This window comes from Cornus florida, unplaced genomic scaffold (assembly GCF_030987335.1).
Source record: "Cornus florida cultivar Cherokee Brave unplaced genomic scaffold, ASM3098733v1 CherokeeBrave_3.0.0_Hap2_Chr02, whole genome shotgun sequence".
Taxonomy (NCBI): Eukaryota; Viridiplantae; Streptophyta; class Magnoliopsida; order Cornales; family Cornaceae; genus Cornus; species Cornus florida.
The window spans coordinates 59245126-59317214 of record NW_026775572.1 but is presented as its reverse complement, the minus strand read 5'-3'; the positions used below and the strand labels follow the sequence as shown (position 1 = coordinate 59317214).

The 72089-nt window shown below is 35.5% G+C and overlaps 3 protein-coding genes across 10 annotated transcripts in view; all 3 read left to right on the top strand.

Moving 5' to 3' along the window:
- LOC132295096 (probable glycerol-3-phosphate dehydrogenase [NAD(+)] 1, cytosolic) overlaps positions 1-1912 on the top strand; it is a 17648-nt gene extending 15736 nt beyond the window's left edge. Inside the window, exons 2-4 of one of the 3 annotated variants that reach the window (XR_009478307.1) lie at positions 1-95; positions 1068-1460; positions 1562-1912. The exon at positions 1-95 is cut by the window's left edge and continues 153 nt beyond it. Coding sequence is in view for 2 of the 3 variants with exons in the window: in XM_059793178.1 (XP_059649161.1) it covers positions 1-95; positions 1068-1142 (170 nt within the window). In the remaining variant the exon portion in view is untranslated. The other 2 variants (XM_059793179.1, XM_059793178.1) reach the window with 2 other exon arrangements.
- An 11384-nt stretch (positions 1913-13296) lies between these two features.
- On the top strand, positions 13297-27263 carry LOC132295095 (uncharacterized). Its single transcript, XM_059793177.1, has 3 exons — positions 13297-13576; positions 18031-18339; positions 26758-27263. Exons 1-3 carry the CDS (start codon positions 13431-13433, stop codon positions 26825-26827), a joined length of 525 nt encoding a protein of 174 aa, XP_059649160.1. The 5' UTR covers positions 13297-13430; the 3' UTR covers positions 26828-27263.
- Positions 27264-34877: 7614 nt separating this feature from the next.
- On the top strand, positions 34878-61678 carry LOC132295093 (mannose-P-dolichol utilization defect 1 protein homolog 2-like). 6 transcript variants are annotated; one of them, XM_059793174.1, is made up of 10 exons: positions 35276-35290; positions 37951-38085; positions 39655-39792; positions 39938-40091; positions 41490-41562; positions 41705-41771; positions 42021-42080; positions 44432-44492; positions 44582-44623; positions 61214-61678. In XM_059793174.1, the coding sequence occupies exons 3-10, from the start codon at positions 39763-39765 to the stop codon at positions 61315-61317; spliced, it is 591 nt and encodes a 196-aa protein (XP_059649157.1). In that variant the 5' UTR covers positions 35276-35290; positions 37951-38085; positions 39655-39762; the 3' UTR covers positions 61318-61678. The 6 variants fall into 6 exon arrangements, with proteins under 6 accessions (XP_059649153.1, XP_059649154.1, XP_059649158.1 ...); XM_059793170.1 differs by lacking the exons at positions 37951-38085; positions 39655-39792 and adding an exon at positions 34878-35008 and having other exon boundaries at positions 35085-35290; XM_059793173.1 differs by having other exon boundaries at positions 35165-35290; positions 37954-39792.
- Positions 61679-72089: the final 10411 nt, after the last annotated feature.

Below are 72089 nucleotides of genomic sequence, written 5' to 3'. Positions count from 1 at the left end.
TGAAAGGTCGTAATGCGTGGTATGGCCAAAAGTTGGCTAAAGGGGAATTAAGCCTTGATATGGGTGATAGTATCAAAGGGAAGGGGATGATTCAGGTTCGTTTATTGATTTCTTAAAGGAAGTGATGATATGATTGATGGGTTCAAGCTTATGAGTATGAAATTGCATTGATATTAGATTAAGACTAGGCAGATTATTCCAAGGAGAGAAAGATCCTTTTTTTTTTTTTTAAAGAATGAGTCCTTCGTGTTCTTTCTGTCAATGCACTTTTTACACACCCTTAGGTTATTGGTTGGCTTGGCGGTTAAATTCCATAACTATGAAGCAGTTGATTTTAATATGCACCTGGTATGTTTGGAAAGAGTTCCATGGTGAAATGATTTAATCACCTCAAAAAAAGAATTTTGTTTTTGGGTGGGGGGGTACGTGGTATGGTCATCTTTTGAGCTTCACCAAAGCAAGTACACTTGAATTGCCTGAATTGTTATTGTAACATCATTTAAGTTGTTGGATGATAATATGACGTATATGCTTACTTTAGGAGTCAAATTGGGGGTACTCAGAGTTGCTTACAAGCGCATTTATAAGTTCTAGCGATATGGCCTCTAAATTGTGACTTTTTTTGCCAGCTTGCTACTGCAACCATACTATGGATCGTATGTAGAATATTATGCGGTTATTCCTATGGACAATTAATTTCTTGGACACGGGTGAACAGGACACCAATGTTTGATACCTGTTTGGACACCTTTGTAGGAGTTCAGTTCTATTTACTTAATAAATGCACAGATTAAGTGTGCAGTACATATCTCCTCAAATGCTTTGTTTCTTGGACACTTGTGAACACTATACCCATGTAAGAAACCTGTTTTGATACCTTATTAAGAAATGTGTGTAGAACTTGTGTATCCTGGCTATTTTCTTGTTTAGTATGCTATATGGTTTTTACATTTACACTCTGTGATTCTTTTATGCACGCAAACCCAAAGCACGAATAAACGAACTGTGAGAAGAATACTCTCTCTAGATTGTGGAAGTCTTGATTCTAACATCCCATATCTGCACAGATTGAAGTACAGGCGCAGTGTGTGTGTAAAAGAAACTATGCCCATGACGACTTAGTAAATTATTTTGCTGATTAGATGGAACTAGAGTTTCAATACTTGATCTGTACAATCCTTCTACCATTTATATAGCAAAGGCTTCTAATCCGCTTCTTAACAACCCCTCCTCCGGCTTCTGATAACCTTTCAATTTGTTGTTAGCACTCTTTTATGCCCTCTCTGCCTTCTGTGAAAGCCTTTTTTGAGCTACTAAGTCAGTCTCCGCAGTGAAAGCCTTTTTTGAGCTACCAAGTCAGTCTCGTTTAAGTATATCCTACATCCCGAAGAAAAAAAGCCTGTTGCTCCAGTTGAGCTCTGTCCCATCTTGAAAACATTATATAAAATACTAATAATGAGGTAATGTTCATTTTATTCACCTCTCTCTCTCTCTCTGTGTCAAATTGCTGGTTGAATACGGTGTATTAAAGATAAGACTATTGATCCATCTGAATCTTCAGGGAGCTCCCACCACTGGCCATTCTTCAGGCACTGAGAGATGAAACGATGAATGATCCCTGAGAGCGCATTCAAATAGCACAATCCCATGCGTTTTACAAACCTTCTCTTCTTGGGCAGCAGCCTTGAAGGAGATACGAGCATTAAAATTTTTCTGTTCTCCCAGGATGGGAATCTAAGTGAACTAAGATTTTATATATTCAGCCACTTTTGTAGCATGATATGGACTGATGATGATCAGAATTCAGAACAATAGTTGTGTAAGCAATGGTTTGTCAGATTATGTATCTTAGTTCATTATTTGTCCCCGAGTTCTAGTTTTATTTGGGAGAGTTGAAAACGTGCTATATTCAACTGTACACTTGCATAACTCGGTAACTTCATGTTAAGTGACTACTGGTGTCTGGTGTATAAGTAAACTTATATACTGAGTTAGATTTTTTGGTGTAGTTTCGGCTTGAAATCATCATCAAAACTGATAATGGTTAATGATGCTGGTGGTATGACCTCTCGGAGTCTGGTCTCGCTTTATCAATGGCTGCTGGATGATCCATGGCTGATGAAGACGCTCTGGCAGCGGGTGTTGACAATGTTGTCTAAGCTAGTGGTAAAACCTCTCTCCATCTACATATCTCGTTGCTCTCCGAGTTGCTTCGTGGCTACTGATGATACTGCCTGTGCTGGTGGCATGACCTCTCGGAGTCTATTTGTGCTCTATCAATGGTTATTGGATGATCCATGGCTAATGAAGACGCTCTGGCAATGGGTGTTAATAACGTTGTCTTAGCTGTTGGTAAAGCCTCCCCTCGTCTACATATCTCGTTACTCTCCGAGTTGATTCGTGGCTGCTAACGACACTGTCTATGCTGGTGGCATGACCTCTCAGAGTCTGTTCTTGCTCCAAAATGGTGATAGTATGGGGTTTGAAACTCTTAAAAAATACCATAGTTGACTAGCACCCCCTGAAAAAAAAAAAAAAAAAAGGGGGGGGGGGGGGGGGGAGGGTGGGTTAGCACTTGAAAAAAAAAAAAAAAAAAAAAAAAAAGGCTGCTAACGACACTGTCTGTGCTGGTGGCTTGACCACTCAGAGTCTGTTCTCACTCCAAAATGGTGATAGTCTGGGGTTTGAAACTCTTAAAAAATACCATAGTTGACTAGCACCCCCTAGAAAAAAAAAAAAAGGTTAGCAATTGAAAAAAAAAAAAAAAAAAAAAGAAGATGTATGGATGCGTTCCGAAGGAAGAATGGGTCCTTACGGACTAGTTGCGTTCCGAAGGAACAATGGGTCCTTACGAACTAGATGCGTTCCGAAGGAACAATGGGTCCTTGAGGGACTAGTAAAAAAAAAAACAAAAAAAAATTCGTGAAAAAAATAAAAATAAAAAAAGTGAAAAGGAAAAAAAAAAATGAGAAAAAAAAGGGAGAGAAAAAAAAAAGAGGAAATTTTGTTCGGTCGCCAGAATTGTAGCTGCAAAGGAAAATTTGATTGGTTGGCAAAGTGTAGTTGCAAAGAATAATTTTGCTTGCCATCAGAGTGTTGTTGCAAAGGTCAGTTCGCCGCCGAGGTATTTCTGAAAGAGAAATTTGGCTATCAGCTGAGGTGTCGTTGAAAAAAAATTATGCTCGTCGCCAAGGTATTTCTGAAAAAGAAATTTGGCTATCCGCTGGGATGTCGTTAAAAAAAATTATGCTCGCCGCCGAGGTATTGCTAAAAGAGAAATTTGGCTTTCTGTTGAGGTGTCGATGAAAAAAAAAATTCTGCACATCGCTGAAGAATCTGGTTCATCGCCATGGTGTTGCTGCAACAAAATTTTGACTTACCAACGAGGTGTCGTTGAAAGGAAAAAAAAATTTCCTCGCCAAAGTGTTGCTAAAAAAAAATAAATAAATAAAAAATTCTGCTCGCCACTTGCTGAAAAAGAAATCTGTTTTCCATTGAAGCACTGCATCAAGGAAAATTCGTTGTGTCGCCAAGGTATTGCTGAACTAAAATAAATCACCACACAGGAAGCATGGGCATACAAGCTTTATCTGTCACTTTCTCACACTGTCTGTAATAACTTCACGTTTATGGAGGTATCGCCTAGGAAAAGCCTTAACTGGTCGTTGAAGTATGGCTGGAAAAAGAAAATAGCCTTTCATGCCACTTGATTTCTCGTCAATTCTTTTGAAAAATTTCTTAGAAAATCCTGGACAAAAAAAAAAAGGGGCACAACAAACATGATCTGAGTTTTGATATTCTGTATGCGTTGCACCAATCATTAAAACTTGATTTCTGAGAATGCATGCAAGTGGAACCAATGATTGAAAAAAAAAAAAATAAAAAAATATACCACACAAGATGAATACATACCAAGTGTCAGTGCATGTATGGGAAAGCTACATGTGAAAAAGGAAGAAAAGAAGTTGTACAGAGTAGGCTAAAAAAAAAAAAAGGGTCAAACTGATTCCATAGTCAAATTGTAGGTCATGATGCATGTACATGCGGATTGTAAAGACAAGGAAAAAGTGTAGTAAAAAAAAAAAAAAAAAACAGCATACTAGAAGAGCCTACAATTTGATTGGATGATGATGATGTTGTTGATGCAATTGATGATATATATATATATATATATATATGGCCAACTGAAGACCAATCCAATTTGCAATAGGATTTTGCAACCGAAAAATAAAAAAATAAAAAAGGACCATACCTTGCTGGGTGAGCTCTTGGTGGTCTGCGCGCGGGAAGACATGGGTCTACGGTAACCTTACTGCTTCTGCTTGCCTATGAACTATGTTGCTGGCAACTTGAAGATGCCTTGAATGGAAGTTTCAAGTGAGCAACGCCATGGAAATCTAATGGGTTTTGGTGCGAGGCGCAATCCATCATCGAAGTTATCGCTCTTGGTCTGAGTTCATGGGGTGGTCTGACCTCTCAAAGCCGAGGTTCTTTTCTGAAACTGAACAAGCTGCGTTTTAAATTAACAACTTGATCGCCACACTACAGGGCTTTATGAAATAGGCGTGAATTTATAAGGAAGTAAGTCGGCAGCTGTGCATCCAAATAAGACAAGTATTTGAAGTCCTTACCTTACGAAGCTGGGTTTTATAATTATATTAGAACTCCTTTGGAAACTGATATTGGGTGAAAAAAAAAAAAAAAAAAAAAATCTGATTGCATGATCAAGTACAAAAAGGTAATGGTGCTTACTAGAAGACAATGGTTGTATGAAAAGAAGGAAAAAAAGATGCACCAGGTAAAAAAAAAAAAAAAAAAAATGACTCAACTTTGGAAAAGGAAAAATCATACAGTAATTCGCGCCCGTGGTAGTTTGCAATCAACATTGACTCTTGGCGGGAGAAGATTCTAACTTCGTACCTTCTATTTGTAATATGATTTGCATAGTTCAATTTGAAAAACAAATTTTACAAATCCAAAGTTAGATAGAAATGCAAAAAATAAAATTTTACAAATCTAAAGTTGGAAAAAAAAAATAATAAATAAATTTCAAAGACCAAGTTGGATACTTCAAGTCCCACTTGAAATAAGAGACAAGTCCGGTCAAATGTGGGACTCGAAGTGGGGGCAATTTGTAGACACTAAAATTTTAGTGGGCTTTGGTTTTGACAAATGGACCCATTAAATATGGGTTTAATGTTTAATTAAGTCATTTAACTGCCCAAGCTTGGTCCACTTAAATTATTTAATTAGCCCAACCAAGATAATTAAATAAAGATAATTATTCCTAATAAAATATATTTAGAATACTTATTTTTAAGGATAATTAACATAATATTGTTAGAAAACATGCAAGTTTTAAAAACTTTTCGAGGGATTTTAATTCATAGATCTTGATTCATCAAATAGAGACAAGTTTTATGCAAAAATAAAACATGATGTATCATTCAATTAACAGATTGAATACTTACATCAAAGGTCTGAGTAAACCTTTAAATCTTTCCTCTAAAGTAAATGTTCTCACTTATTGTAGATCCCTTAGCAAGATGTCTTCTCCTTAGATCTCCATCTTCTTGGTAATTGTTTTGCCTTTAGTAATCACTCATATGCCTCCATGAATGACTTTGGAAAAATAGGCTTGTGGGAGCCTCCATTAGATGAGAACACTAACCCTAATTTTCTAGAGAGAGAAAATATATTCCTTTTTCCTTCTACTAAAAATCACCTCTAAAATATACATAGATCATGTATATATATAGGAAACATAAAGATAAAGAAAAGGAAACAATAAATCCTTCTCAATCTCTAATTGACATGTCTCAAATCTAATAGGATTCCAATATCACTTATTATTTTATTGGTTACAATGAATTAATAATTGCCCGGTCCATGTACCCAATTCAATTAACTCATAAATTAATTTCTACTCCACTAAAAGAAATTAATTGAACTCTAATTAAATAATAAATAATCTCTAAGTCAATGTTGCACTTTAACCCCTCTATGCATAATTAGTTATCGGATAAATAAAGCCATCAATCCGACAACTTAATTATTATATTTATTTTGATACCATTGATTATATCTGGCTCGATCACAATAAAACATTTGTTTGACAAAAATAATAATTTAAATAAATAAATATATAATAAATCATTTTGTCTAAAAACACACGAAGGCCTTCGAATTTACTTTGTGATCAACCATAATCAATACAAAATAAATACAAGTAGCAATGATGCAAATATTAAAAATATAACCCTCTAACTATTAATTACATAACTACCCAAAGTGTCGGTCTAAGGATCCCGAAGTATCCGCCGAACAAATCAAAGTAATTATTAATTAATAAAAGAGTTTATACTTTTCTCATGCTTAAGAGTCAAATACCATGACAGTGATAGGGAGCAATTGCATATGACGGCTCTCGCAATATATCTCAACCTAACGCGGATCCTGTTCAAGTCTTAATTAATTATGAGTCCATCCATAATTACCGACTATGAACAATTTATGATTACTATTTATATTCATGTATTGATCGCCATCACATACATATATAAATATCTCTTGTAATCAAGTGGACACTATCAATTCTATAATGAATCGAAACATAATACATTGAATTCACCAATTGTATCAAGCATAAATAATTCAGAAACGTCAGGAACATATGTCTCTATAATCCAAATAGGAATTTGCTATGCCGGGGCATATAAATCCCAACAAATATAACTGGCCTGGCCCAGTTATGATTTTATCCTTATCAGGAGATAACACGTGTCATCATCCTATTAATCCAAGAAGCCTATAAATAGAGGCTCCGAGAAAGAAGGAAGAGAAAAAATTCAGCGTCTAGAAATCCAAAAGGTCCAGAAATTGAGAGAATCAGAAATCCAGAGGGTAGAAATCCCGAGGGCAAACCTGAAGGCAAATAATACCAAGTACATCCAAAGTCATGCCGTTCTTCACCAAATTCAACAAATTCTCTCCTCTCTGAAGACAAAGAACAACAAGCACATCCAAAAACGTGCTGTTCTTCCTCAAATTCAACAAAGAACACAAATTCAGAATTCAAAAGTTCAGAAATTCAGACACAAATTCAGAATTCAGAAGTCCAGAAACAAAGGACACAAATTCAGAAGTCTAAAAATCCAGAGACTCAAAAATCTAGAGACACAAATTCATAATCCAAACCCAAAAGCGAAGAACATCAAGCACATCCAAAGTTATGCCGTTCTTCATCAAATTTCACGGTGATTTAAGAACAAGCTTGTGCAACCTTTGAATCCAACCAACAACAAAAAGGAGATCGAATCAAAGGACCATTCTTTTTATAAAGAATATTATTACAGAGGATTGTACTTCAATTTTCCAAATTAATAAATTACTATTTGCTCCATATTTTGTTTCTATTTGCAGACTTACAAAATTTGTGTGTACAAATGCTCTTTCCAATTACTAAACCATGCACCATAGAGATAAAGTTTCTAGAGTACTAAAAGAGGATTACGAATTTAAATGAAAAATAAATTCATTTAATCTTAAATAATTTGGTATTTCAAGATTTTAACTTAATTAAATAAATAAGCACTTGAAAAAATAAAATTTCTCTGTGATTTTAATGTCATTCTTTCAAATTTGATTATATTGTCAAATCATAAATAAATAAAACATTTTAAATTCAGCACATTTGACTCTACAAATCTTCTTAGAATTTTTTGAGTCGTCCCACATGTACCTTGCAAAAATTGAAAAATTGGATTATGCTGTATTTGGTTTGATAGAAATAGCAAGAAAAGGTAGGAGACAAAAAGTTAATACTTTATCAGTTTTGATTATCAAGAAAAATGAAAATTTTGAGAAAAAATCACTTTCCAAAACAAGCTAACTTTTTCATAATTTTTTCTTACCAAAAAAAAAAACCCAAATTTTTTAATTTTTTTTAGAAAGTTTCATAAGTTTACATTTTACAATGATGCTCTTTCTTTAATGATAAGTTTCAGACTATTTAAATCATAAAATGGTAATTTTTCATACTAATCAAATACATGATAATAAAATTTACTTCTTTTTTTTTTTTCATTCACTTAAAAAAAATATCTTCAATCTGATGCTCATATGTAGGAAAGAAAAAATTTCGATAGAAGGGAGAAAAGAAGGGATGGAGGAGACATCCAAATGGAAGGGATTGTGATAAAGTTTTAAATTATTTTTATCATTATATTCAGTAATATCTATAATATTGTAATTTATAAAGGATAGTACAATAATTTAAAACTTGTGTAATTTAGTAGGGGCCTTGGATCCTTTAAGTTAAAACCCCTCTAAGTTGAATTTTCTACATAATGACATGTGCCATTTAAGACATATCTACGGCTTATGTTAAATCACTTCAACTAATTTAATAAAAGTTAGGAAACTGGTCCACTTTAAAATAGATTACCTTAACGATGTGAACTCTCTCTCTCTCTCCTCTACAATAAGAACGCTGGGTAACTCGGTTTATTTTAGTAATTTATAATAATAATAATAAATAAATAAATAAATTTTTGGATGGTTTGTAAACTTTGAATATTGTATGTGCAATAACACGCAAACGATACATATCTTTTAACCTTAGTTGTTTTTATGCCTTCTGAGAATCGAACCTAGCCTACCTAGAATTTTTTTTTTTTTTTTTACAACGTGGATTATTTTAATAATAGAATTACCCTTGTAAATCATAATTAAGTGGAACAAAGACATTCTTTTATTTAGGGTAAAAAAAATGACTTTAAGACCTGATAATAAGTTGCTTAACTCACAAAAATTTAATAATAATAAATTACTAAAATAAACAGATCGAGTTACCAAGCGATCTTATTGCAGAGAAGATGAGATAGAGAGTTAACGTCGTAAACCATACATATCTTTTAAAAAAAATCGTCGCAAACCATACATATCTTTTAAAATTTTTCTTTCCTCCTATCATTTTTGTACAGATGAAAATTTGTAAAGAATGAAGGATAACATATCCTTCCTATTATCATTTCTTTCCTAGTATCATCTCTACCAGAAGTTTTTTCATTTCTTCTATTTTTTTTCCACACCTCTTCCTTTCTTCTTACCGAACTAATCATAAAAAAAAAAAATAATACTTGCCTCATGTCTTATAAGGAGAAACTCTCTCCTATAAGAAACGTGACACTATAAAAATTTAACAATTTTTCTAACTTTATATAATGTAGTATTTAAATAAGAAAAAGGTTTGGATCAAACTCATTTTTAAAGGGACCAAAGATCAAAGCCATCCTAATCTTAAACTATTTATTGTGACCAGAACACTACTTACCTGGTGAGTAGAAACTTTCTCCTCACTGTTAATGTGACACAATACAATAATAGAATAATACAATAATAGGATGACATATGTTGATTTTAAATTTAAATATATATAAAAAAAAATTAAAAATTGAATTTCAAATATATATATTGATAGGGAAAAATAAACTTAACCTACTTTGACCTAACAATAGAGGCAACTAAGTGTTGACCAGCCGCCAGATCTCTTCGACTTTCGAACAATGATATTTCTATCGGATAAGAATGATAATATTTCATTATCAAGGAGATTGAAAGATGACGTGGTACAACAGGGTAAAGATAACCTTGGCACAATTTGAGAAAGTCAAAAAGTTAAATCATATCCCCGACAAATCTGGTAGCAAACGGATCTCCTCTGATCTCGCACAAGCGGATATCCTCTAATCCTGCAAATGAACTGAGAGAGAGCGACTATAAGAATGAGATCCTACCAGTTAATAAAGGTATGACAAAAAATTATTATTAAATTCCTGCTTTTCTTTTAGATCTCCGGTGATTGACTTGATCGTCAGAGAGCTCTTGGTAGGCACCACACCGGTGTCATCAAGATTCATCGATCTTTTACTCTCTTTTTTGCAGGAAAACGGTGTCGTATCAGACAGCGTGGATTTCACCCTCAACAGTTGGCGGCGTCTGTGGGGAACGACGATTCCCTTAAATCAATGACTCGGTTGGGTATATGCACTTACGGTCCGGTATGATAACTGGAACAGAAACATCGTTGCAGGGATCCAGTCAAAGAGAAAGGTCGGGTGAACACCCAGACGTCCCGAATGACCAGGAACGGCTTGCAGCGTTAGAACTACAGGTCCAAACTTTGAATCAGGGTATAGACCAGTTGATCCAACAAAATGCAGAGATCTTGCAACATTTTATCCCAACGGGACCACCACCTCAACAAGAATTGTCCGACCGATATCCTGCCAATCTGAGTGATGGGGGACAACATGAGGAGGACCGAGAAAACAATCCTTCTCAGAAGTTTGAGGCAGAACAAAGCCAAGTCAGAAACCGACACAGAGAACCTCCTTCCCCGCCTCTGTGGAATCCCCAGTCTCAAATAGGCACAAGATTCTGTGTTAAGGAAAAGATAGAGAAAGTTACCTATTTCGACTTACAGATCGAGGATCTCAAGGCAAAAATGGAAGATGTAATGCAAGCTATAAAAGGGAAAGGTCCTGCCGCCATAGATAACCTGGTGCAGAGGACCAACTTGCCATTCAGCCCCGCCGTTATGAAATGCCCCCTGCCTAACAAGTTCAGGATGCCCTCGTTCGAAAGCTTCGATGGGACCAAAGATCCTCTCGATCACCTGGAGACCTTTCAAGCTCTTATGCATTTACACGTCATGCCAGATGAAATCATGTGCCGAGTTATTCCTACTACACTCAAGGGATCAGCAAGAGTTTGGTTCAACAAGCTGAAGCCAGGAACCATCAACACCTTCGAAGAACTAAGTAAGCAATTTGTGAGCCACTTCATTGTAGGTCAGAGGCATAGGAGGCCGACCACCTACCTACTTACTATGAAGCAACAGAAGGGAGAGTTGATCCGGGAATACATCACTCGATTCAACGCAGAGATGTTGCAAGTAGAATAGGTGGACGACAAGGTGGCTTTGACCACTTTCATAGGAGGACTCCAAACCTCCAGATTCTTGTTCGCCTTATCTAAAGGACCTCCCAGCAGCATGGCAAAGTTGTTGATTAGAGCGCAGAAACACATGAACGCTGAAGACGCCAGCCCCTCTTACCAGGGATGAAAATGATACCAGCTATAAGAGATCATTCTTCAGCCAAAGCGATAGGACATATCGTGAGGAGGACTCAGATAAGTATATCGACTAACAATTGTCTCACAGCTGGAATTAGCTTTATCAAGTCATTCAAAATAAAGACTGGGGACATCTCAGTTCATCATTTTAAATGGAGGATAGCTTCCTCACGTGTTATTTTGTTTTCCAATAAAGTCACCATCACCAATGAGATGGATGACCCTCAATTTTTACGCAATAAAATATTACATTTTCAGTTACCTACCTATGTGGTAATATTATGCTCATAGTAATCTATTTATCTTATTAATGGGACGAGAGACCGACTACACCTTATTAAAGGTTTTCTCATTAAAGAGACTAAAGGCCAATAACACATTCTTCCCTCATTAAAGGGACAAGAAGCCGACTACTCATTCTACACAGAAGGGTGAGATAATTAAAGCTTCTTTCATTTATTAGAGAGACGAGACGACTACCTCTCGTATTAAAGGGGTCACCCTCATTCAGACTACACCTCTTTCCCTCATAAAGGAACGAAGGGTCAACTTCATCTTCTCCCTCGGTAAAGAGATGAGGGGTTAATTACTCCCTTATTAAAGGGTGAGCTCATAACGCTCGAGTAAATCTACTTCCCTTATTAAAAAGGGGCAAGAAAGTAATCATCAAGCATGCTTAGCTCAGTAGGATTTGCCATTCCCGACGCTTGACAAAAATTTAATTCCCTTACTAAAGGGACGAGCTGAGTGAAGCTCGTAAAATCTAATTCCCTTACTAAAGGGACGAGCTGAGTGAAGCTCGTAAAACCTAATTCCTTACTAAAGGGACGAGCTGAGTAAAATTTAATTCTCTTACTAAAGGGACGAGCTGAGTGAAGTTCGTTCCCTTATTAAATGAGTGACGAGCTGAGTGAAGCTTGTAAAATTTATTCCCTTGCCAAAGGGATGGGCTGACTGAAACCCATGAAGTTTACAACTAGTATATTGGATTTTCAAAAGAAAAATCCAGTTTTACATCACTAAGAGTCATTGACCAAGGATTTGAATTCATACCCTTCCAAAACAGAACCTTGATTTGGTATCTGTATTAATTCCACCAAGAGAGGATTACCTAAGGGAACATTATCCAAGAGAGGAGTACCCAAGAGAAGATTACCCTATGGAACATTACCCAACGGCAGAGTACCCACGGGAACATTACCCAACGGTACCAAAAAAAAAAAAAAAAGTTTACTATTCAAGTGAACAGTACCCACGGGCACTGTTCCCGAGCAGTGCCCAAGGCAAAAAAAAAAAAAAGTTTACTATTCAAGTAAACAGTACCCGTGAGCACTGTTCCAGGGAACAGTGCTCAGGGCAAAAAAAAAAAAAAAAAGTTTCACATTCCCAAAGCTAGACGAGCAAGCTTGGAAATGGGGGGCAACTGATAGGGAAAAATAAACCTAACCTATCTTGACCTAACGATAGAGACAACTAAGTGTTGACCAGTTGCCAGACCTCTTCGACTTTAGAACGATGATATTTTTATCGGATAAGAATGATAATATTTCATTATCAAGGATAATGAAAGATGACATGGTACAACAGGGTAAGGATAACCTTGGCACAATTTGAGGAAGTCAAAAGGGTTAAATCATATCCTGACAAATCTGGCAACAAACTGATCTCCTTTGATCTCGCATAAGCGGATCTCCTCTAATCTCACACAAGTGGATATCCTCTGATCCCGCAAATGAACTAAGGGAGAGCGACTATAAGAATGAGATCCTATCAGTCAATAAAGGTACGACAAAAAAATTATTATTAAATCCAGCCTTTCTTTTAGATCTCTAGTGACTGACTTGATCGTCGGAGAGCTCTTGGCAAGCACCAAACCGGTGTCATCAAGATTAATCGATCTTTTACTCTCTTCTTTGTAGAAAAATGGTATCGTAGCGAACCGCATGAATTTCACCCTCAACATATATATATATATATATATGTAAAGTTAGTGAGTTTTATAATTTTCTGTTGACTAAACATCTTATGGCGTAGTGATGATATTTATCCTATCATTCAAAATGGACGGTGAAAGATCAAGTCCATATAGGTTTGTGCCAAAAAAAAAAAAACAAGAAAAAAAGTACGGAGTATAATTTTTCTGGTGTAATATTTTAAATTCAAAATCATCATGCACCCCTTTTGTAGATTTAAGAGAGAAAAAGCCGCGACTATTCTTTCGCTCGTGGGTGCAGAAAGAGAAACATTAGTACTTGTAGTATCTGAGGGTTTTTAGAGTGAGAAATATAGAGATGTCGCTGGTGGACTACGCTTCTTCATCAGACGAAGAGGAAACAGAGGCTAGAGAAGAGAAGAGAGAAAGTTCACAAGCTCCCAATAACGAACCAGAAGTTCCAAAGGACGATCCACCACCGCTTCAACCTCCTCCTCAAGCCCAGTAATTCTCTTCTTGTTTAAAATCTTAATTTAATTTATTTTTTATTTTATGCAATTCAATTTTCATTTCAAAACTGAAATTAGGGTTTCTAATTTTATGCTCGGTTTGTTTGAAAGAGAATGCTAGAAAACAAATTATGAATTTGTATGGTTGGCTAGAAAGAACAGAATTCATTAACCCAGCTGAGACTAGTTCAATTGTTTGGCATCCATTGCACAGGTGATGTCAATTTTTTCGGAAATTTTAGGTGGTGATGTTTGGACTCATATTCGTTATACATTTGCTTCTTTACCTTGTACTATGTTGAAAGAGTTACTTTTGTTATATGTAAATGTTTACTGAATCCCTTTGCAAAGCTTACTTTTCTTTTATGTAAATGTTTATTGAATCCATGTGCAAAACAACCTACTGCAGGAAGGGCTAACTATTGTAGAGGATATGTATCCCGAGTGTCCACTTGTTTATTTATTTATTACTGTTATTGTTGGTATGTTTGCTTATCGTCACTTATTTTGGCACGGTGTCTGTGATCATCAACTTTCTATCCACTGTTTTGCATGAATTTTGTTTCTGTTTTGTTATTTTATATCTTAAATTCGGCTTAAGAAATCTCTAATCCAAAAGACTTCTGCTGAATATATTTAGATGTGGATCTTGTAGACAAAATTATTTCTCCTTGATGGTTTTATTAGGAAATAAAAAATGCTAATCTGGTAACTTATTCGTTTGCTTGACCTGAATACTAGTTTTCTCTGTTACAGTTCTTGTTGAGTGGTCACATGTTTCCTTCAGAAGGCTTTGTTATTATTATTCTTATTTGTTTAAATGGTTTTTGGTTCCATTTACGTTAAATTGAGGTGGTCTTTTGTGATGAATAAAAAAATTTAGGAGGCGGAATATGGAAATTTAGAAGTAATTTTTTTTAGTTGATACTCAGTAGATGCATAAGTTCACTAGATTTATTTTTATCTTTCTATTTTTGATGGGTAAGGCTCACACTCGCCCATATCTTTAGAAGGTGGATGACATACTGCTCAAGCAAACACTTTTTGGTTTATTTCATTGGAATTTGACTTCTATTATTATTTTGTTTTGACATTTCTGTAACATTTGTTCATGCTTATAAGTAGTCAGCTAATAATTCCACAGTTGAGAGATGGGACATAGTTTTGAACGCCTTTTTTTAATTCATTATTACTTTTAAAAAAAAACAGAGATGGGACATAGTTACACGTGATGGCCGGTATACAAGAATCATCTAAGGTCTTTATTTTTATTTTATTTATTATTATTCTTATTTTTTCTGGAGATGGAACATATGGTGTGATACATTAGAATAGGAATCCACATTCTCTTTTTTATTTTTATTATTATTTTTTTTTATAAGTAGGAATCCACATTCTCTTGGCCCACAGATAGGAAGTATTGGTTGAGTTTGGCAAGTCCTTTGAGTTCTGTCTATACTTTGCCAGCAACAATGTGATGTAGTTCAGAATATTATCACAACTGTACTTTTCCATGCCCCTTACTATTTTATTCTATTTCCTCTATTTGCTTGGTTGGGTTTTTATTCTCTTTGAATTTTCCCCTCCTATTTTGTCTTGTTGAATTTAACATGAATATAATAGGTTGAAGGAGATTAGAATACTTTTTTGAGGAATTTGAATCCACATTCTTATGAATATTTGTTGGGTTTTAGGGAGAAATTGTAAATCCTTGGAGGAGCTTATAGATTTTTTGGACTCATTGAGGGTTTAGATGCCTTATTTGGCCTTGTGTAACAAATTTTTTTTTTGATAAGTAAGAATTATTTAAAAGCATTCAAAAGGGGTACACACATCCCTCAGAAAAAACAGAAGGCCAAATAGGTACTCTAAACCTTCAACAAATCTAAAAACTCAACAAGCTCATCCAAGGATTTATAATTTCTCCCTAGAACCCATCAAAAAGGAGTGCTAAGAATGGAGAACTTCAACGACCCAATAGGATTGACCTTTTCTTCAAAAGATCTCCTATTTCTTTCAAGCCATAGACACCACCAGATGCACAAATGAATAACCCTCCAACAGTAACGAGCTTGGGCCCCCACTATACAACCTCTACAAGCCTCAATCAAGCCTCTGGTAGACTGTTTCATAACCCATTGAATCCCAAACAAACCAAAAACAAAAACCAACAATCTCGGGCCACTGGGCAATGTAAAAGAAGATGATCAACCGTTTCCTCGTCAGCTTTGCACATAAAGCACCAATTCACCACAATCTGTCTTCTTCTCTGAAGATTGTCTTGGGTCAAGATCCTTCCCAAAACGGATGTTCATGCAAAAAATGCAACTTTGAGAGGTGCCTTTGTTCGCCAAACGGCCCTCCATGGAAAGGATGGTCCAGGAGCATCCACAAGACAACTATAAAAAGACTGAACATCAAAGCGCCCATGTGAAGATGGAATCCGAACACAAAAATCAGAAGTCTCCTCCGCTATCTCCTGGCGATACAACAACTCCAAAAATCCTATTGTATCCTCCATCTCCCAATCCTGAAACAGCCTTGAGAAACGTACCTCCCACACTGTTCCCCTTTTGAACGCCTTTTATACAATCTTATATATAAAAAGAAAAAGTCTGTTTAATATGACAAAAGGATTATTTTTCTACAGGTTCCCCCCCTCCCCCTCTCTTATTCCTACTATTTTTCAGATGCTCCTAAAGAATAAACAAAAGAAGATGTTCTTGATGCAAACATAGTAAGTTAGGTAGCATTAGGTTGGAAATTAGATGTAGAAAATCTAATCTTAGCTTTATTCATAGAATAGCTTAGATGGTAGTTAAATATGTTTAGGAACCTGGTTTAGTGATTTTTGAAACTTGTAATTATGGAACTTATCTTCGTTTTGGATTCTATGATTATTAATTAAATTTTTGTTGTTGGATTCTGTTTGGTTTTACTCGAGTAGTTTATGTCAAAATTTTATATTAAATTTTTTCGAAACATGCTTTTGAGGTGATACAAGTTGGAACTATTTGGCTACTCATAGGATCATATTCCTGGAAAATGTTATAAAATTTACACGTGTTTTCTGCTTTTATGATTTATGCAATTTCCCCATATGGCCAGTGTGTTCTGGTTTCTGCAACAGACTACTTGAATGTAGAAATTAATTTGAGGGGCCTAACAATATTAAAAGAGTGCGATCCATATACTGTCAGGAAGCCTATTGAATTTAGCTTCCAGAAAAGTAAGACTTATAAACAGATTTAAAGTAGGTTATTCACCTGAATTCACGGAAGTTAGGTCCATTGTGTTAGTAAACTTCCAGCTCAAAAAATTGAAATTGTAAAATCTATAGTAACTAGAAAATGGATGGTTTACCTCACATAACTATATATATATATATATATATATTTTTTTTTTTTTTTTCTGATGTCAAATGTTTCTAGTTTCTGTAGAATTTTAGTTACACTTTTATTCTAGCTTAGTGCAAAAGAGATGAATTTTAATGGTCAAGTCTGGAGATGGAGTACCTAGAAGTTAGAGATACTCCAAATACTAATTGTTGCGGGAAAGGAAAATTCTTTTGGACCCTTATAAGATACAACTATGTTGTATGGAGCGCAGTGTTGGGCCTAAAAAAGAAACAAGAACAATGCCTTCATGTAGCAGAAATGAGAATGTTAAGCTGGATGAGTGGAGTGACTAGAAGAGATAGGGTCACTAATAAACGTGTGAGAGGAAAATTTGGTGTAGCACCCATTGGGGAGAAAATTCGAGATAGTAGACTTATACATCGGAGACCTAGTGATGTGCCGGTCAAACGAGGAAGACTAGTGTAATATAAGGTAAGAGATGGAGATGGCGGCCAAAAATAATATGGAATGAGGTTATTAAAAATGATTTTAAAAAGTTAAATATAGTAGGTGAATTGCCATGTAATAGAAAAGATTGGAGAGAGAGAATTCATGTGGCCAATTCCTTTCATATGGAATTAAGGCAAGGATGAGGATGATGATGATATTAATTGGGTCTTTGTAACAATTAAGGTCCAAAATTAATGGGATAACAATTAGTATTCAAAGCCTCAATCGTAGAAAGGGTATTGCCGGGCTGGGGCACGATGACACCTTGTGTTTTTGTGGGTCTTATTGTAACTGCTTTATCTGGATGTATATGTAAGATATTTTATGATTTTATCACAACGTGCATTTCATGTTGCCCATCTATCAACTTCTATTTGTATTGATGTGATCTAAGCAGGTTCAACTCCTTGAATAGCACATTTACCGAAATATGATTACCTGGTAGAGAACCAATAATTTATGTTAATTTATTTGTAATGATATACCTTAAATAGGCATTTGTTCTCCTCTGATGTGGCTTTTCTTTTGATAAATTTTTTTTGACATGATATGTAATGCTCCTTTCTTTTCATTAAAATTTTAATATGCTTTTGATGTGCAGGAGACCAGGGCCATCCTCAAATCAACAACTAGGAAGTTATTCTCATCCATCAGAGCCACCTGCAGTGATGCTTCCTGATCCTTCACTCCTCTTAAATTCTCCTGCTATTTCATCTCATCTGGTGAGTGGTTGGGACCACTCTTCTCGAGTTGCAGCTGCAATGGCTGAAAGTGCATCACGTAAGAGAGACACAAATGGATTGGCTTCTGCACTTCCACGTAGTAAAGTTCCAAGAGGGAATTTGCCCCACTCGAGGAGTATTCCCGAGACAGGTGGTGGTCTGCTAGTACCGCCTCAGCTTAGTGGAAGGTGAGTTTCTAATTTGCTAATGTTCTCATCGGTAGCGCTCAAAGTTTTTTTGCATGCTTTATTTGGTCTGTATTCATTCATATTTATGAATGTTCAGTCATGGAAATTAAATTATCTATGCACCAGATCCTTTCCTTGTCTTTTTAAAGGGTAAATTACTATAACCTCCATTGAGGTATAGCTTAATTACCATCAGTTTAAAGTTCAACCTCCCTCGAGGTTTGTTTGGGATAACTTTAACTTCCACTGCTGTTAGTTGACCGTTAAAGAATAATTCTTAAATTCCAAAAATGTCCTTTTTTTTTTTCTCATCTTCTTAATAACCCCATGTAGACACATTGATTATATACATATATATATAAATGAATTATACATAAACATAGATGTCTATGTGAAAATTGCGGATCAGTGAGAGGGATTTCAGCTGGTTCCAGCAATTTAAAGATAGACATATCTCTAGCAACTGCCATCGCCTATTCAGACTTCCCTTTCAAATCCTTCAATGCCATCACTGGCAAAAATTTCAAAATGGTTAATCAGTTGGGCTTGTCGGTTGTTTTTAGTTTTGTGAAGGTGGATTTATGAGTGTAATGATTTGTTTTTAGTGTTTCAATTCAAAATCCAAGGCAGGGTGGTTGAAGATAAGTTAAGGAGGCAACCTTTTTGTTGCGTGTTTTGTGTTGCGGGTGGTGTACTGTAGCGAAGCAAAACAGCGGAACACGTTTGTTAACCGGTTGCTGTCATTTGAATAGCGCTGCATTTGTTGCCGAAAAGAGTCCGAAATAGGAAACGCCTAATATTTTTGCACTGTAGCAAAAACAAGGCCCTTTTTAACTAACCATTTTGTTACTCAATCATGCAACACATTTTTATCAAACATGTTTTCATGTTTTTGCTTCCCAAAATCTTACAACAAATTTTCCGTTACCAAATATGCTTCCAATCACAAATGAACATATTCCACAACAAAAAACGTTGTTTTTCTTTCGGATGAAAATAGAAACGTAGAACGCAAAACGAAAGCAGTTGCCAAACGAGCCCTAACTTTCTTGTATGCAACACAAGCCTAGATTGGAGATCTCTCAATCGACAAAGGAGAAGATCAGAAAAGCAACACCTAGGGTCACCATTGAACTCTATTCTACTTTACCGTTGCAATTGGAACAAAGATTAACTCAATGGTTAAGTCTTGCTTGAAATTTGTATTTGTTGTTGAATCAGTGGTGGGGTACCATGCGAGTAGTTTTACGAGCTCATCGATGGCGAGACAATGATATTCGGGGAGTAAGATTGCAAAAGTACTGTTGGTTCTGCAATTGGTGGTTTCATTCGAGTTTGGTGGTGCTCTTATGAAAGGGGAAAGAGAGAGAACAAAAAGAAGTTAGAATGGAGGTTTTAGAGGGAGGGGGAAGATAACAAAGAGGTGAAGAAGAGAAGAATTGAAGATAGAACAAAGAGATTATGGTGGTTTTGGGGTTAAAATGGTTATGCTATGTATATATACAGATTATATTTTCAGTGGGAAGCAATGTACAAAGAGGTAGTGAACGGGTGGTTTTTGGTGGTGGAGGGATGATAGTGTTTGATAGGGAGAAGATTTGAGTTTGGTGGTGCTCTTATGAAAGGGGAAAGAGAGAGAACAAAAGAAGTTCGAATGGAGGTTTTAGAGGGAGGGGGAAGATAACAAAGAGGTGGAGAAGAGAAGAATTGAAGATAGAACAAAGAGATTATGGTGGTTTTGGGGTTAAAATGGTTATGCTATGTATATATACAGATTATATTTTCAGTGGGAAGCAATGTGCAAAGAGGTAGTGAACGGGTGGTTTTTGGTGGTGGAGGGATGATAGTGTTCGATAGGGAGAAGATAGAGACAAGTATATTAGCGGCTTTAGAGGGAGAAACATTTTAGAGAGAGAAAGAAGGGGGGGGGGGGGGGGAGGTAGAGGGGGTGGAGAAGGGGGATGTGGTGTAGTAGAGAGAGAGGTGGTCGTGGTGTTGGGAGCGAGAAGGGGCAAATGATTGTGAGAGGGAGTTGTGTTACCTGGACTCGCCAGAATCGGCGAGCGTGTCCGTGTCGAAACGACACGGACACGGACTCGGGATATGCGTCGGACCTTGCACAGTCAAGATTAGACACGGCCGTTGAAGAAAATTTTTGTTTCGGGTGGTCGGAAATTGTGAGTACCTTACTGGTTTCACCGTCGATTTAGGAAGGAGGTTTCTTTGGTCTATTGGAGAAGACTATTGTTATTGACGCGTTATTTTTGTATAGGAATTCACCCCATTTGGAGTGTGTTGTTCACGCTCTTATAACACATTATAAGTTTTACTCTTTTTCACTTCCACGTCTACACGCTACCTATTAACTTTTCAAATGCCAGCCGTCATTGGAAACAGTGGTAGTGTGTATATATATGATTATAGTTTCTCTTTGTATATAGAATCATACATTCATACATATTGTGGTTAGCGGGTTGCCCCCACTAACTAATACCTAAGATATTTTTTAAGTTTCTATTTTTATTTTTATTAAAATATTTGTAATTTTTATTTTTAATATATATTACTTATATAATTGTGGTTAGTGGGTTACCAGCTGTAACCCACTAGACTCTAAGGCATAACATATATAGTTGAACTGAGGTAATACTGCCATGACTTTTTTTATATAGTTACTTTTTTAATTTTTTTATTATTATTATTATTATTTTTTAATATATATATATATATATATATATATAGCAGTACACGACTTTACCTTTCAGTTTTTCACTTTTACTCATTCTATTTTCTTTTATATATAGGTATTTTCTTTTTCTTTTTTGTTATGAATGTAATGGTAGATAATTAATTTATATAAATTTAATGGTAAATAACTAATATATATATATAACATACGTATATAGTCTATTGTAGATTAATAATATATATAATTTTAATCAGATCGGATTACCTTAAATCAATATCCGATGTCTTAAGGTAACGGGTTATCGGATTCGGATCATTATTGGGTTATCTATCCGAGTACAAGTTTCAAGCAAGAGAATCGAAAAAGAGAGAGTTCTTGTTTTCCGATTTGTCACCCATGGTATTCGAGATGAGATAATCCGACCATGTTACCCGGACTCTGTTGTGGTTTTGTGGAGTCTGATCACGTGTTGATTATGTGAAAGATTTTTAGGAAGTTTACATTCTATTCAACTTGAACTGGTAGCCAATCAAGGAACAGATTCAACTTGAACTGGTAGCCAATCAAGGAACAACTTCAACTTTTGAAGATTAGCTTTTGTCCATTGGGAACCGGTAGCCAACTCCTGAACCAGTAGCCAATTCACGAAGGAATCTTCTCTGGTCATCCTGAATCGGTAGCCACTTCCTCTACTGGTTCAAGACTGTTTATAGAAACTTCAGTTTCCTGATCTGTTTTAACTTCTTTATTGGTTTTGGATTCTACAAAAGGCAATTTCATGTAGGACAAATTGTTTGGGGCTATATATATCAACTCTAATCAGATTTTAGGGTGTGAAGAAAAGTGAGAAGAAAAAAGAGAGGATCATCATATGCGTTATATGATTGATTAATTTGTGCCAACACAAGAGAGAACAATTGAGAGAGATTGAGAGAAAATTCTCCATTGTAATTTTTCATCTTTTTCATAGTGAATTTATTCGGTGCACTCCATGGATGTAGCCCTAAGATTTGGGTGAACCATGTATATCTTGTGTTCTTGTGTGTGATTTTTTTAATTCTTCGTGATTCCCTGATTATTTCTTGAACAACGTTGTTTATTTTGCGTTTCCGCCACAACAACTGGTATCAAAGAATCCGGTTGATTGTGTAGTAACTCCAACAGACTCAGGTACGGGTGTCGGACACGGGTACGTGTCTAGAAGTCGGATCCATCTATCTATTAAATTATAGGACACGGGGACACGGAATAAAAGTGTCCAAAACTCGGACCTGGATACTTGGACACAACATACAAAATAGTATATTAGAGTATTAAAGAAATATATAGGCAATTAGGCATACGTGAATGCATGATACATGACAGTACATTAGTATGATATAATTCAACACCAATATTTGTAAAAGTGAAAGATTGAAAGGTAGAGTCGTGTACGAGTAACTATATAAATAAAAAAAAATCGTGCACCTCAGCTCAGTTATACATGTTATGATAACTACCTATGCCTTAGAGTCTAGTGGCTTACAGTTGCCAACCCACTAACCACAATATATAATTAATATATATTAAAAATAAAAATTACGATTATTTTAATAAAAATAAAAATAGAAACTTAAAAAATATCTTAGGTATTGGTTAGTGGGTTATAACTGGTAACCATCTAACCACAATATGTATGATTCTATATATATATAGAGAGACTAAGATTATATATATACACACTACTACCGTTTTCTAATGACGGCTGGCATTCGAAAACTTAATAGGTTGCGTGCACGCATGGAAATGGAAAAGAGTAAAACTAATAGTGTGTTATAAGAGCGTGAACGACACGCTCCAAATGGGGTGGATTCCTATGCAAAAATAACGCGTCAATAACAGTCGTCTTCTCCAACAGACCAAAGAAACCTCCTTCCTAAATCGACATTGAAACCAGTAAGGCACTAACAATTTCCGACCACCCGAAACAAGAGTTTTCTTCAACGGTCGTGTCTAATCTTGACCGTGCAAGGTCCGATGCATATCTCGAGTTCGTGTCCGTGTCGTGTCAACACGGACACCCTTGCCGGTTCTAGCGAGTCCAGGTAACACAGCAATCCGAGTACCAGTTTCAAACTTTCAAGCGAGAGAACTAAAAAAATTTGAACATGAAAACAAGTAGAAAGATACCTTCCCCCCCCCCTTTTTTTTTTTTCTAGACCTAGGGTTTTAGGTCGTCTCTGTCCAAATGACAGAGAAAGAGAGAGAGAGTTGAGAAGACGACTATACAAAACAAAAAGAAAGAAACTAAAAAGAAAAAGAAAAAGAAGATGAAGCTTATATTAGGTCTCCAACTTCAACCGACGCTTTGATACCATGTTAACAACCATCTACTCCAATAGCTTAAGTTGTTAGAGAGGGTGTAACTTTTAAATATTTAAATCCTTCAATACTTGTCTAACACACTAACAGATTATTCAACAGTCAGCCCATATTTCTAGTAACCACATTCCAATATTTTAGCAACTATGGATCCACCTCACAGCCCATATCCCTTGAGAGCAGTCGCCAAGTGTCAGCTCATTAACCCTTGCAATAATTGTCCAAGCGTTTCGTTCTTATTCATCCATATCAGCGTGTAAGTGGCGAATTCTTATTGGTCTGTATTTTGGTCCATTCAGGCCCTTTGATTGGTCCACGTCGATGCAGGTGGCTGCCACTTTTGAGTGTCAACAAACACGTAATACAGGACTGTTTTGCTTGTTACTTGACCAAAAAAGACGTGGACCACCAATATGATTGACATTTATTCCATTGAATATCCATCTCAATGATACCATACATTGTATGGTGTTTTCGTGATGGTATCAGCATATTTCTGAAACTAAGCTCTTCAAATTTCTACATTGATCTTATGCCAATTTTGTTGGAGCATGATGGAAAATTTGTTGGCATGAAATTGAATTTGGAGGAGTGGGTTTAAGGGTTTCAGTTTATTGCTAGCAAGCAAAAAATGATTTGCATGTTCCCTTCTACATTTGAGTCCTGTGTATGTCTCTTTGATGCTGCAAAGGTCAAAGGCCTTTTTTTTGTCCTGATGCAAAGGTCAATGGTTGATTTTCTAAATTCCTAAAATCTCTTTTAGTTTTTTCCTTCTCGTTTTTTTCTTCCGTAATCTTTCATGTTTGTTTGAGGCCCCACCCAAGTTAGAAGTGGAAGGAATTGCGCATGCATCATTTTGGAGGAGAAATAAAATTTGTTACTTTATTTAGTGAAGAAAAATAAGTCATTCATGTAAAAGAACCAATCTCCCTTTATTGCTGTCCTGTCTCTCGTGTAAACTGCTTGTACTATTCTTTATTGTTTTCAGTTTTGTTGCTCGTTTTTCAAAATTATGATTAATTTTAGGATTAAAGTTAGTAACACTTAAATTTTGCACAAGTTGCAGAACACCCCTGTTGTTGGAAGTAACTCCCCTAGACAGTAAAAATGTTGCAAGTAAGGCTTATTGTTAACTCGTCATAATAGTAAAGTAAAATAACTATGTTGCCATTTGAATATATATATATATATATATGTAAAATGTGAAACGAAAATGAGAGAAATGCCCTTAAAATAGACTGCGTCGTTTTACCCACTCCAAACCCATTATGAGAATCTCACCCACACCTCTCTTTTAGCCACACATTCTATCGCTCTCATTCAAGCCTCCAAGGCGCTCTCAGTCTCACCCAAAGCTCGAAGAAAGCAGAAATTCGGAGCCCAAACTGCCAATTGGTTGTTGCAAGTAATTCCCCCAGTCTATAAAAATGTTGCAAGTAAGGCTAATTGTTAACTCATCATTAATAATAAAGTAAAATAACTATGTTGCCATTTGAAAAGGAAAAAAAATGTAAAATATGAAATGAAAATGACATAAATGCCCTTAAATTAGACAGCGTCCTTTTACCCAAACCCATTATGAGAATCTTACCCACACCTCCCTCTTAGCCACACGTTCTCTTGCTCTAATCCAAGTGGCTCTCACTCTCACCCAAAGCTCAAAGAAGGCAGAAATATGGAACTCGAAGAGCCAATTGGTGGCCTACAGCCAATCCATTCCACTTACTGTTTCTCATTCCATCTTTAATTAGAGAACTCTAATATATATACATGTGCGCGCGCGCACACACATATATTTATCCAATTATGTTGGATAAGTAGAGACGAAGAGGAGAGAGAGGGAAAGGGGTGGTTGGTAGTGAGCTTAAAAATGGGTTAGGGGTGGTTCACGGGTTGAAGGCACCAGTCTTCTCATTTTGCAGTCTTCTTTCGTGGAACTTCTCATTTCTTCCACTTAGTTTTCTTTTTTCTTTTACCAATCAAAGTTTGAGAACTTTGGTTAAGTTTTAAACCAATTAAGGGCGTGTATGCTGTATGACGAGCCATGGATGAGCTGGGCATCGGTGTTCTTCAACTTTTTTATTTTTATTTTTTAGGTAGGCATCCTTGGTTCTTCAACTTGTTCATTTCTCTTTAAAATCTATGAATAATTTGATGCACTTATTGATTCAGATGAGAACAGGATTTCAGTGCCCTCTTTACCCATATATATTTATATATATGGATATACACAGAAAGTTTGAATAGTCAACGTGGTATATCTTCACATTAAACTGCTTAAATATTGATTTTTATATTACCCTCCATTTTGTGTGTATATATGTATATATAGTTTTTTTTAGGTTATATATACCAGCTTTTCCTAGAAGAAACAAACAAGAAGAAATGAAAAATGGAAGGTTGATTTTGAGAATGAATCTAGGGCAATTTTGTCACATAAAAGGGTATTTTTGTCATAGCATAAATTATAAGTCTCATTTGAGATGCGCACGATAGTGTAACTGTTAGTTTTCAGATGCCATGTTGATGCAAGGGTGCTATGTGAAAAAATCATGATATTATTTAAGGGGTTATTTACCAAAAAATAAAAATGTTCAGGGGTTCACATCTATTTTTTGGGTAAAGTTCCTTGGTGTTTTATTGCACTGGACTCGTAATTTAATGACCTGCTTGATATTAGGCAAATAACATAGGAAACTGAATAGTAGATTCTTGTGCATGTTCCACAGCGATAAAGTCACATCAGTAAATTGTTTTGCACATTTGATGGTTTATATATACTTTATCGGATATTAAATGACCATGTGGTTAGAAACTTAGAATTCTTGTCCGTCTTTGATAGAATTTATTTTCCTTGCTCCAGGATTATAGGAATATAGTAATGGTGTAGACTAGGAAGTATTGTTTAAATTTAGTTGTTATGTTCAGTTCATGACTGTTATCTCCATAAAAAATGTAATCAAGTATCTGGTCACTTTGATGGCAACTGTTCCCTATGTGGCAGTATAACTCTGTTGTAAAAATGACATGTTAGCAGAGTAAGCTTAGATTGGATAATGTCGGCTTCCATTGGTATCACTTTCTATGTGAAGATTAATATTGAAGATTGTCCTCAGGATCTTGTGATAATTGAATGTCATTGTTATCTACCAAATGGGTTTCAAACCTGAAAATTTCATGTGGACACTGCACAGGAAGTTCTTGATGCCCATTGTTTGCTTCTGGGAGTTTGTAGGCTCATAAATTTTGCATTTAGTGCTTAATATTAGAGTATTCACTACATTAGGGTTTAGAAATACTTGCTGCTTCAGTTACATTTGAAGAGAAGATAATATGATTTCTGACTCTTCTGAACTGGGTTTTGGCAGGAGCAATGTCGTCACGGAAGATATAAGCAAGTTATTTGTAAGAAAAAATGCTGACCCCACGTCTCAGTAGATCTCCAAATTATTGTTGTTTCTGTTTTGTTTTTCTGTAGCTTCAAATTGTGGTAATCTGTAATCACATTAAGGTATTAAGGATTTAGCTTTTTGTAAAAATCCAACAAATATTCTCCAATGCCATATAGAAATTTAGTTCTTTCTCAACCTAGATAGTCAGCAGCACAGATTGTACTCACTGAATTGACTGTAATGTGGAAGTGTGCAAAATGTGTGGCTATGGATTTTCAAGAATGGTTCTCTCTCTCTCTCAGAGGAATCAGGAGGGTAAACATGCACAACACATGCCCATTGGGACAATCAAGCCCAGGTATGGGTGGACAGAGAACAAATACAGTGTTTTGTGTTTTTAAGCTTTTCAGACTATGACTTGTACAAAAGTGGTTTACTATTTTAGCAGTATGTTCTTAGTGAAGCAAACATATTTACATTTATTTCTGTGCGTGTGTGTGTGTGTGTGTGTATGTGTATATATATATGTAAACAGTATCAGATGGTTTAATGAGTGATGCTAGTTAGGACTTTGGAGACATGTTTCAACAGCTCTGCTTGGTTAGGGAATGCATGCTCAAGCATGTCAGAATCGAACCTTCTGTCTATAAAGATGGTAGTGGTTTATTGTTTGCACACAAAATTGACATGGCAATGGACAATGATGTGGACAAACAAGGGAGCAACACGTGGTCTCAATCCTCTGGTCTAGAGAATTTTTGTTGTTGTAGGAATTTTAAAAACGTTGAAATCATGTTTCAACACATTTAATTTAAATTTTACTAATAAAAATAATGTGTTGAAACATAATTTGAAATGTAGAAAATTTTTACTGCTTACGGCAGAACCGTTACAACATCATTTGTCTAACCAGCTATAACGTTGCAAGACTGATTTTGGGACTAGCTTAACTTTGAGACGAATGATTGTCTAACAAGCTGCTGATTTTGTAGATTAGTTTAAATTAATGAAGTGACAAAGATAAAGAGGTCTACGGTTTGTCGACGGATTGAAGATTTGGTATCAAATTAGCCTACCATAATTTAAAATTAATTCTGAACCTTTCAAATGAAATAACAGGGTAATAATAACTCATTTTCTGAAACAAAATTTAGAGTAATAACTCGAGAAGAGAAGTGATACTGAAAACACATTGAAAGGTTGAAGATAAAAATGTGGCCAAAATGACTGCTTTGATAAAAAAATGTATTTTTGGTTTAAAAGAAGGCGAAATGACCACTTCATTAAAAGTGGGTTCTAAGATGTCAAAGGTGACGAAAATGTCCATTTTGATATAAAAAAAAAAAAAAACAAAAAATAAAAGAAGGTTTTTAGAGTGACACTTTTAGTGAAAACGGGTTTTAAAGTGTCCAAAAACGATGAAAACGACCATTTTGGTAAAAATGGGGTTTTAAGGTGTCGAAAATGAAAAAAATAACTGTTTTGGTAAAAACGAGTTTTAAAGTGTCGAAACAACAAAAATGACCGTTTTGATAAAAACGAGTTTTAAAGTGTCGAAAATGATGAAAATGACCATTTTAAAGACAAAGCCAAATTTGAAGTCGGAAATGGTCGAAACGGACCGAAAACTTGTTTTTGGAAGGAAAAGGTTAGGGAGTGACCGAAATGATGATTTTGAGTGTGTTTAGTGTAAAAAGCAAAACTGTGATGGTTAGAAAAGCTACTGGTGCATCCCATGAAAGAAAACACTTTGGTTAGCTTCCGAAAGATCGTTGAGATCTCACGAGAACCATCTTTTGCATGTAGAATGATTGTTATTACGATGGTTTGACATGAATGTCATTCCGCCGTAATAGTAGACGTGTAGCTTTCGGGAATCGGCCACTACACTCAGTGACGTAGTCACAGAGGGACAAGTGGGGGCAATTACCTCCACTGAAATTTTAATTTTTTTTTTATAATTTTATATGAAAAGATTTTTATATTTGTATAATTGCCCTCTCTAAAATTTGATAATGCACACACACGCGCGCGCGCACATAATTGTAAATATATATAATATATTTATCAATTTATCACTTTTCCACAAAATATGATATTTTTTTTCCACTTTTCCAAAATATTATATTCTTTCCCACTTTTTAAAAAAAAAACCAAAACATTTCATCAAGATACCACAAACAAATGGATTGTTTCCATCACATTTTCAGTCTTCAACATTTCACAAATTCATAATCCAAACAAATTAAAGAAGCGGAGCAACCATTTACCAGTACATAGAGACTCAGTCGTATTGCAGTGCGACAGACAGGTAATCTGATATATATTTTTTTATCATCTAAATTTACGATTATTATTTGATATTATAATTTTAATTAGAAAAAATATTAGTTATTACTATCAAAATTATTTTAGGACTTGTTGTTCTTTCAAAATTTAGTTTGTGTAATTGTGTTACTAATTATTATTCTCTAAATAGGACTTAGGATTTTTTTTTATTTTTTTATTTATATTTATATATTTTTTTGCAGCCCGAATCAATGAAATCACATATTCACTTACTCTATCAAATTTTTTGATTGATTGGATTATCTGTGTAATACCCCTAATTTTAAAAGGATAGTCTCGGTATTTTAACAATTATTTAATTGCATTTTTATTTGTTTAATTGTTTATTTGCCTGTTTATTTGAATTAATTGATGAATTATGTTATTTAATTGTATTTTTATTTTATTTTAATTGAATTAATTGTATTATTATTTTCTTTAATTGAATTAATTGTATTATTATTTTCTTTCATTGAAGTAATTGTTTTAATTATTTAAATGCATTAATTGGATTACATTAGGGTTTTATTAATGTTTAATTTAGGCTTTATTATTCTTTTATAATTCACGTGGTGGCCGACTGGAATTAATTAGGGTTTTTCGCCTGTAATTATAAATGGACTAGGGTTTATATTAGCCTATAAATATACAGTGATAAGTCTGTATAGGGTTATAAACAAACCCTATTCACGTATTGAGAGGTAGAGAGAAACAGAGAGTGAAACTTGAGAGATTAACAGAGGGGTTCAAGGAGGACGGGACGGATTGCTTTTGGGTTGAACCAAGAGCAACGGAGGTGTAGAACGGCAGTCTAGGAAGTGGTCGGAAAACTCAAAGATGGTGGTTTAAGGTTTTGAACGGAAACCTAAATACAAGTCTCTATTTTAACTTCTTCCCTTAAACCTGTGTTTTGTGCATGCCTAGGTAGACTCCAGGGTTTAAATTAATGCTAAAACATATCTTTTATGCATTGTTAATCGGTATTTTATTTTGTTGAATTAAACTAGCTTGAGATTTTCTTAAAGTTTCTAACTGAATCCTGCTGTCGTGGATTGTAAGCTTTGTTTAATTGATATTGTTAATGCATATCGATGTCTTATAAATAATTTGGGACATTGATTGAACTCTAGAACAAGTAATAAAAACATTGCAGAGGCTCTAGGTATCGCCGGAGGCGAAGAAGACGAAGTAGAATCGGACAACGGCTTAAGGGAGAGAGAGAGTAGGCTCCCAAAAGGAGGGAGCCAGCTCCCTCAAAGCAAGAGCCGGCTCCTACATGGAGGGAGCCGGCTCCTACATGGAGGGAGCCGGCTCCCAGCTCCTCAGAGTCGGCTCCCAAGGGTGGGGAGCCGGCTTCCAAGTGTTTGGAGCAGGCTTTCAACTTTTGAGAGCCTGCTCTCGCCCAGAAACACGTATTACCTATTTTAAAGTTTTGTTTGGGCTGTATATGGTATTTTTAATCTGTTTAAATTGCATTAAATGATGTAAGTAATTGCTGGAACTTAGAGATTCTTTTGTATATGACTTGACACTGTTTATTTATATTTCAACGAGTTATAAGTATAGTGGATTATCTAAAATTGATTATGCTTGGTTTGGATTAAATTGATATTTAATTTGCCGTAAACTGTATCAATTTATGGACTGTTTGGAGGATTTAAATGCTTAGCTTTATTTTGGCAATTGAAAGGATTGGAACATGATTTTTAGGTCTTATAATGAATGCCTAATGTCATAATATATGTATTAAACTGTATTTATGCATATCTTGGAGAATGGTTGATGAATACCTATTATTGTTTTATCAATTATGATATTTGGAGGATTGTATGCACCGGTATGGGACGGTGGTATACTAGGGATGGATTAGTTCAAACACTAAGTTCTACCTATTCTGGATTGAGGTATGGATTAACCATAAATGTTAAGTTATACTCATATTGGTGTCAGGTCAATAATTAATTGAATGACATACTTTGGTTTCTGGCTAGATTGTTATACCTATGTCAGGCCACTATGTCAGATGGATGATATTTGGTATTATGATTATACGGACTTTATATATTTATGGTTATGGTGTCATGGTATGAGCTTGAGTCTTAGGACCATGGTTAGGGTGCGTATATCGCCTAGGATGGATAACTGGACATAGTTGCTGTTCTTTGGTAGGTCTAGGTACACATGACCACGTTATGTGCGATTTGCATGGTATTTCTACTCAGGCTGAGAAAGACCTATTGGGCTAGTGAGTGTCCTATAGTGTGTATTTATACATATATGGATTATTCTAGTTATTGTTGAGCTATTTAGGATGTATCTGTGTATCGGGTTTCTGTATGAATTGTAGTAGGATAGAACTTGCATGTGGGCCTGACCTACTCTTATTTTTCAAGTGTTCGTCAGTTTCAGAGTTAGAGCTTGATCGTGCAGAGCAGATACAGTCACTCACTCCTCTAACTACATGGGACTGCTTTCCATGTTTAGCTTTAGATTTTATTTCAGTTGTTTCAGTTTTAGTTTAGGATATTATTAAGGGTCCACTAGGATGGATTCCCGAGTTGTTTATTAATAGAGGCTTTTGGATTATTGGATTTCAATTATATTATTTTGAGGATTTTTAATTTAGAATTTTTTCAGCTTATTATTTTATTCTTATTTCATGTTTGTGTTCCGTGTTCACTTACATATTAATTATTTGGTATCCGTCGGATCTGTGCTCGGACTTGATCACCCTAGGCTCTAGAATCGAGGGGTATTACAATCTGGTTATAACTTATAAAATTAGTTAGTTATCTTCATATCTTGTTTTTTATTTTTATTTTTTGGATTTTTAATTGAATGAATTTTTGTTATGAGTAAATTGACAGTTATTAAGAATATTTGTAACCATGGAATTTTTTGGAATGGTTATCATGGATTTTTATTTTTATCTTTTTTACATATGTGATATATTAGAACAGGTAAATTTAAGTAACTGTGTTATTTTCTTTTTCATATCTTATTCTTGATTTATTGTATATGATTTTTTTTTTTAGTATATTTAATTAAAATTGCCCCACATAAAGAAATTATTGACTACGCCACTGACTACACTTGTACTCACCTACCTTGTACAGACAAGTATAGACATCTCTACGGTTTTAACTTGTAGACTTTGTAACTTTTGTAAATCGATCACTACCATTTATAAACCACCCCAATAAAGATGAGGACCATGAACAAATATGTAGCAAGATAACAAAGAAAAGTAAGAAGTAAATAAAATGAAAGAGATGAGTTTAGAAAACTTTTTTTTTACCTTTTTTTTTGGCTTTGAAGGCCTTATTAATTTGGTGTGTTTTTCTCCTTTTTCTTCAAACCATGTGTGGATTTGCAAGCTTAAGAAGACAAATGACTCCTTTCTATAAGTGTAGCCAGAGAAAAGAGAAGAAATAGTGCAGTGTGTGTGTTGTAGCCTGTGAAAAGTGTGTGTATGTATAAAGATTTGTGTGTATATATGTATAGAGAGAGTTTGAGAGAGAGAGAGCTCTTAGACAGAGTTTCTATTTATGGAGGGTTGATAATTATGCAAAGTGGAGGAAATGGCTTGTTTTTATAGACAAAGGAGGGATTTGGATCCTCTAAGTTAAATCTTCTTTAAGTTATCCTAAATTGAATTCTCTGTAAATTGACACGTGACATTTAAAACTTAGCTACTGCTTGTATTAAACCACGTCAACTAATTTAAAGAAAGTTTGAAAACTGCACCGTTTTGAGATAAGAAAAATTTACTAAAGTTTGAAAACTACACCGTTTGAAATAAGAAAAATTCACCATACTTTAACGATGTTAACGTCGTTCTTCTCCCTCATCTTTTTCCAAAAAGATCGCTACCTCTCTCTTCTCTTGCTCATTCCCACAATTAGGGAAATATTTCACGCAAAAAAATGAATGTTCTTTCCCACAATTTTTGGCGCCTAGAAGCTCTGGTTCACTCTTTTTTTCTAAAATCTAAATTGCAAAATTCCTCTCTTTTTTGAAATTTAAACTGCAAAATATCTCTGGTTCACTATTTTTTTATAAATTCTAAATAGCAAAATTCCTCTCTTTTTTTAAATTTAAACTGCAAAATCCATTATAGTGGTTTAAATATTCCCCCAGTAGTGGGAATAAGCAAGAGGAGAGAGACGGAGCATGGGAAAAGATAAGGAGAGAAAATGATGTTAACGTAGTTAAAGTATGGTGAATTTTTCTTATTTCAAAACGGTGCAATTTTTGGGAATAAGCAAGAGTAGAGAGAGAGAGAGTGGGAAAAGATGAGGAGAGAGAATGACGTTAACGTCATTAAAGTATGTTGAATTTTTTTTTATTTCAAAACGGTGTCGTTTTTAAACTTGGTAAATTTTTCTTATTTCAAAACGGTACAGTTTTCAAACTTTCTTTAAATTAGTTGACGTGTTTTAATACAAGCCGTAGATAGATTTTAAATGTCACTCAATCTGAAAAGAATTCAACTTAGAATAACTTAGGGAAGATTTAACTCAGAGGAATCGAGTGGTAATCTCGCAATTCTTTGTGCACAATAAATGATCAATGACCCAAAATGATCCTCCAAAAGTGCTAAAAAAAGGAGGGCTCAAATTCCCCTTACTGAGTGTTACCTCTCTATGGATTTCCATGACGGATCTGCGGCTCGGTAGTGATGTGTCTCCTTACCAAATCATGGAGTTTGAACTACGGATGGGTGTTCTAAGAAACCTTTCAACGATGGGCAAGCATTTGGTTCATGGAATTTTTGATGCTCTCTGGGATTGGTGGCGGTTTGTTATGGCCATCGGTGTTAACGCTGCTCAGGTATCGCCGGCGAACATGTCATTGTCATCTTGGGTTCCGGCGATCAGTTCCTGTTTTCTATCAAAGAGAAATACTGTACACTTTTCAAAGGCAATTAGAAATTGGTCACTTGTGCGTGAAGGACAAGCTATGCTTTTAGGACTGTTATTAGTTCATGTGGGCCTAGTTCTCTGCCTTTTCTGGCTTTGGCAGTCTACTTGGTCAGTGCACCAATTTAAATGATTGTCTTTTCATGTAATGTTATGAGGTATGCTTAGTGGTACTTTTGATAAGTTTGTATGTGGTCTGGCCCACTACCTTGACTCTTGTTTTTATGTTTTTATAAAATGTTTGTTGGGTTAAAAAAAAAAAAAAAAAAAAAAAAAAGTACCCCGTACTGAGTACTGACCCTATTTTGACAATTTACAAAATTGCCCATCTTTTTCAAGTATTCACATTTTATGCCAATTTTGAATTTCCAACCATTTTTTTTTGAATTTTTAACCTTAAGATCATGTCATATATATATGATGTCATCTATTTTGTCCCGTATTGACAGCTCAACATTAGTGAAGAATTGGCTAACAAATCCCTGAGCTTGTGAGTGGAATTTTGATGGAAGGGTTTTGGACGGGACATATTCAATATTATAATAGTTTATAAGGTTTTTCAACCTTTTGAACACATTCTTACCAAAACAAATGTTGACATTTTTGTTTTTATCTTAATTAAAAAGTTAATGCAATTTTTATTTATTTATTTATAACATTATTAATTTAACTTTATTAGAAATTTATAAAAAATAAAGCACAATTCATTCAATACCAATATACTAATAAAAGAAACAGTGAAACACTAAAAGTTATCACTTAAAAAAAGTTAAATTCTCCTAAAAAAAAAAAAAAAAAAAAATAAAAAGGTCAGCCACTTTTATTATTTATATGCTATTGATGATCGTACTTGAAACAAGTTAAACAACTCATAAAGGCCGGCCTCACTTTGAGAAGCAATTGGATACAAAGCATGACTGGAGTGGTTTAAATTCCGGAAATGCTGACAATACCTTTAACAATATATTGAGAGAAAGGTGAATGCTTGCTTGAACTAATGATTTGCGTCTTCAATAGCATCTCTAATTTGATGGATTTGTTCTTCATTTGTAGATATTACAAGTTTTGAAGCACAAAAGTGTCGGAGGGCTTCGAACTTGGAAGTAATTATAATGAAGTTTCTTGGGATGAACTTCAGCTGTGTGTTCGGAGCTCTCAGCAACGGCAAGTTTCCGGACAAAGATTGTCTGCTTCCTTTTGTATCCAAGCTCCTTGGCTATTGTATCGTCGCCGCTTCCACCACCGTCAAATTCCCTCAGGTATTTTTTTTTGTCATCCCTATGCCCTCAACATTCATCTTCAAATTCTGTAGTTCTTATTATGATTGTTGTTATTATTGAATTTCAATATTAGTGCACGCATTGACGATCGCAATTCTTGATCCATGTGGTTTTAGCTTGTTCTGTGAATCTGTATGATTTTAGAAACCAACACATGTTAGATCAAAGGGTTTGAACCATCTTGATTTAGGCTTGTATATGCTTGTGTTTTTCCCTACTTTAGGATTACTACATTAAATCTCTTCTTTCAGTGCAAATGCATGAGTTTTGGTGTAACCCATTACTGTCTTTCACAAAGTTTGGATTTAAATAAATTAGTATCTGCAATTCATGTGATTTGAGTTATTTAAAGGTTCTAGGATTAGAATCAGCTTGTCAAGGAATAATTGCATTATCCATTAGTGACCAGCACCCCTAATTACTTAAAAATTTGGATATTCTTAAGCCTGAGCTGCTAACATGGGTTTATGAAGGGGGAAAAAAGGACATTAATAAAGCATATGCTACAATAGGCTGGCAGTTTATCTTAAAAACTCTCTCAGTAATGGGTTTTCCACAAGAGGTCATTAGCTGGATTATTGTTTGCTTGTTATCTGCTATGTTTTCAGTTGTCATAAATGATGGGGAGTTCAATGGTTATTTGGCAAGCAAAAGGGGCTTAAGGCAAGGTGACCCTATGTCACCTTATTTGTTTGTCCTTGCAATGGACGTGCTATATTGTTTAATGAAAAGGAAAACTGAATGAGCGAAATTCAATTATCGCTGGAGATGCAGTAAGATGAAGATTACTCACTTGAATTTTGCAGACGACTTGTTAGTTCTGTCAGCTGGAAGAACGGAATCTATACTGATTATTCAAAGAGTTTTGGGGAAATTCAGGCCTAATTCAAAATGCAGATAAGAGAATGATATTTTTTCAATAGTTACTGAGGATGTCAAGGCTCAAATCTTAAGTTGTCTAAAGTTTGTTGAGGCTAAACTCCCTGTAATACCTTGGTGTACTCTTAAATTCTTCTATCCTAAGGCTAGTACAAGTAAGATGTTTATTGAAAGACTGACTAAGAAAGTTCACTCTTAAATAAATAAAGTCCTTATTTTTGCAGGATGTTCAATTGACAAATTCAGTCCTTTGTTCCATTCAGGTCTATTGGTCCTCTTTATTCATTCTTCCGTAGAGGGTTACTGATAACATTAACTAGATCTTGATGCAATTCTTATGGAAAGGCGAAATCCGGTACAAGGTGGTTGTAAAGTGGCTTGGGAAGAAGGTCATATGCGTAAAGTGGAAGGTGGACTAGGTGTAAAACATTTACTGGCCTAGATCTAGAATAAGGCTGCTGTGCTAAAGCATCTTTGGACATACAGCCTTGCTCAGATTCTCTTTGGGTTTTATGGACAAAGAGTTTGACTTATTTGATTAAGCAAAGTAATATTTTCACCTCAAGATTCCATGCGACTACTCTTGGGTATGGAGGAGAATTTTGAAACTTAGAAGCTTACCTCATGTCAGATATAAACTAAGTAATGGCTGCAAACTAATTTCTAGTTTGATTTGTGGCTTTCCAGTGGTCCTATTGTGGCATCAAGGGGTGAAAGAATTATTCATGACAGTGGTTTAGGAATTGCAGCCAAATTTGCTGTATAAATGGAAGTTGAAATTGGCCCTCTGTTGATTCTGAAACCTTGGTGGACTTGCAGCAGGAAGCTAGAATGCTGTCCAGATGTATATACTGTTGACAAAGTCACGTGGAAAGGAGTCTGTGATAAGTTTGCTTTTCAGTCCATTATCATGAAATCAGACCTTCTAAGCCTACAGAAACTTGGGCATCTTCTGTATATTTTAAAGAGTGCGCCAAAAATTTTCTTCTTTTTGTGGTTGGCTGTTAGAGGGAGATTGTGTACTGAGGGCATGTTGCAATCTTTGGGATTACTTAGATCAGTTTGATGTGTACTGCAGAGCTGATTGTGAAGATCATTGGCATTTTTTTTTTTTTTTTTTCTATTTATTTATTTTTTATTTTTTAAATCAGACACGGTCCTTTATTGTTGGAAAATTAGCTGGATCTTGGTCTAAGTGCTATTGTGTCTTGGGGTCAGCTCTAATCTGAAAGTGTCTAATTTTGCAAGCATGGTCAGTAAACTAGCCTTATTTGCTACTGTGTACTATATTTGGCTGGAGAGGAATTCTAGATTGTAGTATGACAAGTGTAAGGATTTGAGATCTTTGCAGTTGCAAATCTTCAACTATGTGAGGTTTAAATTACTTGGCCTGCAATGTGTTACACCTTCTGCAATTAATCTCTGGCTTTGTCATTCTTGGCAAGTTCAGAAAGATGGCCTCTGATATTCCAATGGTTCTTTGAATCTAGTATTATTCTCCTGCATGGGATTCTGCTTACATCTAGCTTTCCTTGCAGCATGATTTTAAGCTGGTGAATTCTGTTGTGAGAAGGCTTCGTTTTGGCAGCTCCTCTTTCTGCCTTGTTATTGTGTTTGTTGTTCTTTTTGAGTCCTAGGTTTTTTTTGTTTTTGTTTTTTTTGTAACATTGGGTATACTTTTGGTTGGTTTCTCTTATTGGGTAAGTTGGGTGGGGATCTATTTGTTAGTTATGTGTGTTTTTTTTTTTTTTTTTCATTAGCAGGTATTGTATTAAATTCAAAAGATATGGCAATCAGTACAATTGAAAAGAATCTTCAAATTAGTGGACTTGAATACGGGCACACTCACTCGGGTAGCTAGTGCTATACCAACTAGGCCACTGTATAATGCCCAGGTATGTGTTTTGTTAGTGTGCTTGGGTAGTTTGGTTTGGCATCGTTTTGTTTAGCTGGCTCATGTTGTTTGTATTCTTGCTTGGGAGGTATGTCTCGTACACATTGCTTCTGTCAATAAATTTATATTACATATATAAAAAGATCTATTCTTCAAATGAAAACTTAAAGAAAAAGAATTAGGGCAGTTCTCCTCTTCCTCAATGAGAGAGAGAGAGAGAGAGAGAGAGAGAGGGAAGCAAAAGAAATTGTCATCAATTATTTTGTCTATTATGTGAGGAACTTATTTTTTGTTGGCTAATTTCGGTATCAAAACGTGTCCGATTGAGTTGTAATTTTGTTTCTATCTTGAGTCTCGATTTCGGAAGTTGAGCAACAAGTGCATGGGTACCTTGATTCGATGAGAACACCATGTAGAACAGGTATGTTGAGTGAGGACACCTTGCACAAGTGTTTGAGTTTGGATGGGATTGAAAACTAGGGTTTTCAAATTGAATTTCAAATTCTGAAAAGTCCCTCTGGTCGCTCTTTTGGTGACTGTTCCAACTTGTCCAAGTTGAAAAGTTCTGTGATGTCCGACCGGTCGCACTTGTTCAGATCCACAAAGGACATTGCTGTTTTTGTTATTTTAAACTTCCTTTTTGGTCCAACTTTTAGAGACGTCCTTAATCGTTTTTAACCTATTTTTCAACCTAGTCCTTAAAGCCGGATTTATTTTTCTCCTTTCAACTTTGTGTTCGTGAGGAAGGCGGATCAATCGTACTACGAAGGGGATAGAGTGCTCGTGGAGCATTCAAGTTCTCGAGCAACTCTTCTGCAAGGATTGAGGAGTAGGCCTGAAGTCTACTGCAATTGGACGAGGAGTCACAAGAGTAAGTGTGAGGCGTTTTGCAACTAGTTCTTGGCAGATTGGATTGGTTGCGAGCCTGAGACAGAGTTTGTTGTACTTTGCTTCGAGATAATAGATTATTTCGCTCGAGAAGACTAAGTATCCGTGGTTTTTTTTCTTCGGGTTTCCACGCTAAAATTTTCTGGTTTCAATCTCTTACTTTATCGCACTTTATTTTTGCTTTGTGTCAAAATAATCAAATAATTTGAAAATCAGATAAAGGAGCAAGTTTTACATATTCACCCCCTGTTGGTTATTGTTTTGAAGTAAAACTTTCACAACCTTTTCGCATAGCGTAACTCACATATTATACAGATGAGAATATTGCAGGGGTATGCGTGTGATATCAACATGTGTCTAAGCATCAGACTTTTCTAATCTTCAAACCCCAAGGACACAGGAAATCCTCAACACAACTTTTATTTCACTCTTTTTGAAGTAAAAGGAACATAAAAGAAGTTTTTTAATGTATAATTATGGAATAAATTTGTATTTATTGGATACGTTTGTTTAGTGCTTGTTTAGCCATCCATGTCGAGCACATATCCCATACTTAAATTTGAGTGTCTTGCCCCTGACAATGTTATTTTTAAAAAGTCCCTTGTAAATTAGGTCATATGAGGGTGTATTTTTCTTTAAAACATTAACTTCTGAGTCTTAATCATCTCTTCTTGAATAGAAGGTTGTGGATTTCCGCATTCTCTTGTACTTAATATTACTCAATAAAGGCCTGCCTCACTTTTATATGCGATTGGATACAAAGCATGACTGAATGGTTTAAATTGCGGAAATGGTGACCATACCTTTAACAAAGTTTAAGGTTAGTTCCCTTATTATTTCCTTGCTGTTGATTATCTCACAGGAATGTGCTTCTTGCACCTGGGACATGGTGAATGTTTGCTTGAATTTGTGATTTGCATCTTCAGTAGCATCTCTAATTTGATGGATTTGCTCTTCACTTGCAGATATTAAAAATTTTAAAACACAGAAGTGTCAAAGGGCTTAGTGTTGTGGGCTTCGAACTTGAAGTAGTTGGTTATACTATTGCATTGGCATATTGTCTTCACAAAGGGCTACCATTTTCAGCCTACGGGGAGTTGGTATTTCTATTGATCCAAGGTCTTGTCTGTAGCACCTTCTCATATTTGATTACTGGTAATGATGTACCATATCGATGGAAAATGCACGTGGTAATGTCTGTAATGTGAGCCAAGCCTTCTCTGCAATTCTTTTTTTTACTAGTTGTTTATTGAGCAATTACTTGCCATCCATTTCAAATGGGTGCCACATTAGATGAGTGACTTACATCTTACTTCATGTCGGTGGTTCTTCTAAAATGGATTGTAAGTTGAAGGTCTTGTCTTTTGTTCCAATGTCAGTGCAAAAACCTTTCTTAGCATGAATAAAAAAAACAGAGATGGAAGGAGACTGTCAGAAATCAAACGTGATAAATTGGGTAATTGTGTTGTTTGCTATTTATCTAATTGGTGGTCTAGAAAGAATAACACTGGAAAACGGGACCCCGGGGGGGGGGGGGGGGGGGGGGGGGGGTGCGCTGGAAATTGGGAGGGACAGTGTAGGACTCAAGTTATAAATTGGATGATTATTTTCATCTGGGGTTGGTTATGGAATGTACAATAAACAGAAATTGTGAGAAGCTGTATTGAACCTGACCACTTGAATTCAGATGACTGAAATTTGATCCCTTTCTTGGCTTAACTCCACTTACCCCCTATACTAATGTTTTGAGGGTAATAATTTGCACTTTACGCCCTTGCGATTAGTTGTCCACTAAATAAGGTGGTAAAATGACTTTATTACCCATTTTAAGAAAAATATGTTATCGAATATGAAATATATCAATTTTTTTGTACAATTATAAAGTTGCATCCTTCCAAACAAATATGGTATGGTCGTATGACACTGAAACAATTTAGGCAACTTTATAATTTTGCAATTGATATGCTATCTATTCGATAACATCATTTTCTTAAAAATGGGCAATAAAGTCATTTTACCTCCTTATTTAACCGACAACTAACAGTAAGTGGATAAGGTGCATTTATTTTATAGAGCAAGAGAGTTATCTGCCAAAATCATAGTTTAGGGAAGTAATGCGCCACAAAAATGACAGTACAGGGGTGTTAAGTGAAATTCATTAAGTCTTCTTCAAAGGTCGTTTATTATACATACATTTGGTTTATTTGGATGACCCAATCACTTAGTAAAGGCCTTTTTATGTCTGTAATATACAATAATATGTATTGTCTGAGTTTATTTGCATTAACATGAAGCCCTGAAACATCACCAGTTTTAAATGCGACAACCTAGATTTATGAAGAAAAAGAGATAGTAACTGTCTTAGTATTGCAAATCCTCTCTTCATGATATTAAATTGTATTTTACTTATAAAAAAATGATATTAAATTGTATTTCTGGTTATTTATTTATTTATTATTATTTTTTATATGGCAATCTCGAGGGATCTAATATACTTCTTTTCCTCGTCTCTTACAGCTATAATATTGGTTACAATTATCTACTATTTTTCTCAACATGTGGGAACCAAGACATGGATTAAGGCATTGCTGTATCCTACTTGCTGAAACTGATCTTTATTTGCATTATTTTGAAAACCTAATATACACTGATAACCTGCTGTCCTTTGATTATTTGATTACTCTATGGTAGAACAACAATATAGTCTGTGTTTCCTTACTAATTTGTTGCAGATACTGTGCGGTGGCACCCACCATCTTAGCAGGCCAAATTGATCCCATTCTCTTTGAAGCTTTATATGTGAGTAAATAACTAAATATCCTATTTCAGACAGTAACAACATTTTTGATAGTTTCCTCTCAGTTCTTACTCGTCTCCCCTACTTCTCTTGTTCTCATTAATTATATGCAGATATGATTCTCATCAACAAATCATTTAAATTTTCTTGTCTGTTCTAATTCTCCAGCAATTAATTTCTTCAGCTAAGTAAGAATTTCCAGCACATCTGACTCTGACATTTTTCATTGTGGGGAAATAAATTTATTTCAGGCATCTCAGCATGCAATTTTCTTCTTTGCCAAGGTCCCACAAATTTGGCAGAATTATAATGTAAGTTTACACTTGATGGTTTCCCTTTTCTTCCCCACCCCCTGTTGTTTCTTCTGGATGGAAGGAAGAAGAAGACTTTATTCCATTTAAGGTCTCAAAACAGTTTACTTTTCAGCTTATGCAGCTAAGTTCACTCGAACAAAAAGTACCATCTTTTGTATTATGTAGGATGGAAGCCCTGTGGCATGCACTACAACGCTCCATTGTGGTATCCCCATTTACTTGGGGATTTTAGAAATTAGAAACACCTGTCTGTCTGTCCTGTCAATTTATCATATCTTGCCCTTCCTCTTTTCCGCTTAATGGCTCTTGATTTCTGAGATTCTGGACCCAATGTTCATCGGTCGTTATTCCTTGAATTTTCTTTTCAGGCCTGTACTAGAGGCTCAAATATTCCACCATAGAAATTTCTAATATTAAGCACACCAACCTCACCGTCTTTATATCCCTTGTTCTAGTCAGGCCAAGTGATCGTCTCTACACTCTGCAGTTGTGGATCCGAGTTGTTTTGTTATGGGGATGGAGAGGGGACCCTAAATATTTTGGAAGGATCTTTGTGAAAGTGATATGAAATCATATGGTGACAGAATGGAAAAATCAAGACTTTCAGAGGCTATGGCCCTCCGCCATAAGGTATCTTTGTAGAGGCAAACTCAAATGATTGATACGCATCATTTTCCTGTGCTGAACTTGAACTTCTTTGAATGTTCGTTAATTTTTCCTGGGTGAAATTCAAAAGAACTCAACTCGCCAAGTAGGTAAGATTTGACATGACACCTAAAATGAAAAATATAATGATTCAGGCTCAAGGGATCTCATCACAGCATGCATCATTGATGTCTTATTTTTAGTTGTGTTAGGGTTCAATTAATACTTAATGCACAATGCTGGTGATATGACGTTAGAGAGTTGAAGTGAAAGCATTGGTGACTCCAATATGGATCATATCTGCGCATCTGTTCATATTTAGTGGTATCAGATTTTGTTAAATTATTTAGGTTAATCACTTCCATCAAATTACCCTGACCTAGCCTGTCAATCTACTTGTTATATTTTTTGTTTAGTATTTTTTTTTTTTTTTTACTACGCAACAAGAGCAGTTGACCTCTGATATTAAGGTTGAAAGTCCAACCGGATACCACTTGAGTTAGCGCCGACGTAGTGTCAATTTATTTATAAATGATATCATAATTAAATAACAATTTATTCAAGATAATATCAAATATTTGGGATCAGCTGTTGATGAAGCAATATGACAACTTTATCCGGGCATTTTCTATTAAGATATATTATTTTTTAATCTTTTGATTATTTAGTTAAAAAATAATATTTATTCTACATATCTACTTTGTGATTGTTTGCCATCCATTAAATGAACCCACTTATTCTCTTTGTTGTCATGACACTAATGTATGTGTCACACATTATGAACTCATTAGGTTGAAATCTATGCTAGAATGTCTCAAATAATTGCGGATATCATGTGAATAGATCCATTCACCTTTTATATAGCATTTGATTTTGATCATATTTAATGAGGAGATACCAAGAGAAATGAGGACTTCACCTTATTTCTTTGTTTATTATCATTTAAGGTTTTCTTGGAATGATAAAGTTGACAAGTTAACAATTTTATTTTCTAAGTGGCTTGAATCAAGAATATTAAAAGAATATGTGGAAAAGTGAATGGGACTATTTATTCAAGGAGATGTCCAGAAAGCTCCTCAATATTTTTTTTCCTTCTATAATTCATAATTTTTTCCCACTAGTCAATCTTTTAATTCATGGTTCACAGTATGCAGTTTTATTATATTAACAGTTTCTGTTACCTGTTCCTAATGAAGTGTCCTTATCATTTTCATGACATCATTGACATGCCACAAGTGGGCACTCGAGTTCTCATGTTATCAGTATAAACTATTAGACCATTATCCAGAGTGTAGTAGGTCTTGCTATGGTGGGACGTTGGCAAGGGTAGGCTGGATAATTTTGACATTATCTGTGTATTACAAAAAAATTGTTTTGTGGTGGGCGGATGACCCCCCCTTAGACTCAATAGAGCTCCACCTTTGGTGACTCGGCCAAACCATCTTAATTAGTTTTCTGAGTTTTCTCTGATTTTTATCTCCAATCAGTGCTACTTCAACCATCTCATAGATTTGCATTTCTGCCACAGCTTTTTTGCAATTTTGTTATTCTTAGGTGGCCAAAATTCTGTAATATCTATTTTAATGTTTGCTTGTTCCCAATAAGATATAATGTAATCACCTTCAGAATTATTTCAAAAACGTTTCTGCATTTAAATGAGTTACTATTCTTATGGTAAAAATTACTTGCTATTATTTGAGCAGAACAAAAGTACAGGGCAGCTCAGCTTTTTAACCTACTTAATGAATTTCGGAGCTTCCATTGGTGAGTTCACATCATTTATTGCATCAGTGCAATGCACAGTTTTATATCTTTGGGGGTGAAGTCGTAAAACATTTATTTTTGTTTGGCAGGAAGAGTCTTCACCAGTATCCAGGAAAAAGCTCCAACAAGTGGTATCCTTTTTTCAAAATCTTAATGGAACCTAAATTTTCATTTAATTATTATTTCAAATTGTAAATAAAGCATCATCTTATGTATGGAATTATGTGAACCTTCTTCCAAACAGAGCTTGTCCCCTTCTAATCCTAAAAAATACTTACTATTTAGGATATATTACCCTACCCCCCTTATTTTAGCCTAATTACGGGTAGACCTCCTTTACTTTGACTCTTTCTTTTTCTTTTTCTCTTTTTTATTTTTATTTTATTTTTATTTTTTATTTTTTATATATATATATATTTTTTGATAGGTAAATTTGAACTCTCCTACTTTATAATCTTAGGTGACAAATTCCACTTCCTTCAGTCTACCTTTAGTTGATTAAACAAAGCTGATGTCAGCTCAACAACTTTAAAACTGGCCATTTTACCCTTGTCACTAGAAAAAAAAAAAATGAGAAGTCAAAATCCCTCAATACTATATAAGTACAAAACTAGGACCCCCCACCTCTCCTAAACTTTGTGCTTTAGATTCTCATTTGTGATTTTAGTCATTAATAAAGAGGGAAATTCAATCACAAGGGCTGCAGGAGCTCCATCCGTTCCAGTCATTTATCCTACATTGATCACCACAACAACAAACAACAACCATTTCGAGCAACCCTCTCATAACTATCACCATACCAAGTTCTGTGAGTGTGTCTAACCACCAACAACTACCATAGGGTAATGGGCCTGGTACTTGCCGCCGACATTAGAGCTTAAGTTAGGTGGTGCTGCCTAACTGCCATTATAAGCCTAAATCCCTCCATAACCCGATCTGATGTGGGACAAGACGCCTATCACATTCTCCCCCACCTTTGTTGTGATCAGATCACCCTACCTACCCGTCCACCCTAATGGTGAGGGGACCCAGTAATGACTTGGACTCCTTCGTGTGGGTGTGTGGGTGCTTGGCATGACATCGGATAAGGGACTAGGTTCATAGTTATTAAAGGCCCAAGGCGCACCAAGGCGCTAGAGGTCCTTTGGAGCTTAGGCGGGAGACGCGCGCCTGAGTGAAGTGAGGCGCACAATTGAAACTTTAAACTACCATAATAACATTCATATCTCATAAGTTATATCAATATTCAAAAAATTAATATCAAATATAAAAAAGTAAATCCATCAACTGTACAAGCATCCAACAACCATAAAACAGAGTACAAATTTGTTTTCTTGAAAGGCAAAGCAAAATGTGTTTTTTGAATGGCAAAACAAAGCACAAAAAGAAATAAATATGTTAACCAAAAAAAAAAAAAAAAAAAAAAAAAATTGTTAACAAGAAAAAAAGAAAAGAAAAAACATAGCAAAAAAAAAAAGAAGACAGAGAGATGAGAGAACTAGACGAAGAGAGAGATGTAAACAAAGATAAGAAGAGAGGAGAAATCTAGAGGAGAAGAGAGAAAAAGAAAAGAAAAGAAAGAAATGACGTGGCTTCGTCGTTCATCTTTGCAACTAGGTCTTCGTCTTCGTCTCACAATCTCATTCTGTCGTTGTTCGGTTAACACTTTGACTCTTTGCAACTAGGGCTTTCTTATTTTTTTATTCTTTTGAACAAAAGTTCCTTATATCGTATGATTGAGCTTTCTTTTTTGTTTATTAAGTTGCCAAAAGTACCCTTTTTGGCTTAAGAAATAGAACAATCGTATTTTTTTAAACAAATATCAGTGAGGCGCGCCTAGGCACACCTCACAAACAGGACGAGGTGCAACCAAGATGCGCGCCTAGTAAAAATCAGTGAGCCTGGGATGACAACAGGCGCTAAACCTGAGCCTCGAGCCTAGGCGCGCCTTTAATAACACTGACTAGGTTTGCTTTGATACCACTTGTAAAGAGCCGGGTGCTTGTCACCCAACCAATAGTTTGAGCTGTTAGGTGGTGCTGCCTACTCGCCCTTATAAGCCCCAAATCCTCCCAACCTGATCTGATGTGGGACAAGACTCCTATGACTAGGGCTGTAACCAAGCTGAGCTGATTAATGGGATATTCGAGCTCGGCTAGGCTGTGAAGCAGGGTGTTTGAACTCGGCTGGAGCTCGAGCTGAGCTCTCACATATGTGTTTGAGCTTGGCTTAGAATTGCTCACCACAAATTTGAGCTGAGCTTAAAGCTCGTTAACACATCACACATCATATATAAATACATATACATGTATGTATATTACAAGTTTACAGAGAAATAGATCAGACAACAACACACACACACACACACACACTCATTACACTAATGCATTCAGGAAAAAACGAAATATATTACAGTGATTTCCCAGAAAAATTATATATAAGCCAATCTCACCTTTCCATCTCCTTTTGACCCTTGAATCTTGATTACGAAGGAGAACATAAGAGAATGTGAGAGAGAGACGATGGTAGAAGTGTGTGAGAGAAACAACAATGGTAGGTGCGCGCGTGAGAGATAAACGCTGCAACGGCGATCTGAAAGAGGAAAAGAAGAATTACAGAAGATGAGATTTTATTAGGTTAGGGTTTATACATACATGTGTGCTCATGGGTTTCTTTTCTTTATGGGCCTTAGTTGGGCTAAGAACTAAACTTAATATTTTACTTTAAATGGGCCTTGTATATACATGGACATAAACTAAATGAATTCTCACTTTCAAATATATATTTGTATGTACATATGTTCGCGAACACATTCACAATCTTTGTTCATGAACATGTTTTCGAATAAACGAGCTGAGCAGGGGGTTGTTTAGTTCGGCTCATTTATTAATTGAGATTGAAAATTGTGTTTGAGCTCGGCTCATTTATTAAATAAGCGAATATGAACCGAGCTCTTATCGAGTTGAGCTCGAGCTGATCCTCGAAAGCTTGGTTCATTTACAGCCCTACCTGTGGCACATAGCCACATGTCATCCTCCACTGCAAACCATAAATACTAGCACCATTGACCCAAACTCCAACCCCCCATCTGATTCAACAATGAATGAGATCCACCACCTTCCAAGCCCCTTTTATCCATCATTTCAGCAATACCACTTCCACCCTTTGTACTCCCCATGTCCACCAATTTGATTCAACCTCCTCATCATTATATATTCCACCAATTATGCCAATAATACAACATCACTTTATGGGAGATCACCTAATTTAACTTACATTCACTTGTTTAGTTCCCAACCGTTACTAAATTCAATTAGTCCATCCGTAGTTATGATCAAAAGATCAATGAACCCCAATTAATTTTTCATATTAGATGATGAATAATTGATGTATGATATGATTGATTTTAATTAATTTTTTATGATGTTATCTATTAGTCACTAATTGACTCTAGAGAGGGGGGGAATAGAGTCAATGGCCAATTTTTGCAATTTATAAAATATTAAATCTAACAAACTGTTAAGCACAGAGGAATTGAAACATTCAAGCAGTATATGGCACAAGTATAAGAGAGATAGAGATGAGAGATTGCAAACTATGACTCGGCGATTTAGCGAGATTGAATCTCTCTCAATAGATGTACAAATGTAAGCTCACAACTAGAGTTAATAAGAATATTAATGAAGCTCAAGTTCTAGGATGAGAGAATGTAGAGATAGATGAATGAAAGCTCAGAGAAAGAATTTATGGCTATTGAATGCTCTTGAATGCTCTTGTTGAATGTTCTTTCAAGTGGTGTCACAAGTTCAGCAGAGAAGCCCTCTGTATTTAAAGAAATCCGTAACTTAATATGTCTGTTAGAAGTGGTTGGAGGAATTAAATGCAGAAATTGCCGTTGGAATTTCAGATCTCTCAAAGGAGCCGGCTCTTTGTAAAAGTGGAGGAGGCTCCAATATTGAGTAGAGGAGGCTCCAATATTAGTAGAGCAGGCTCCAATATTTGGGAGGCGGCTCTCTCCAAGAAAAAATTGTTCTACGAGCCAATTTGAGCTACTGGAGTGAAGAGAGCAGGCTCTACCTTGAGTGGAGCCGGCTCCAATATTGTGCAAGACTAAAAATAAAATTAACCGAGTCCTGTGCACTTCCTATTGATATGTAGCTTGCATATATAAGGTTCAGGAATAGATTTTAGGTATTTTAAAAACTGAATTTAGAATGAGTATGCATGAACCTAAAATCTTGAGCTTCAAAATATATTCAAATAAACTTTAACATTAAGTCTAATCCTATCTACCCTTTTCTTCATTTCTTGAACATGATTGATTAGGCTTGATGAAGACTTGATTTCTTCCTTTGAAATGCTTGAGTGATATTTGAAGCCCGAGATTTTCTTTGATTTCTTGCAACTTTGAAGCTTCTTTGAATCCATAGCTTGAGTACTTGAAATGCTTGAATTGATCTATTAGCTTATCATTGAGGATTGGATATTAATCATCTATACATCACTCAATGAAAATATTAGTTATTAAACATCATTAATGGTTTGTAATCATCAAAACATAAGATTGACCTTTAGATAAAATCCTTAGGCCAACAATCTCCCCCTTTTTGATGATGACAAAACATTGATGTGTTTATTGTCAAAGTGGAGTTGCATTTGAAAGAATGCTCCCCCTATCAATAAGCATATCTTGAAAATCATATCATGCTTGATTCTACAATAGTTATTTTGGACAATTTGAAAACATTTAAATTTCACAGACATTTTTAGAAGTCTCCCCCTATCAATATGCATCTATCAAGATATTAAAAAGCAATAGAATAGACACATAACATAGTAACACATAACACATCTGTCTCCCCCTTTGTCATCTCAAAAAAAAATTTCCATCTATGAAGGGGAAATACTTGTCATTGCATGACATATCAGAGAATGATAAATTAAAGGGCAAATAAATAGCAAATATGCTAAGAAGCACGGACACGGATACGGGACACGGATACGACACGACACGGACACGGCGACACGGCAAATCCAAAAAAATTAGGACACGGACACGGCGAATAGTGTATATATATATATATATATATATATATATCAGCATTAATAATTTAAAAAAAAAAAACATTGATATGTTTAGGTTGGAATATATATATATATCACTGATATGTTAGTATATATATATATCAGCATCTTTAGGACACGGACACGGCGAATTGTGGCATCTTTAGGTTAGTATATATATATATCAGCATCTTTAGGGTAGTACAAAACAAAAAATAGAACATATCAGCATTAAAAATTTAAAAAAAAAAAAAAAAAAATAACATATCAGCATTAAAAATTTAAAAAAAAAAAAAAAAAAATTCCAGAAAAGTGTGTCCGAGCCGTGTCTGAGTCGTGTCCGAGCTGTCTGAGCCGTGTCCGAGCTGTCTGAGCCGTGTCCGTGCCGTGTCCGAGCCGTGTCCGAAAATTAAAAAAAATAAAAAAATTCCAGACACGTTTTTTGGCGTGTCCGACACGTGTCGGGGCGTGTCCGACGCGTGTCCGTGTCCGACACGTGTCGGACACGGATTCTTCGCCCATTTTGGAGTGTTCGTGCTTCCTAGCAAATATGACATTTTATAGATGGCAGAAGTCAATACAGAGGGAGAATTAGGACACAACTACCATATGTTAGACAAAAGCATAGTTTATGATAAAGACTTCAAAAGTAAATGACATAAGTAAATAAAACATAGCAAAAAAAAAAAAAAAAAATGCTTCTCCAAAGCAAATATAGCAAATAAGTGCACAAAAAAAACAGGTTTGAAGCAGAGGGATACTGATCTAAGGAGAGGAAAGTCCATATTTGTTTCGAAATTCTGTAAAATCCTCATTAAGATGAGTGATTGCCGTATGCATTTCGTCAAGTTGAGTTTGTTGTTTTTCAAGAGTGGCTTGGTTTTGACGAGTGCCTTTGAGAATTTCCAATAAAAGATCACGATTGGTGCAATTCGGAGCAGGAACTTCCTCATCTTCAGCACTGTCATCATTTTCATGATCTTCTTCATCCCCATCATCAACATCCTCAATCTCTTCTCCTCTAGCTCTAGCCTCTTCGAACCTTCTTTGCCTAGGATAAAACCACATGCCATTTGAATCCCTTTTTAGCCCCATTGAGTCCAGATTGAAGGCATCGAGTATATCTCTTGGGCCTAGTTTGGCTGATTCACTTTTGTCAAGTGGAACGTTTTTATCCATGAAAATGTGAGTGAGAGCCATGGCATAATGGAGTGGAGTCTTTTTCTTGTTCTTGCATGCCAACATGTGATGAAAGATGATGTATGCCAAATCAAAGACTTTTCCATTCAAGACACACCAAATCAAAAAGATTTCCATGTGAGAGACTTTTGAGCGACTGCCGGTTTTAGGAAGAATGGAGTCGGCAATGATTTTGTGAATCAAGCGAGCTTCCATGGTTAATTGTTTAGATTTGACCTCTTTGGTATTGGTAGTGCGGGAATCATAGCTCATTTGACGAATTGCTTCTAGTTTGTCAAAACCTTTCCCATTGAACCATCTTTGGGGTGAGTAGAATTTAATACCATCCATAAGATGAAAAATTCTGGCAATGCTGCTAACATCTAGATGGAAATCCATTCCAGCCACATAGCATTGTAATTTCTCTACACCGGGCATTTTCTCAAGGTGGGTGTAGAATAATTGCACAAGTCTGGGATAATACTTGTTGTTCATCCCAACAAATGAACCAAGGCCAATAGCATCAAAGAGTTTATAGGTGTTGAGGTTGAGGTCATCACAAATTGTGTGTGATAGAACTTTTCCTTTGGCCACTTTCCTAAGAAGAAAATCTTTATCATATGACTTCTTGTATGTAGGATTTCTATACAACATTGTTGCAGAGATTTGAATGGGGCTTGGAGGAGGATTTGGTTAACTAGGGCCGGTTTCATGATCATGGGTAAGTTGAGTATTCCTATTTTGGCCACGAGGAGGATTCTTTCTACGTGAGGATGAAGCCATGGATACTCAGAGTAGAAACCTAATGAAAACACAATAAGAATTCCAAAACCCAAATTAATTTGACTGAATATTTAGAGTCAGTTTGAAAATAAATTGAACCAATGAAAAAGCCTAGATTAATTTGCACATCTAGTCATAATTTTGAGAGCAAAGAGAATGCATACTTGAAACCCCTTAAGACGATTGTTGATCAACAAGGTCAATGGATTTGGAAATGATAAAAATTAGTTCTAGAAATAGAAACCCAAAATGGAATTATAGGAGGTGATGTAACCTCCCAAGAACCAAAAATTCCACAGTTCAGCTTTAAAGCATATGGTTCGCATGCTTCCATTTGGACAGAATTACAAACTTGGTTTCATGAAATCTAGTTCTAAATAAATTGATTCCTTTTGTTCAGTCATTATAGTAAAACTGCATCAACAAATTCAAGTCTAAAAAAAATTGAGAGAGTGAATAAGCAAATAAATTATTTGTGAGAGTGAAATGGATATAGTGTTTTCAAGGGTTTCATGGACGAAGGATTAAAAGTGAGGATTCAAAAAATTAATTACTAAAGGTTTATCTAAAAGGCTAGAACATAAGAAATTTGAAGAGAATTTGATGAAGGAAACTTACATGTGAAGATGCCCAATGAAAATGAAGGAGTTCCCTAGCCGAAATACTCTTAGGAGGCAGTAGCCGAAATACTCTCTAGAGGCAGTTTTGTTATGCCCAATAGTGAAGTGCCGAGAATGAAACCTTCAGTGCTCTTGGAGATGAAGGATCCAGCGCATGAAGGATTTATTACTTGAAAGATGGAGCGCCCATGGAACTAGCTATCTGGAAGTGCAACTCTTATGCCCAATTTGCTTACTGCCGAGAATAAAAGAGAGGATTCAGGATTGGAGTCGGCTCAATTGTTTGTGGAGCCGGCTCTTAAATGTTTTTGGAGCCGGCTCAAGTAGTTTTGGAGCCGGCTCTTAAATTTTTTTGGAGCCGGCTCAAGTAGTTTTGGAGCTGGCTCTTTTGAGCTTTTGTGAGATCCCGAGAGTTGATGCTTGAAGGCAGTTTAGGAGTCGGCTCTACCTATTTCTAGAGGCGGCTCTTCCTATTTCTAGAGGCGGCTCTGCCTTTTTGTTAAGCCAGCTCTTGAGATGCCGAGAGCATGAAGTTTTGAGTATTTTGTATGCAGGTTAGGGAGCCGGCTCTTGTGTGAGTTGATCCGGCTCTCATTCTCTATAGAGGCGGCTCTTATTTTGATAGAGCTGGCTCTGCTGCTGTTACTTCACTGCATGACATTCTGCTCTGTGATCATTCCAATTTCTCTTCTAAGCAGACAAAATCTATCCTCTTGGCGTGGTTTAGTGAAAATATCAGCCAATTGTTTTTCCGTATTTATAAATATAAGTTCAATGTCGCCCTTAGAAACATGATCCCTAAGAAAATGGTACCTTATTTCAATATGCTTTGTTCTTGAATGCTGAATAGGATTTTTAGAAATGCATATTGCATTTGTATTATCACACATAATAGGAATGTGATCAAAGTATAGACCAAAATCTTCAAGTTGTTGCTTAATGTAAAGTGTTTGAGCGCAACAACTACCGGCTGCAATATACTCGGCTTCCGCCGTTGATAGAGCTACGGAATTTTGTTTCTTGCAAGACAAAGATACTAATGAATGTCCAATGAAGTGATAAGTCTCGCTAGTACTTTTTCTATCAACTTTGCATTCTCCAAAATCAGCATCCGAGTAACCAACAAGGTCAAATGATGTATGTCTAGGATACCAAAGTCCCAAGAATGTAGTATAGCTTAAATAACGAAAGATCCGTTTAACGGCACATAGATGAGATTCTTTAGGACAGGATTGAAAACGAGCACATAAGCATACACTAAACATGATATCCGGTCTACTTGCGGTTAAATATAAGAGACTACCAATCATACCTCTATATTTTTTAATATCTACATTGGTGCCCTTTTCATCTTTGTCAAGTTTTAAAGATGAGCTCATTGGAGTATTGGCATGTTTGACTTCCTCCAAGCCAAATTTCTTTAGCAAATCTTTAACATACTTAGATTGGCAAACAAAAATGCCATCAAGTGTTTGTTTGATTTGCAACCCTAGGAAGAAGGTTAGTTCACCCATCATGCTCATTTCAAATTCATTTTGCATACTAGATGCAAACTTTTCACATAGTACACTATTGGTTGATCCAAAGATAATATCATCAACGTAAATTTGAATGACCAACAAGTTGCAATCAATGGTTTTGGTGAAAAGATTATTGTCAATTTTTCCTCGAATGAATCCTTTAGCAAGCAGAAAACCACTAAGTCTTTCATACCAAGCTCTTGGAGCTTGTTTCAAACCATACAATGCTTTTGTCAATTTGAAAACATGGTTTGGACAATTATAGCTTTCAAAGCCAGGTGGTTGTTCAACATACACTTCTTCTTCAATGAAGCCATTTAAGAAAACACTTTTTACATCCATTTGATATAACTTAAAGTTTTTATGAGATGCAAATGCAAGGAGCACTCTTATAGCTTCAAGTCGAGCTACGGGGGCAAAGGTTTCCTCATAATCAATTCCTTTTTCTTGATTATAACCTTGAGCAACAAGTCTTGCCTTATTTCTCACAATTGTTCCCGATTCATCCTTTTTATTTCTAAACACCCACTTTGTGCCAATGACAGTTTTATCTTTAGGTCTTGGAACCAGATGCCAAACTTCATTTCTTTCAAATTGATTAAGTTCTTCTTGCATGGCCAAGAGCCAAGATTCATCATTTTCGGCTTCAAGAATATTTTTTGGTTCAAGTTGGGAAACAAAAGCTACATAGTTGCAAACATTACTTATTTGAGATCTAGTGCTTACTCCTTTAGATGGATCGCCAATAATTTGATTTATTGGATGATTAGACACTTGCTTCCAAGCCTTAGGAAGAGTATCTTCATGAGAGTGACTATCTTTTGGAACATCTTTGGAGTGATCTTCAATAGACGAACCATTTAAATCAAGATTTTCAATGTTCTTTTCAATCTCAATCACATCTTCATTATCATCCAATGAGCACCTAAGAGGGGGTAATGGTGATTCATCAAATACAACGTGTATAGATTCCACAACCACTAGTGTTCTTTTGTTGAACACTCTAAATGCTTTGCTACGAGATGAATATCCTAGAAAAATACCTTCATCCGATTTAGGTTCAAATTTTCTTAAACTATCTTTGTCATTCAACACGAAGCATTTACACCCAAAAACTTTAAAGTATCCAATATTTGGCTTCCTTTTGTTCTAAATTTCATAAGGAGTCTTATTAAGAAGTTTTCTAATGATGACTCTATTTATGACATAGCATGAGGTATTAACGGCTTCGGCCCATAGAGTTCTAGGAGATTTATGTTCATTTAACATAGTCCTAGCCATTTCTTGGAGAGACCTATTTTTCCTTTCAACGTCCTAGTCATATCTTGGAGAGACCTATTTTTCCTTTCAACAACTCCATTTTGTTGAGGAGTTCTAGGAGCCGAAAGATTATGATTGTATCCATTTTCATCACAATATCTTTCTACATCTTGGTTATCAAACTCTCTTCCTCTATCACTTCTAATGGACTTAATCTTACACTCTTTCTCGTTCTCGACTCTCTTACAAAATTTAGCAAAGATTGCATGAGCCTCATTTTTGTGTGTAAGGAAAAATACCCAAGAGAATCTAGAGTAATCATCAACAATGACAAATGCATAGAGTTTTCCACCAAGACTAGCAATTCTCTCCGGACCGAATAAGTCTATATGAATTAATTCAAGAGGTCTTGTAGTTGTTATATCCTTTTTCCTTTTAAATGACGTCTTGATTTGCTTGCCCATTTGGCATGCGCTACAAGTTTTATCTTTAGAAAAATTAGTCTTTGGGAGGCCTTTGACTAATTCATTTCTAGATAGTTTTAAAATCAAATCCATACTAGCATGACTTAACCTTCTATGCCACAACCAACAATTTTCATTTGAGGATACAAGGCACTTGACATCTTAATCATGTAATTCACACAAAAGCAAAGTGTACACATTACCATTTCTTAGAGCATGAAAAACTTCATTATTATCCTTTTTGACAATGCATTTATCCGATTTAAACAAAACATCATATCCTTTATCACATAGTTGGCTAATACTAAATAAGTTGTTTTTCAAGCCTTTAACAAGTAAAACGTCATCAATAGATAAGGAAGAGGAGATACCAATAGTTCCAATGCCAATGACCTTGCCTTTTGAATTGTCGCCGAATGTAACATTTCCTCCTTTGTGAGGTTTGATGGAGCGAAATTTTGATTGATCTCCCGTCATATGTCTTGAACATCCACTATCAAGGAACCATTTGTCCTTGGATGAATATGAAGACTTCATGCAAACCTACAAAATGAATTTGAGTAATCTTCTTTTGGTACCCACATTCTTTTGGGTCCATGAGAGTTAAGAAGAAGCACATAAGTCCCTTTAACAACCTAACTTCTTTTGTCCTACATGGCCTAATAGGACAATGATTGATCTTATGTCCTATCTTTTTACAATAATTGCATGTTGGACTAAAGGAGGAATTTTTAACAAAGCAATTGTTCAAGGGTTCTCTCTTTTTCAATAAACAAGAGTCTTTGTTGTGAGGATCAAATCCAAGCCCATCCTTAGCATAAGCATTTCGTTGCTTTCTAAGAATGATGCCTAAATTCTCTCTACCTTTTGTAAATTTGGCTAAGGTTTCAACTTGATCCTCAATAATGACTTTCAATGATTCATTTTCAGAAATTAACTCAATTGAGGCCGCTTCTTTAGCTAATTCTTTTTCTTTTTTCAAAGTTTCATTTTCAAGTTGAGATTTTTCAAGGTTTTGAGAGATGATAAGCTTTTCTCTTCTAAGGCTAGCACACTTTTGAACCATTTTGCCTAATTCATCATGTAATTCTTTAAAAGCATCTAGCAAATAGTTATGTGCATCAACTAATTCATCATATGAAGTTTCTAAATCAAATGAGTCATGATTAGAATTTACCTCATCTTCATCGGCTATGAGACAAAGATTGACCAATTCATTGAGTTCATCGTCATTTTCGGATCCATTTGAATCATCATCTTCCCATGTAGCTCGCATGGCTTTGCCTTTCTTTTTCCTTTCCTTTTCATTTTTGTAGGCATAGCAATCGGATTTGAAATGCTCCGGTTTTCCATAATGAAAACATGTAGGTGCTTCTCTTTTTCCTTGCTCACTTGATGAACCATTTCTTTTAAAGTTGTTACTCTTTTGGAACTTTTTCATTTGAAGGACTCTTCTCACGGTCTTGGTTATGAGAGCAACTTCTTCTTCTTCATCATTGGAAGCTTTATCAATTGTGACTTCTTTGGTAGTAGCTCGAAGAGCTATATCCTTCTTTTGAGCTTCTTTGTCTTCATCTCTATCATTCATCTCTAACTCATAGTCCATTAATGAACCAATGAGTTCATCTATGGGGAGTGTATTGAGATCTTTGGCCTCTTGGATGGCGGTCTTCTTGGCTTCCCAATTTTTAGGCAAAGACCTAAGAATTTTTCTCACATTGTCGGATGATGTATATGATCTTCCAAGAGCCTTCAAAGGATTCACAATGTTAGTAAAACGAGAAAACATTTCACTAATAGTTTCTCTGTTACTCATGGTGAAAAGTTCATATTTATGGACAAGCATATTCATTTTGGATTCCTTAACATGACTAGTCCCTACATGGGTAATTTCAAGTTTATCCTAAATTTCTTTGGCTGTTTCGCAATCCGAAATTCTATTGAATTCGTCTTTGCTTAAGGCACAATAGAGATTAGTGATAGCCTTGACATTACATTGTACAAGCCTACGGTCATTGAGGGTCCATTCAATATCAGGTGTTGGAACAGTTTCACCATTTACTATTTTGGTTGGAACATGGTCTCCTTTTTCTGTGGCTTTCCAGACATCTATATCAACACCTCTTAGGAATGCTCTCATTTTGATCTTCCAATAGTTGTAGTCATTTCCATCAAACCAAGGAGGTCTATTATTAGATTGACCTTCTTGATGAAAATTTGTATTGGCCATGGTCGTTCTCTAAGATCGTTTTCTAGAGATTAGGCTCTAATACCAATTGTTAGTCACTAATTGACTCTAGAGGGGGGGTGAATAGAGTCAATGGCCAATTTTTGCAATTTATAAAATATTAAATCTAACAAACTGTTAAGCACAGAGGAATTGAAACATTCAAGCAGTATATGGCACAAGTATAAGAGAGATAGAGATGAGAGATTGCAAACTATGACTCGGCGATTTAGCGAGGTTCGGAAACTCTTACTCCTCGGCTCAAGGTCCCCCTTGAGACCTCCCAAATTCACTAGAGCTTCTCTTTAATGGTGGAGAGCAAACCTTCAATTTGAAGCAAAACCTTGCTTCTTCTTCCTTGCTAGGAGAACACCCTTCTCCTAGGCTTCTTTTGGGTCACACCAACCCTTACAAGATTGTAGCAAAGTTTGTAAATGAAATACAAGATTGAATCTCTCTCAATAGATGTACAAATGTAAGCTCACAACTAGAGTTAATAAGAATATTAATGAAGCTCAAGTTCTAGGATGAGAGAATGTAGAGATAGATGAATGAAAGCTCAGAGAAAGAATTTATGGCTATTGAATGCTCTTGAATGCTCTTGTTGAATGTTCTTTCAAGTGGTGTCACAAGTTCAGCAGAGAAGCCCTCTGTATTTAAAGAAATCCGTAACTCAATATGTCTGTTAGAAGTGGTTGGAGGAATTAAATACAGAAATTGCCGTTGGAATTTCAGATCTCTCAAAGGAGCCGGCTCTTTGTAAAAGTGGAGGAGGCTCCAATATTGAGTAGAGGAGGCTCCAATATTAGTAGAGCAGGCTCCAATATTTGGGAGGCGGCTCTCTCCAAGAAAAAATTGTTCTACGAGCCAATTTAAGCTACTGGAGTGAAGAGAGCAGGCTCTACCTTGAGTGGAGCCGGCTCCAATACTGTGCAAGACTAAAAATAAAATTAACCGAGTCCTGTGCACTTCCTATTGATATGTAGCTTGCATATATAAGGTTCAGGAATAGATTTTAGGTATTTTAAAACTGAATTTAGAATGAGTATGCATGAACCTAAAATCTTGAGCTTCAAAATATATTCAAATAAACTTTAACATTAAGTCTAAAGCACTCACCATCATATCTACCCTTTTCTTCATTTCTTGAACATGATTGATTAGGCTTAATGAAGACTTGCTTTCTTCCTTTGAAATGCTTGAGTGATATTTGAAGCCCGAGATTTTCTTTGATTTCTTGCAACTTTGAAGCTTCTTTGAATCCATAGCTTGAGTACTTGAAATGCTTGAATTGATCCTTTAGCTTATCATTGAGGATTGGATATTAATCATCTATACATCACTCAATGAAAATATTAGTTCTTAAACATCATTAATGGTTTGTAATCATCAAAACATAAGATTGACCTTTAGATAAAATCCTTAGGCCAACATTATCTGCAAGTATTATATTTTTAATGTGTTGCTACACACACCATTTACCACCACAAAATATCGAGATGATGAAATTCTGGTTTGGTTGGGGTAATGGTTTGATGGTCATTTGTGGAGGAAAATATTTTGGCATGAAGGTGGTGGCTTTGTGAGAGTGAGTTGAAGGTCATGGAGCTCGCTTTCTGGGCATGAGGTGAAGGTCATGGAGGTCTGATGATGAATGTTTAGGGATGGAAAATCTCTGATTTAGAAAAACACACTCTCATTTTGATTTTTTTTTTCTTCCATATTTTTTGGTAAGCAGTTGATGTAATTTCTTCTTGTTTTAGAATTTTCTTAATTCAATATCTTCTTAAGATAGCTGTAGCTATGGAATGCTGAAATATTTATCTATGTGTAATATATATGATATACATATATATTTTTATGTCATTCACCAAGAAATGTTTGGAGGCTGTGGTTATCTAGTTATGGCTATGGGTTTTCTGGTACAATGATGAGATGGTGGTTGATATGGGCATATGGCATGGTTTGGGGGTTTGGAACTTTGGATCATAGTGGTTGTCAGTGATGGAGAAGGTAGAGGCAAACAATGATGATGTTTTGGATTTTAGTTGGATGATTGAGATGCATTTGGCATTGAATGTAAGTTAGAGGGAGAAAGAGATGAGAAAAGATAAGGTGACGGATCAACCTTCTAAAATGTATGGTGATGAATTGTGGTTATGGCGGTAGTTGGTGTAGGCTTATATTTCGTAAAGGGAGAAAGAGATGAGGGAGAAGATGTTGAAGGTGGAGTGAGAAAAGCAAGAGAAAGGTTGAAGGCAGATTGGTGAATGTGCTTGTGGCTTGTTCTATTTACTTCAGCTTTACATTAAAATAATGTGGGCTATATGGTAAATTTACAATTTCCTCTAACTCCATTTGCCGACAATTCTGGGCAGGGAGTTGGTCTAATTTGCAAGAAAGAATGGTTAGAAAGGGGATAACTGTTTTCATATTGAACAGCTTTTTCTTACAAAGTATGAGGTAGGTCAATGTAATTATTCTATTATGAAGATCATAAATTTGTTAGAAAACAATTGGTGGAGGCTTAAATTTGGTAAAGGGAGAGCGACATGAGGAAGAAAGAGATGTTGATGGTAGAGAGAGAAAAAGTAAGAGGTTGAAGGCGGAGGACTGCATGCTGCTTCTTGTATTTATTTACTTTTCTTTTACCTTAAAAAGATTCATACAATAACGTGGGCAGTATGGTATAATTGCAATTTCCTCTAACACCATTTGCCAACAACACTAACTGGGAGTTGGTCTAATTTTTGTGATAGAATTGTTTGAAAGGGGATAACTGTTTTCATATTGAACAGCATTTTCTAACAAAGTGCCAGGTAGGTCAATGTAAGTGATTCTATTAGTAAGATCATAAAATTGTTAGAAAACAATAATGTTTATAGAATATCACATGCATAATTTAGCATACCTTAGTGAGAAGGGAATAAGTGTTTCCACCCTCGCCTTCCCGCGGTAATTATTCATAAATAACTGCTTTTTTATGATTCTTTTTGTTTCCTCGAGGCTTCTCTTTTTAGTTGGCTTTTGTCAAAAGGAAAACTCTTCTGGTCTGTTCCCCCTCACCCAAAAAGAGATCTCTCTATCCCTAACTGATATATATTTAGCATAAAAATAAAACAGTGAATTTTTTTTACTGTTGATTTGCCATTTGAAGCACAACTCGTATAGGTAGGAGGCGAAGGAGACATTAATAAGGACATCTACGCAAATGACCTGATGCAGGAGAGAACTGAAACAAAGTTCATATACCTTACTCTGCTTAAGGTCTAGTGTTTTGCGTTGTGTGTGTGGTAATAATGTCCATTCAATACTCTTTTTACATAAAAATTTATGTATTATGTGTGTATATATATTTTTGTAAAATAATCAGCCCACCTAGCCTTAAAACACAGCTCTCCTGACCAACTTTGTGCAGCTCCCTCTATATGTATGTTTTCTTTATTGTGTTTTATTTGAGCTTGTTAGTAAAAGCTCAGAGGATGCTAATTTAAAAGGTTAGGCTGTTTTCAATTGAAAACAATCCATGATTATTATTGGAATTATTTAAGTTCAGGTTCCCTTTTTATCATGCAACTGTTTGACATCCTTGATTTGTTTGAAGTTGTTATGGGATCTGCACGTGGCATTGTGATGAATGGTACCATATTGAGTCAGATAATCATATACCAGAAGCTCCGTGCTAAGAAAGGTGAAAAAAATGAATAGGAGAGCAAGGATGTGGCTCAGGAATTCAGCTTCACCTCACGGTTTAGGGTGGTATGCTGCAAACATATTGGATTCCCACGGCCATACAAATAAAGGACAGGTGCCAATATCCTATTCTATTATCTTCGAAGATGAAGTTTAGCATTTTATGTTTCGTGAACATCAATGCTCCTTTCTCTGGTATGTCGATACCGGAATCATTTTCACTTTTATACAACTCTAATCTTATTATGGAGTTTATTCTCTGGGGAACTCTGTTTAAATTATTCTGGTGAATTCCGTCCAATCTACTTATTTTATCGTCTTATTGAAAATCATATAAAGACAATTCCTGTTTAATAGAACGACTAGTGCGATATTATGTGGCTTTAGAATCTTGTAATCTTCATGGTTAGGTCTAGATTCCTTTGGCAATGAATTGGCTCGTTTATAATTGCAGTTCTCTCAATGCATATTGATTGAATGCCTGCTCAAACTGAGAATAAATGGACTAAACAATTTGACAAGAAAACTTGCGATTATTATATCAGTATGGAGCTTATATGTCATCTCAACATTATCTATTGGTTAGTTGCAATTCTATTGGTCAGTCTTAGTTTTTCGCATTGATTAGGGTTTTCCGATTTGATAATGTGTCTAATGTTGTTTTGAACACTTCGGAATGGAAGGAAAGATATTTAGTAATTAAGAATCCTTGTTAGACATGGTGGTTGGAATAGCTAAAAAAAAATGGATCATCCAAGTGTTGAACTACTCGGTAATACTCAAGTAGAAAGGCACGATTCTTTTTTATTCTCCTCCAGGGCCTTTTTATCTCCTAGGCCATATAAATGCCTGGCCCCAACATTTTTAATCGATTGTGCCACTGATAAATACAAGAGTATGGCTATTTAGCCCGACTTAAAAAAACCGAATTATACTTAGATTGCTACGTATGCAAATATCACCGTTCTCAAGTTTTGCTTTCTCCACCGTCAGATCTTGTGAAGGCGTCGGATGGGAGTTTAAAAAACTACTTTGGTTACAAAACACGGTGGTCGTTTCATTAATCCAACCACCGGTGATCCAGCAAGATCTGTTGAAGAACTCTCAACAATACTCAAATTCGTCTTCTGTTTGTACGATCCCAAACACACGTTCAATTTTCATCAAATTCATCTTCTGTTCGTACCATCCCAAACACACATTCAATTTTCATCTTTTATTCATAGACTACCAAATACACACAGATTCATTTATCATAGAATCTCAAATAGACACTCACTCTCTCTTCCCAAAGCCACAATGCAGTACTCACTCATAACCACATAACAGGGACAAGAACATTCTTGTTAAAAAGGGCTTTTTTTTTTTTTTTTTTGCCCCCTTTTTACTTTGTGGGTTGAGAAACGTTATGATGTAATTATGGAGTCCCAATCACCATACTAACACCTACCTCAGAAACAAATTTGTCGTCCCATAAAGTAGGTCTCTCTCTATACCCATGGTGATGAATGATGAACGAATAAAAAGGAAAAAAAAAAAAAATTTGAATAAATAGGTGTCGCCGGTGGTAGAGTAATAACGCTATGGTGATTTTTAAAGAAGGTGGGCCACAAGTGATGGAGGAATTGTGAAACTCTATTTTTTTCCGTATATATTCATATTAAATAAACGTGTTTAGGTGATTAATAACATTCAGTCATATATTGAGTCGGTTTTTTATTTTCCTAAATACAAATATCAATGATATATTATTATTTTTTTTGCGCAGTATCAATGATTAATGAAGCAAGATTTCACATTGTGTGCCGTGTGTTGGAATGAAATGGATGATTTGTTTTCCGTTCACATTGTGTGCGGTGTGTTAGAATGAAAATGATTGTTCCTTTTAATTATTCATTTGTTTGGTATGCAATTTAAAGTGGGAATGATAATTTCTTTGGAAAGAAAGTAAATTCTACAACTATATACATGGAATGGTCATTCCATTTCAAAGTAAATTTTTTTTTAACAATAAAGTTTTCAAAAAGTCCTCATGTTTTAAGTCCTAAAACAACCACCACCACCAACTTTTCACACAACCACCATAGCCTTTCACCATCACCACCTCCATTACCTTCCATTGCCATCTCCACTATTGTTACCGCTTTCAACTACTGCACCGTTGCCGCCTTCAACAACCACTCCATTGCAAGGGCGGATTCAAGATTTCTTGTTGGGTGGGTTAATATTAAACATAAATTTAATAACAAAATGTCTTAAGCAAAAAAATAAAATAAATTATAACATAATATAGATAAATATTTAAATTCAAATATTACAAAATATCTATTTAAGTTGTGCTCGACGAATCTTTAAAGATTTGAATTCGTCAATAATACACTCCAAGTCAATTTTTCAAAGAAGCTCCCGTTCAAGGTTGATAATCATGTAGTTAGCAAAAAATTCATCCCCAATTCTGTTACGCATTGTTGTATTAACACGTTTCATGCTTGGGTGGGAGGTTGAAGTGGGCTAATACTATTAATATTATTATTATTTTTGGCTAGGCTAATATTAGTATAATAATTTTTTTTTTTTTTTTTTTTTTTTTTTTTTTTTTTTTTTTTTTCTGGGTGGGCTACAACCCACTTTTGCCCACCCCTCTATCCGCCTTTGCTTCATTGCCTTCCACCATTGTCACCACTACCACTATCTACTTCCACCACTACCACCCACCGCCACCTCCATTGCCTTCCACCATCATTATTGCCACCACTACTGTCATCATTACCTCCACAACTGTCGCTACTGTCACCACCATCGCATTTCACCATTGCCACCTTCCACCATCACCACTTACACCACCGCCGCCTTCTACCATACCACCACCGTCACTACTACTGCCACCATTATCGCCACCTTCCACCACCACCACACCACCGCCACCGTCATTGACTTCCATTGCCAGCCCCACTTCCACCACCACCGCCACCTTCACCGACTTCCATCATCACCACCGCCACCTCTATTGCCTTCCACCACCACCGCTTACACGTCGCTTTCCACTAACACCATACTACTGCCACCGTCATTGCCTTCCACCATCATCACCTACACCACTGACACCTTTTACCCTCGCCATCGCCACAACCACCGCCACCTTCTAACACCACCACCTACACCATAACTGCTATCCACCCAACCACCATCATCTTTGTCATCCACCACTGTTGCCATTTCTTTTAAAAAAATCACATAAAATGTTATTTTGTTAATTTAATTTATTTGTAACCAAGTGGGATATTTTGAAGAATTTAATTTGAAATTCATTCCATCATAAATTTTAAACTGCCCAACCAAAAGACTTGACATTATTGTACAGAATAATTAGGAGTTTTTATTAAAAAATATATAGAATTATTGCAAATGTGTAACCTCACTCGTCACATGCCTTGTTAAAAATAAAAGAAATAAAATCCTTCAAGCACAAATGATTTGGGTAAATACAATATATTAAACAACTTTAATTTGGGTAAAATGTTTTGACATTCCTAAATTTGCTTTTATTGTTTACAGATTAAAGATAACTTAAATAATTTGGATAAATACAATATATTAAACCATCTCTAATTTGGATAAAATGTTTCGAACATTTTGAGATTTGGTTGCTTTTATTGCTTACAGATTAAGGATAAATTATAGAGGAATATACAATTCAACGGTTTTTCATTCCCGCGAATGGAAAATTTGATCGCAACACTGGATATAGAGTAAACATTGGAAGCTTGAAGTTGCTTAAGGACCCTTTGTGAGCTTTTCTAAACTCTTTCTCTAATCGTCGGCCCGAGTGGAGGCAAATTCTTATTTTATTAGATAGATCGTGAGCCCGCGGGGTTTGACATTGAAATCCGGGACAAAAAAGGGACCGACAATGTTGTCGCAGACTATCTTTCTCGCTTACTTATTGAAAAATCTTCTAAATTCGTCCTTTGTGAGACTTTCTTGACTCAATCTCCTTAGTTAAATCGTGAGCCCGCATGGAGGCATTTTTCTTGTCATTGCATTATTATTGTTTCAAATATGGGCCAAGTTTTGAGTTTGGGTTTGAGGCCAAGTTTGTATTTTCATGGGGCTTCTTAGGGATTCATATAGATCGTGTTGTCCCCGACAAAACCCTCCAGTTTCGGCACATTTATGTCAACTCTCCTAAAATTTTGGTGGCTAGTCTAACAATTTCGTGCAAGTTTCTAAATTTTACCGTGCGTTGTTTCTTTCATTTTTAGAAATATATATATATATATATATAGTTTCCTTCAACACTGCACTTTTAAGATTTATACTCACAAAACTCACTACTTATATAGACATCCTCCCTCTGATAAACCGTTAGATGCATTATATCATCAAAAATTAATATTTAATCTTTTGAACACTCCTCGTATGATCTACAAAATTCTCTTCTTTTTAGTATCTTCTCTAATCTACCTGTTTAGACCACATTTTCCAACTTGGTACTTTCCATTAGAAAAGGCCACGTGGCAGATCCAAACAGAATTCACAAAAGTAATTCCAACGACAGGTATATTGGTCTACAACGAACTTACAAGAGCTCACAAGCAGATGAAATTTGGATGAATGGTCCGATGGAGAAAAGGACACGTGGAGAATCCTAAACAGAATGGTATTTGGAAAGGTGTTGTTCATCACAAAGACCCACATAAACTGCAAGATTCATGGGTATATACGTGTTGGCATACAAAAAGGCTAAGCAAAGCAGTTGAACACGTGGCATAAATCCAACCGTGCCACTTGGAAACATCTGAAGACAATAATGAAACCGATCTAGGTAACTGTCATTTTACAATTCAATAAATAAAGCACAATATTGTAACTTGGCGATTTGTCAAAACACACAACTCAATCAGTAATTTCAATACTACAACACTTCAATTTGTCTTTACATTATCGCAATGCAACTTCAATATGTTTAGCTGTCAAAACACACAACTCAATCAGTAATTTCAATACTACAACACTTCAATTTATTTTTAAATTATCACAATGCAACTTCAATTTGTTTAGCTTTAGTCTTACACTTTCTTGCTTTACATTCCAGCATTTTACATTTAAGTTGAGCACTTTCAAGCTTAGTTCATTTCCTCTTAGCCATACAGCATGTTAGAAATAGAAGAAAAAAATTCTGACACTGCTGACGTGACAGATAGATAAAATATGACGTAGCAATCTGCTGATGTGGCAGACTTACCGGATGCTGATATGGCAGTGCTGACTGGATATTGAATGTCGTGGTAGACTGACTGGATGCTGACGTGGCTCTGACGTGTCAATGATAAGGTGGTAGAATGACGTGGCAAAACTGGCGTGAGGCCAACGTTGCACGTGACAGTGCGTGAGAGTAGATCTGATGCGCCTTGGCATGTGGTGGAGCGTGACGGCATGTGGCAGGCCGAAAAAAAATGCAAAAAGTTTCGACGATGCGTGGAGGAGCGTGTGTGCTTCTTTCCGACTATTTTTGGTGGTGTCGGGATGGTTTGAGTCTGAACTTTCACCCGGTATGTTCTGAATTGTGAAAGGACTCACTGAAGACCAGATTTGGACACCTATGTATTCTTGATGGACTTACTGAAAGTCACCAACAAATTAAAAATCATAAAATAAAGATGGCAGTGAACTTGCTCTAATACCATGTCAGAAATAAAGAGAGAAATTATATATTGTATTGATGTATGAGATGAATGTAAGAGGGGTTTATATAGGAAATGTTATGTATGATGAACAAATAAAGTATATGGTAACTCTATATACGATAATCCTATACGATATATTCTAACACTATAATCGCAAAGTCATTCTTGGAAGGCAAAAAGACCATAGAGGTGGTCATTCCAGATCTCTTTATAATCGTCTGGTCTCATATTCTTCAATGTAGAATATTGTTTGAATTTTTCTTTGAAATTGTAGCATTTCTGGCACGCCCTTCTAATTCCTTTGGAACTGACCATTTTTACAAGCCAAGCACTACCAATTTTTACAAACTCTCCTACGTTTAACAATCCTCCAACACTTCACAATGATCCCAACTCCTCCACACGCCATGAAGAGTGCTCAATGTTTGTGTGTCACCCTCGTGGCACTGCCTCCTTACAAATTAGCGGAGCCTGACGATAAACTAGCATTTCCAACTTTATCTCAAGGGGGAGCGACAATTGACAAAACTGTTTAGAGCTTGAGAGGGACCCTGCTCCCTTCTTTATTTTCTCCTATTTTAGTTTATTTTATTGATTTCCCATCATATATCATACAAACAAATTTAATGTTACTTACCTTCCTCTCATTTTTTTTTTTTTTTTTTTTCTATTTTTTGAAATTTGACTTAATGTATTTAAGTTAAATAATTTTAGCAAATACATAATCTGATTTTCTCAGGGGAAAAAAAAAAATCTGATTTTCTTAGAAAAGTTGACATTTTATGTGATAAAAATTATAGTTTTCTGAGCAAAAAATTGAATGAAACTTTACCACTTAAATTATGTGTAAATTTATAAATATTATACGTACTCTACTTGTTAATAACACTCATAATTGGATTCAAGAAAAAAAAAAAAAAAAATTCAAGTAAGAAAATCCTAACTAAAAAGAAAAAGAAATTTATAACCAAAATTTTAAATTGTGTACAGTAACAATGATGCTCATTGGATTTTAATGAAAAAAAAATGATGGTAACTGGGCGCAGGCATTGGTTGTCATGAATATTATGTGACTAATCCGGATATTTGAGCCTTTGATTACATTTTGTTACAAAACTCCCCTAAAATGTTGTTGTAAGTTTTTTTTAACTTCCTCATTCCATAAAGTATGATTCCAATTTTTTTTCATAACAATTTTATTAAAATATTAACATGATTTGATCTGTGTGATGAGCTTCTAATGATCTCAAATCCTTTTTACTATTTAAAAAAGAAGTTAAAGAAAAAGAAAATGTTTATTCATGTTTAATTTTACTACTTTATTAATATTTAAACCACTTAATTATGAAAAGTGTTGGATATATATGCTTCAAATGACATTTAAAATATAACTAAACTTATACTAATAAGGTATGATATAATTAATAATATGATAAAACTAATTAATTAAATATGCAACTCGATATTTAATTAAAACATGCAAATTAAAGTAATAAAATAATAATAATAATAAATAAAGAATCTGGACCGAGGCTAGTATTGGATATTATGTCTTTAAGACAATTTACGCCCTGCATGGTGCTGACGGACGCTGTGGCGCTTGTCTCATAGGATACAACAGTTTACATCTACCAGTAGCAGCATTACAAACTCGTGGATGCAGCGAACCTCCTCTGTGTAATATTCTCTTTGACTCAAAAAATGCATCTATACTAAAAAATTGATGAAATTTGTGCAACTCGAACCAAATGGCTCTGACCAATTTTAAAAATGACTCGATGAAATTATATCATGGTCTAAGTGGCTTAGACCACTTGACCTATGGCTTGAACCCACTTGGGTTGGGTTCAAATCTAGAGAGAGTAAAGAAAATGAATTGAACATTTTAAGCGTGAATTTCCAAATGGAGATGATGAGTATTTATAGAGCACATGGTGTTTATTGGGATCGGATGTGTCAATTCACCAACCATTGCACCTATTTAAATAACTGAATTTCATTCATCAAGCTATTCAACCGTTAGACGCAATGTTTCAACGGTTGTATTGGTTCAACCTACGACTGTCACACCTCTTCGCAAGTGTTCGCAAACCAATGACAACCATGGCAATTGTTGCTTATACATTGATAACCATGACAACATGTATCGACCATGTTTTATATGAAAGGATACGTTAAAAAATCAGTCGACAACATGGTCTAAATTGTGTATGTTATGATACACGTAACTCTGCATGGAACAACATGCAACCATTCACACCATATATTCACGTTACAACAATTTACAGTTCACATTCACGTTGTAGTCAAACACGATATACATAGGCGATATTCATAGACAAGTTTCATTCACGTGTGGAAACACTAGTTTTCACAACTAGTTTCCAACAATCCCCCACATGAATGGAAATTGGCTGCTTAAATGCAAAAGACGATTATGCCGACACTGAGAGAGTATAGATGGAAAGTTACTGCATTAGGATAGGTAGATTTCGGCCTTGAACCTTCCCTAGTGTATTACTATCGGATTTACTAGCTAACTAATGAATGTGATGTCTTGAACTGTTCAACTGTTGATGTAAACTAAGACAATAGCAAATACATAATACCCTTCCTCATAGAGTTAGTTATCATTGTTGTGTTCATTTTGGCCCTGAACAACTTCTGGTATTCATGAGAGCTCCAGAAAACTTATCATTTATAGTTCTCATAGAAGTGGCCCCACTTCACACTCATATAAGTGACCTCTTATTAAGAATATCCTACTATACCCCACTTGAATTTTCAAGATATAAGAGTAATTAAAAACATAGCTTATCCTAATCTTCGCTGTAGGTAGCACTGTTTCATCATATAAATGGGTAGAAGATTTATATCTTCCTAGTGCTTCTGGTGAGTCTTCAGAATTTCTGTTATTCCTTTGAACCTAGATCTTGCAATTTTTAGTCAATTAGGTTGGGTTTCCATTATGATGACTCGTTAACTTTCGGATTTTAATCCCATTCCCCTCGATGATCCGTACAATTGTTCTATAATACAATCCTTAATTATATATGTGGCCATATGGTTGTATATAGAAATATTATACTCTACAGAGATTTCCCCAGTTGAGAGCAAATATATACTTTGTGCCCTAAAATTGCTTTTTATTCGCAATATTCTTTTCTTTAGTGGCACAGGTGTAGACTTTCGTTGAAATGTCCTTTTAAGTTAAGTCTATTGGCTTTTCTGTTTGATTTTTTCAACGCTTATAGCTTAGAATTATACTAAGGACATATAACTACACCTTTAATAATAAAGATATATCCAATATTGGATTTAAAGTTTTTAATATCCCACATCCAGATTGCATCACTGTTATACTTCCAATTTACTTAGATACCTCGATCTATGCAATATTTGACTTAGGATGAATCTCAAACTTGTTTGGTACTAATATGTATAGGTTGACGTAGGCATTGACTGGAGTCATGCCGGTGCCAGGTGACCGACTGATAAATGTGATTCATTTAATGGTCTTGTAAGAGTCTATTTTAGAGACTGATTAGTTGAGAGGTGATTTCCATTTTGGAAATCTACAGGGATAGGTTATGAGTATTTTGACTATCGGTGAGTTTATTGTATGGAACGGTTGTTGAGTGAGTCTCGAGGTTGTGTATAGTGATCAGTTTTAGCTAGATGGCGTGGAATTGCACAACGCATGTAGTGTGTGGTTGTTGAGGTGTTTAGTTGTTTTTCAAATGTGCTTGGGGTACCGGGGAGTGGTACTTATTGTTTGAGGATTCAAGAGAGAGAACCATTGATTGGAATGAATTGGGATGAGAATGATCTCATAAGTTTAGTAGATAGCCCTATTTTATTCTTTCGTTGGGGCCAAGAGTGTTCCAGGGAATCGATGAAAGAGAAGGTAATGATATTGACGTTAGGGCGTGAGGTTTCTTTGGTTGGGTATGTAAGTTGCCATGTGAAGAGTGGTTCGAGTAACCAGTTAGATAATAGTGACGAATTATTATTGTAGCCGGCTTTGGGAGACAGTTGTGTGTTGAATACTTTGGTTACGGTGCTTATTTCCCTTTTTGGGATTTGTTCGTGGGGCATCGCTGCATAGGGATTCTTATCCCTGTGGTGAGTTAGTGGTTATTGTAGGGAGTATCGAGAGTGATGTAATACTTTCCCGTTGTATTAGTGTCATCCTAGAAATGGTAAGGGGGAAGTTGACTAGTAGAGGCTTGTTGTTCGATAGGATTATATATATATATATATATATTTGTTTTAATTATACAATTACAATACGTAACATATACTCACCATCACAAACCAATAGAGTCGGTATTGTCATTGGCTCATAGCTATATACCAAACTACTGGACTCAACTCAAACTTAAATTTGTTTCACTCACTCAAGTTTCATGTAACCCTAGTTAATAATTGGTAGTTTCTAGATCAGAATATCATATCACAAATCAAACCCTTTAACTGTCGTTGACGAGCTCCCTCACTCTCTTTGATACACTCATACACGGAAACACAAATCAAAGCCTAGAAGTCTCTAGATCATATCATAGTGTCATCGCCTCTCAACCCCAAATTATTTCACTGGATCACTCTCCAATTCACAAAAATCATTTAAAAAAATTATTATCAGCATTTTAATTTAACATTATATAGTAAGGCCAATTTTATCATTTTACAATCAAGTTAACGGGTTGGTCATGGATATGGAGTAATTTGACAACCTCTTTTTTTAGTTCAGGGTGTTTTCTATTTTATTTTATTTTTTATTTTATTTTATTTTTTTCATTGGCAAGAAACTCTCACACACACCACTCACACACCCACTTTGCTCCTTTGGAGATTTGAACCCTTCACCATCTACTTTGGACGGTAGAAGAGATACCACTAGACTATAAGGCCCTTGGCGTGTTTTCTAAATATTAGGGGTGTTTTATGCACAATTTTAAACCTTAAAAAAAAAAAAAATCTTATCAGGGTATATAATAGTATTTTCACAACTATAGCTGACTCCATAAGACGACAACGTGACAGGGAGATCTGTCATTTTTTATAACACGGGGTTTTGCAAAAACTACAGAGGAGGGG

Excerpts from the sequence above, each read along its gene's own strand:
- LOC132295093 (XM_059793170.1), top strand. The coding sequence starts at position 35,144 with ATGAAGTTTCTTGGGATGAACTTCAGCTGTGTGTTCGGAGCTCTCAGC. Across the intron at positions 35,291-39,937 it reads CCACCGTCAAATTCCCTCAG|ATATTAAAAATTTTAAAACA; the intron begins GTATTTTTTTTT and ends CTTCACTTGCAG. Across the intron at positions 44,624-61,213 it reads GGAAAAAGCTCCAACAAGTG|TTGTTATGGGATCTGCACGT; the intron begins GTATCCTTTTTT and ends ATTTGTTTGAAG.
- LOC132295095 (XM_059793177.1), top strand. The coding sequence starts at position 13,431 with ATGTCGCTGGTGGACTACGCTTCTTCATCAGACGAAGAGGAAACAGAG. Across the intron at positions 13,577-18,030 it reads CAACCTCCTCCTCAAGCCCA|GAGACCAGGGCCATCCTCAA; the intron begins GTAATTCTCTTC and ends TTTGATGTGCAG. Across the intron at positions 18,340-26,757 it reads CCGCCTCAGCTTAGTGGAAG|GAGCAATGTCGTCACGGAAG; the intron begins GTGAGTTTCTAA and ends GGGTTTTGGCAG.